At 38.5% G+C, this 61,703-nt stretch overlaps 2 protein-coding genes across 5 annotated transcripts; both read left to right on the forward strand.

Annotated features, from left to right (window-relative positions):
• Nucleotides 1–738: 738 nt before the first annotated feature.
• On the forward strand, nt 739–39,753 carry CPSF6 (cleavage and polyadenylation specific factor 6). Of its 4 annotated transcripts, none has more exons than XM_060777476.2 (11): nt 740–853; nt 11,187–11,396; nt 11,856–11,959; nt 13,628–13,773; nt 15,341–15,514; nt 16,973–17,477; nt 18,785–18,877; nt 19,739–19,854; nt 21,699–21,852; nt 23,804–23,996; nt 34,576–39,753. In XM_060777476.2, exons 1-10 carry the CDS (start codon nt 794–796, stop codon nt 23,991–23,993), a joined length of 1,752 nt encoding a protein of 583 aa, XP_060633459.1. In that variant the 5' UTR covers nt 740–793; the 3' UTR covers nt 23,994–23,996; nt 34,576–39,753. The 4 variants fall into 4 exon arrangements, with proteins under 4 accessions (XP_060633462.1, XP_060633459.1, XP_060633460.1 ...); XM_060777477.2 differs by having other exon boundaries at nt 23,807–23,996; XM_060777479.2 differs by lacking the exon at nt 18,785–18,877 and having other exon boundaries at nt 739–853.
• Nucleotides 39,754–44,675: 4,922 nt separating this feature from the next.
• YEATS4 (YEATS domain containing 4) lies at nt 44,676–52,949 on the forward strand. Its single transcript, XM_060777481.2, has 7 exons — nt 44,676–45,080; nt 46,976–47,095; nt 47,817–47,883; nt 47,986–48,080; nt 49,963–50,055; nt 50,140–50,227; nt 52,546–52,949. The coding sequence occupies exons 1-7, from the start codon at nt 45,030–45,032 to the stop codon at nt 52,713–52,715; spliced, it is 684 nt and encodes a 227-aa protein (XP_060633464.2). The 5' UTR covers nt 44,676–45,029; the 3' UTR covers nt 52,716–52,949.
• Nucleotides 52,950–61,703: the final 8,754 nt, after the last annotated feature.

Genomic DNA, 61,703 nt, shown 5'->3' on the forward strand with positions numbered 1-61,703 from the left:
CAAGAAATGGGGCCACAAAGTGGAATCCATGACATGCGAGTGCGCAGAAGAGCAAACCACAAACTACCTACTGCAATGCAACCTGAGCCCTGCCACATGCACAATGGAGGACCTTCTTGCAGCAACACCAGAGGAACCCCAAGTGCTCAAAGGACATTTAATCAACTACCAAACTTGCAAATTATGTGTTTTGTCTGTTTGTTTTGTTCTGTTAGAAATGTAATACAATTGACTGGTTGCCCTGACACGACAAATAAATAAACTCTGGCCCAGAGCGGCCACAGGCCTTTAGCTTCCTCTGTCAAAGGCGGCTGGAGCCTTGTCAAAGACAACCCCTAGGTTTCCATCCGTACCATTGAGGCATAGCAGTTACAAGGGTTATCAAACGCCATTCAATCTGCAGTGCACTGAGAGAGAGGGGCGGGTTAGAACCAAAGGCCACCAATGGCGCCCTTTCCTTCCTAACTGCGCGCGCGCTTCCCAACGGAGGGGGGAGGAGGGGGGAGAGATTTGCCTCAAGGGGCGTGGCTACACGCGGGGTTCGATTCAGAGCGAGCTGCGCGAGGGAAAGAAGGAGGGGGCACATAAAGAGCGGAGTACTCCAAGGCCTGCCTTAGCGGAAGCTGCTGTGTTCGCTCCCGGAAGTGACGCGGAGCCCCTCCAAGCGCCCCCCTCCCTCTCGCTCGCTTGCGGCAGCTGTGGTGTCGGGCGAGCGGGCGGGTCTGGCGGCTGCAGGAGCGGCGGCGCAGGGCGGGCGGGGGGAAGGAGGAGGAGGAGGAGGTGGCGGCGGAATATGGCGGACGGCGTGGACCACATAGATATCTACGCCGACGTAGGAGAGGAGTTTAACCAGGTAAGGCGGCTTGGGGCGCTGCTAGGCCGCGCGGGCTCAGGCGGAGCGGAGGCCTCTTTGCCGCCATTGGGCGCCATTCCTGCCGCTGCCTGTGAAGAGGGCCTGAGGGGGAGAGCGCGCGGGAGGGGGCGCGGCCTAGCGTGGAGGGAGGGAGGGAGGCCCTGCGCGGCCTGCCAGGAACAACAATGGGGCCCGGCGCGGCTCGCTCGCTTTCTCTCGGCCCCCTTTCTCTCCTCCTTTGTCGTCGAATCCACTGCCTTGCCTGGCTTGTTGTGGCCCGCTCCCCCGGGGCAAAGGCAGGCAGCAACACAACACCTCTCTCTCTCCAAACGAGGCCTCTCCAGAGGATGGAGGAGCGTTTCTCGGGGCCCCGCCGGGAGTGTGTGAAACGGCTTCCCGTAAAAGGTGGCTGTTTAGGGCAGGGCTGCTTCAATTTTACCCATGCACGACCCCTTTTCTCCCGAGAAATTAAATACGTGACCAAGGTACATAAATAATAAAATCTATAAAAATAAAAATGTAATGTTCGTTCGTAACTCAAAAACCACAGGACGGATTGACACCAAATTTGTACACAATATACTTATCAGGCCAACGAGTGATCATCACCGATAAAACACAGCAAGCTAGACTTAAAAACAAAAAATACATTTCAAGGCATGCACAAAACCACACACACACACATATATACACACACAACACACATAAACACAGACTGGGCCACAGCAACGCGTGGCGGGGATGGCTAGTCTATATAAATAAAAATGTAATGTTCGTTTGTGGGATTGACATAACTCAAAAACCACAGGACAGATTGACACCAAATTTGGACACAATATACTTATCAGGCCAACGAGTGATCATCACCGATAAAACACAGCAAGCTAGACTTAAAAACAAAAAATACATTACAAGGCATGCGCAAAACTAAACACACATATATGCAAGCAGACATATACAAATATGCGCATACATATAAACATATATACACACACAACACACGTAAACACAGACTGGGCCACAGCAACGCGTGGCAGGGGGTGGCTAGTCTATATAAATAAAAATGTAATGTTCATTTGTGGGATTAACAGAACTCAAAAACCACTGGACGAATTGACACCAGATTTGGACACAATACACCTATGAGGCCAACGAGTGACCATTACTCTTAAAACCATTGAGAAACATAGCAGATAAGACTGTAAAAGCCAAAAAAACCCAAAAAATACATTACAGCGCATGCGGAAAACCACGTAGAATCATAGAGTTGGAAGAGATCTCATGGGCCTTCCAGTCCAACCTCCTGCCAAGAAGCAGGAATATTGCATTCAAAGCACCCCTGACAGATGGCCATCTAGCCTCTGTTTATATACACACACATATGCATATATATACACACAAAACACGTACACAGAAAGGAGGAAGGAACGAAGGAAAGAAAGAAAGGTAGAGAAGGAATGAAGGAGAGAAGGAAATAAAAAAGTGAAAGAAGGAAGGAAAGAGAGGGAAGAAAGGACAGAAGGAAGGAACCAGACAAGGAAGGATGGAACCAAAGAGCAAAGGCCGTGAGGAAAGAAACAGGTAGAGAAGGAAGAAAGAAGAAGGGAAGGAGAGAAAGAGGGAGGGAAGATTGGCCACAGCAACATGTAGCGGATACAGCTAGTAAGTATTAAAAATCAAAGATTTTACAGATAAAATCAGCATTCTCAAGGCATGCTAAACGGGCTGATGTTCCTGTTTAGGAAGTACAGCAGAAGCATTTTCTGTAAACATGGCTCGTTATTGCTAACATTTAAGTAAATAAATGGCATTTACACAATATTTTACTGTTGCCTCTTTTTTGTGACTCCAACATTGAGCTAAATCTGTGGTTTTGAATTATGACAATTGTAATGTTGTCTTATGGAGATAACTACCAGCCAATATCCTAGTAATTGTTAAGTGAACACTTACTACAGTAGAGTCTCGCTTATCCAACATAAACAGGCCGGCAGAACGTTGGATAAGCAGAGATATTGGATAATAAGCAGGGATGAAGGAAAAACCTATTAAATGTCAAATTACATTACAATTTTACAAGCACCAAAAAAAATGTTTTTCCAAAAATCAACAGAAAAAGCAGTTCAGTACACAGTAATGTTATGTCATAATTACTGTATTTATGAATTTAGCACCAAAACAGACAAGGATTCTTTATTTCTCCCACCCTGGATATTATTCCGGGCGGGAGGCAGACTGCATTGGATAATACAAAATGTTGGATGAGCAAAGGTTGGATAACCGAGGCATTACTGTATTTCCCTCTTAAAGTAGAGGTAAAGGTTTCCCCTGACATTAGGTCTAGTCCTGTCCCACTCGGGGGGGGGGGGTGGTGGTGGTGGTGGTGGTGCTGCTGCTGCTCATCTCCATTTCTAAGCCAGAGCCAGTGTTGTCTGTAGACATCTCCTAGGTCATGTGGCCAGCAAGACTACATGGAGCACTGTTACCTTTCCGCAGAAGCAGTACCTATTGCTCTATTCACATTGGCATGTTTTCAAATTGCTAGGTAGGCAGAAGCTGGGGCTAATAGCGGGATCTCACCCCACTCTGGATTTGAACGGCCAACTTTCAGTCAGCAAGTTCAGCAGCTCAGCGGTTTAACCCACTGCTCCACCAGGTGGTTGTTGTTGTTCATTCATTCAGTCATTTCTGACTCTTTTTGTGACCTCATGGACCAGCCCACGCCAGAGCTCCCTGTCGGCCATCACCACCCCCATCTCCTTCAAGGTCAATCCAGTCACTTCTAGGATGCCATCCATCCATCTTGCCCTTGGTCGGTCCCTCTTCCTTTTTCCTTCTAGTTTCTCCAGCATAATTGTCTTCTCTAAGCTTTCTTCTCATGATGTGGCCAAAGTACTTCATCTTTGCCTCTACTATCCTTCCCTCCAGTGAGCAGTTGAGCTTTATTTTCTGAAGTATGGATTAGTTGGATCTTCTTGCGGTCAAAGGCACTCTCAGAACTTTCCTCCAACACCACAGTTCAAAAGCATCTTATCTTCCTTTGCTCAGCCTTCCTTATGGTCCAGCTCTCACATCCGTAGGTGACTATGAGGACTACCATTGCTTTAACTATGCGGATCTTCGTTGCCAGTGTGATAATCTCTACTCTTCACTTTTATCGAGATTTGACATTGCTCTCCTCCCAAGATATAAGCGTCTCCTGATTTCCTGGCTGCAGTCTGTATCTGCAGTAATCTTTGCACCTAGAAATACAAAGTCTGTCATTGCCTCCACATTTTCTCCCTCTATTTCCCAGTTGTCAGTCATTCTTGTTGCCGTAATCTTGGGGGTTTTTTTATGTTTAGCTTCAACCCAGCTTTTGCGCTTTCTTCTTTCACCTTGATTAGAAGGCTCCTCAGCTCCTCCTCGCTTTCAGCCATCACAGTGGTATCATCAAAGTGGTATCATAAAAGTGGTATCATAAGGTTGTTAATGTTTCTTCCAGCAATTTTTACCCTAGCCTTGCATTCCTCAAGCCCCGCACATTGCATGATGTGTTCTGCATACAAAATTGAATAGGTTGGGTGAGAGTATACAACCCTGCCGTACGCCTTTCCTAATCTTGAACCAGTCTGTTGTTCCATGGTCAGTTCTTACTGTTGCCACTTGGCCCTTATACAGATTCCTCAGGAGAGAGACAAGTTGATTTGGTATGCCCATCCCACCAAGAACTTGCCACAATTTATTATGATCCACACAGTCAAAGGCTTTAGAATAGTCAATGAAACAGTAATAGATGTTTTTCTGTTTTTCTAACTCCTTGTCTTTCTCCATTATCCAGCAGAGAATGGCAATTTGGTCTCTTGTTCCTCTGCCTTTTCTAAACCCAGCTTGTACATCTGGCAACTCTCGCTCCATGTATTGCTGGAGTCTTCCTTGCAGGATCTTGAGCATTACCTTATTGGCATGAGAAATAAGGGCCACTGTACGGAAGTATGAGCAGTCTTTAGCATTTCCCTTTTTTGGTATGGGAATATAAGTTGATTTTTCCAATCTGATGGCCATTCTTGTGTTTTCCATATTTGCTGGCATATGACATGCATCACCTTGACAGCATCATCTTTCAAGATTTCAAACAGTTTAGATGGGATCTCGTCGTCTCCTGCTGCCTTGTTTTTAGCAATGTTTCTTAGGGCCCATTCAACTTCACTCCTCAGGATGTCTGGTTCTAATTCACTCACCACACCGTCAAAACTATCCTCGATATTATTATCCTTCCTATACAGATCTTCTGTATAGTCTCGCCACCTTTTCTTGATCTCTTCAGCTTCTGTTAGGTCCCTGCCATCTTTGTTTCTTATCATGCCGATTTTTGCCTGAAATTTACCTCCAATGTTTCTAATTTTCTGGAAGAGGTCTCTTGTCCTTCCTATTCTGTTGTCTTCTTCCATTTCCATGCATTGCTTGTTTAAAAATAGTTTCTTATTTCTTCTGGCTAACCTCTGGAATTGCGCATTTAATTGGGAATATCTCCCCCTATCACTGTTTACTTTTGCTTTCCTCCTTTCTTGTGCTACTTCCAGTGTCTTAGCAGACAACCATTTTGCCTTCTTGGTTTTCTTTTTCTTTGGGACGCACTTTGTTGCCGCCTCCTGAACAATGTCACGGACTTCCGTCCATAGTTCTCCACCAGGTTAAGCACTCCTTATTCAGAATGGCAGATGCTCCCCAATTGTCCACATTGCATTTTTCCCAGATAGTATTTTCTTCTGGAAAGATGCACTTTATGTCCTAATGCATGATGCTTTACACATTGGTTTCCTGATGCTTAAGTGTTCACAAGCTCATGTACAAAATTATTTAACAATACTGTGTAATGTGTTGTCAAAGGCTTTCATGGCCGAAATCACTGGGTCGCTGTGAGTTTCCCGGGCTGTATGGCCATGTTCTCTCCTGATAGTTTTGCCCACATCTGTGGCAGGCATCCTCAGAGGTTGAGAGGTCTTTGAAGCTGCAAGGCCATTAAATGCTAATCAAGGTGGTCAGTTGCAACATTCACACTTGCCTCAAGCAGACAAGAGTTCTTTTTCCCAACCTGGACATTTCACAGATATATAAACCTCCCTTGCCTAGTTTCCAATATAACTCACAACCTCTGAGGATGCCTGCCACAAATGTGGGAAAAATGTCAGGAGAGAATGCTTCTGGAACATGGCCATACAACCCAGAAAACTCACAGCAACCCAATACTGTGTGACAAATTACCTTCTGGCTATATTTACTGTGTAAGAAACATAAATTCATTTTGTGTTTAGATTTGCGTTCACTCTACAATATATCTCATCATGTGTGCATATCCAAACAAAGGTATTCCTCAGTTCTTGTGGGTTTTTTCGGGCTATATGGCCATGTTCTAGAGGCATTTCTCCTGACGTTTCGCCTGCATCTATGGCAGGCATCCTCAGAGGTAGAGGTCTGTTGGAATTAGGACAATGGGTTTATATATCTGTGGAATGGCTGGGGTGGGGCAAGGAGCTCTTCCCTGCTGCAGTTAGGTGTGAAGTTTAGCTAATCACCTTCATTAGCATTTGAAGGCCTGCCTGAACCTGGGAAAATCTGTTGCTGGGAGGTGTTAATCTGTGCCTGGTTTCTTCCTCTCTGTTGTTTAGCTGTTATAATTTTAGAGTTCTTTAATACTGGTAGCCAGATTTTGTTCATTTTCATGGTCTCTTCCTTTCTGTTGAAATTGTCCACATGCTTGTGGATTTCAATGGCTTCTCTGTGTAGTCTGACATGGTGGTTGTTTGTGTGGTCCAGCATTTCTGTGTTCTCAAATAATATGCTGTGTCCAGGCTGGTTCATCAGGTGCTCTGCTATGGCTGACTTCTCTGGTTGAAGTAGTCTGCAGTGCCTTTCATGTTCTTTGATGCGTGTCTGGGCGCTGCGTTTGGTGGTCCCTATGTAGACTTGTCCACAGCTGCATGGTATCCGGTAGACTCCTGCAGAGGTGAGAGGATCCCTCTTGTCCTTTGCTGAACGTAGCATTTGTTGGATTTTCTTGGTGGGTTTGTAGATTGTTTGTATGTTGTGTTTCCTCATCAGCTTCCCTATGCGGTCAGTGGTTCCCTTGATATATGGCAGGAACACTTTTCCTCTGGGTGGATCTTCATCTTGACTCTTGTGGCTTGTTCTTGGTCTTGCAGCTCTTCTGATGTCTGAGGTGGAGTATCCATTGGCCCGGAGAGCCCAGTTGAGGTGGTTCAGTTCATCTTGGAGGAGGTGGGGTTCGCAGATTCTTTTTGCACGGTCTGCCAAGGCTTTGATGGTGCTTCTTTTTTGACTTGGGTGATGGTTGGAGTTTTTATGTAGATATCTATCTGTGTGTGTGGGTTTTCTGTAGACGGTGTGACCCAATTGTTGATCTGGTTTGCGGATGACTAGGACATCTAGAAAAGGCAGTCTTCCTTCATTTTCTTTTTCCATGGTGAACTGGATGTTTGGGTGGATGCTGTTAAGATGGTCCAGGAACCTGTTGAGTTCTTCATCTCCATGGCTCCAAATGGTGAAGGTGTCATCCACATATCTGAACCATATCGTGGGCTTTTTGGTTGCTGTCTCCAGGGCTTGTTCTTCAAAGTGTTCCATGTAGAAGTTAGCTATGACTGGGCTGAGAGGGCTCCCCATAGCTACTCCATCTTTCTGTTATTTTCTGTTATAAGGTATTCCAACATCCCAAACCCTTTTGGTTCCAAGCATTTTGGGCTAGTTTGTGAGTGCATTTGCACTGTAGAATGAATGCAGCTTGACACCACTTCAAGTCCCATGGCTCAGTGCTGTCTGGTATTTGAATTTGTAGTTTGGTTAGGCACCAGCACTCTTGGGCGGAGAAGGCTAAGGACTTTGTAAAGGACTCCTTTGAGTCATAACAGTTAAAGTGTCAAGCTGCATTGATTCTACAGTGTAGATGCACCCTATATGTAATGCTCTTCACCATTTTCCATATGAAGGCACATGACATGATGCTACTCACAGCTGCCATATTTGTAAACATTTTCTCATTTAAACAGATACACAAGAGATGACATTCATTAAATTCAGCCAACATTGGTTTCTTCACAGCAGTTTGAATAACGTTTCTTTTAAACAGGATAGGTTTTTGAAAGTGAACTCATGTTTTTTGTAGTTTCAAAAAAATGGCAGCAAAAGATACTGTTGCATTTTTAAAATGTGTAGCCGCAGCAACAACAAATGACATGTTATTACCTTGGATATCAGTTAATGATAGAACGTTTGGTTTACTTTTCAGCCTTTCATTAGTTCAGCCATTGTTCTCTGTTTTCACATTTCAGGAGATTTTGGAAATGTATATGTTGAACAAAAATGCCTTGAAAAAATTCTTTTCAGTTTAACCATTGCTAAATTCTAAGACATTGCAGCGGGGTTATGGTAATATAATTTATATAAAGCTGATATAAGCCTTAAATTTGTTCTAAGTTCTGTGTCCTATTACAGGCAGTCCCCAGGTTACAAACAAGATAGGTTCTGTTGGTGTTGGTTTATTTTTTACATTGAATTTGTATGTAATATGGAACATTTTTTATGTGCGGCTCCTGTCATTTTTCCAGTAGTGTTGGATAGCATAGGGAAGGATTAACACCCCTGTGTTTGTTTTGCTGTCTGTGTCCCTGTCATCATTGGATTTTGAAAAAAAATGACTTGTGGAAACAAAGATTCGTGATAAAGCTTAAGTGGAAACACCTTTCCCCCATGATAACTCTTAAAGAAGTATATTTCCCTCCCTAGGGTAGATTTCCTCATCCTTCCTGTTGTCTTAGAGACAAGAAATGATATTTAAGTGTTTCTATTGAGGATGCCAGTAAAAATCTCATGGTGGCCCTAACCCCACTAACCAAAACTTAAACAATAACAAATAAAAACTGATGTCTTTTTGTACTCGTATTATCTTAGCACTAAAAAAACCCAAAGAAGCATTGATTTTTTTAAAAAATAGTATAATCCTTTGCAATGATTTAACTTTTGGAAACTAGTTTTATGTGAAGAGAATATCATTTAGACATGGAGACTATATGCCTGGTTTTTTTTTTTTGCATTAAAGATGCAGTTAAATAAAGCTTTCACATGAAATAATGGTGGAGTTATGGGGAGGAAGTCACCTCTAAGTAATGCAGGCTTGCATTAGCTGCTTGCTAATGGTCAGTAAAAGTTACCTCCAGATGAGCCCCTGGCTGCAAGGCTCTTTTCTGGCATTTTAAAAAAGCTGCTTTCTTTTTATAGTCTTGTGGAATGCATTAGTAATACAGTTTGTGCACCAGCTACTTCTCCTGTGTTTCTTACTGGCACCTGCTTCTTTTAAAAGCAGATATCTGAAAGATTTGTCTTAGCTATTTATCTGAGTGTCAAGGTCAATGAAAGGAGCATTTCAGCATCAGTTTTTTGCTTCAGTAGCATGAAGTAAACTATTTTGTTGTTCTTTTAGTTATTGAGCCACTCTAGTTACATGAATTTACATGTGCATTATTTACATTCGGCTCTTGGAATCATTTCCCAGCTCTAGCCACTGCCAGCCTTGTTTTTAAAAAATACCACCAAGCAGTAACAAATGGTTACTCAATCTTTTTTTTAAATTTTTTGGTTTCAATTTTGATCTCTTCTAGCATGTGACTCAAAGCATCTCACAACATAGATTAGAACAAAATACAGCTAAAAGATAGTAGTGATAGTAATAAAGAGTTAATCAAATTGTCACATTAAGACGGGACTGTTGGAACAAAATGTGTTTGTGATAGTGATGGCACGCAGCTTCAGTTTTTGCTTGTGAGCGTTTTTTTCAGAGTTCAGAATTGTCTCAATTCCTCTGCTTCATTGGTGGGGGTAAAAACAGCTATGGGGATGATTTGTCAGAGGAAAACTAGTTGTTAGGAGAATGATGTGAGTGGCTGAAGCATTAGACCAGAGGTCCTCAAACTAAGGCCCAGGGGCCAGATACGGCCCTCCAAGGTCATTTACGTGGCCCTCGCTCAGGGTCAACCTAAGTCTGAAATGATTTGAAAGCACACAACATCAACAACAATCCTGTCTCTTCAGCCAACAGCAGTCGCACACTTCCCTTTGAAATACTAATAAGTTTATATTTGTTAAAATTGTTCTTCATTTTAATTATTGTATTGTTTTTAAGTATTTTTGTGCTACAAATAAGATATGTACAGTGTGCATAGGAATTCATTCATGCTTTTTTCAAATTATAATCCGGCCCTCCAACAGTTTGAGGGGCTGTGACCTGGCCCTCTATTTAAAAAGTTTGAGGACCCCTGCATTAGACGATCAGTGGGGATCAGGGTTCGAATCCCTGCTTGTTCTAGAAATCTCCTGTGTGACCTTTGCCACGTCACACAGAAGATTGATTATGACCTAAATTAGGTGATGTTAAATTGTTGTTTTAATGTGCTGTTTTTAACTGGTTGGTTTTTAATGCTTTGTTTATTTATCAAAGATATGTGTATAAGTGGCACCTAATTGTTGCTTTTGTAAGGTCGCCCCGAGTCCCCTTCGGGGTCAAGAAGAGTGGGATGTTAGTGTGGTAAATAAATAAATAAATTGACATCTATGAAAAGTCAGGAAAGATATTAACTAGAAAATAATGTAATCAGAGTTTTGAACCAGGTTTAATACTTTGTTTCAAGATTCTTAGACTGAATCTTTGGAACAGATGCACCTTTTGATGAAAGTGCTGGTAGTCATCATTAAGCTAGAGGGCAGTGGTGCCCTAAGATTATGAATATATAATATCTTTTAATGTGATATACTCTTGTGGAATAAGAGTGAAAATAAGTTATGAAGTCTGATATTTTGGTTTCAAGGGGAAACTAATGATCTATATTGAAAAGGGAAGTACGAACGGAACTTGAAACTTAGGTAGTTACTGTAAATAGTAATCTAAAGTGACTTATACTATGTCAAGGTTTGTACTGAAAAATAATAAAAAGTTTGTAAAATGAAAAATAATCAAGTAATAAAAACATTTTTAAAAGTCTAATAATTCATTGGAATTTGATTAGATTGTTATGTCTATTGTAAAAAAAAACAAACCCAAAAAACCCAAGACAAAACCCAAACTTTTTCACAGAACTTCTAGCCTTAGTATGTTATAAACCCTAGAGAAGAATCTTTCACTCTGCTGTTTGAATTGATGTGTCGTTTTTCTTTATTTGTAAACTCTTTGGGACATATATTGTGAAAGGTTCTACGTAAATGCCACAAATAAATGAAATTCTAATTTTAAACATTTGCATAGGAAAATATAAACATTGAAATTATTTATAACTTTGTCTTCTAGGAAGCTGAATATGGTGGGCATGATCAAATAGATTTGTATGACGACGTCATCTCCCCATCTGCCAATAACGGCGATGCACCAGAGGATCGCGATTATATGGACTCTCTTCCACCTTCTGTTGGAGATGATGTAGGCAAAGGATCAGCACCAAATGTTGTCTACACATATACAGGAAAGAGGATTGCATTGTACATTGGGAATCTTACATGGGTAAGTGTTTAGTTAGAAACACAGGAAACTATTATGTGCCATGCTTGATGGTCAGTCCATCAGCTCAGTTTTGTTTGGAGCCCTACTTGAAGATGTTCAAAACGTTCTGAATGCAAATTATGTGTTCTTGCCCTTCCACTTTCTATAGATAATTATTGTAATATTTTTTGAGTTAGTAATAATTAGTTTCTATAGTTGGACTGTAACAAAGTGTTTCAGGATGTTATTGAAATATTTTAGACATTAATTTTGAATAATAAAACATGGCTTTTGCCACAACTTTCAGAAAGCAAAAAGTATACCAATCTATATTTTCCATTCATATGGAAAACATGGATGGCATGTGTGTCAATTTGTGCATTACATTAAGGATTACTCTTACACATGGCATAGTGGAAATATTTGATTAATTCTTCCTACTATGATAATAATGGTGTGTTAATTATGAATATCTTTCAGTGGACCACAGATGAAGATTTAACTGAAGCTGTTCATTCCCTTGGGGTAAATGATATTTTGGAGATAAAATTTTTTGAAAACCGTGCTAACGGCCAGTCTAAAGGGTAAGAACTTGATTAATTGCATTATTATTTCCACTTCTGTTTTAATACCAATAATATGATAGGATGATGGAAACACAGGTATAATTTTCTTTTAAAAACTTCATTTAAATTTTGCTAGATAGGGATTCAAGGCAGCTTACTAATTAAAATGATTACATTCTATTTAAAAATATACAAAAGGGCAACATTAAAATAGAATTAAACCATGAGGAATATTACATTTAAACCTTTAAAAAGGCAAAAAGCAGCTAAAATATTGCAATTTGAACAATGTCTGTGAAAAGCCAAGCTGTCAATATAAAAAATACTTATACTGACAATGGAAGGAACCATACCTTTTGCAGGCGTTTTCAAAGCCTAGGGACACCTTTTGAAAAGGTCTTGTCAGCTGTCCATTTCCTGTATCTGGGAATGAAATAAGGGCATTCTCTAGGGAACCCAGGTTGGTAGACTGATATGAGGAAAGTAAGGTCTGTTAGATAGTCTGGACCTAAGATGCATAGAATTTTGTAGATCATGACGTACACTTTAAATTGTGCCTGGAAATAGATTGGCAAGTAGTGGAATGATTGAAGCAAGAATATTGTATACTCCCAATAACCAGCCTCAGTGAACAATCTGCCAGCAGCTCTTTGTACTAATTGAAATTCCCAAACACTCTTCATATGTAGGCTTGTGTAGTGGTTTGTTAAAATAATGCAAATAGAACAAAACTGAGGAATGTGCCACAGTACCCAAATCACAGATCTCCAGAAATAGGTGCAAAGTATTCTTGACCACTGTTTAGAACAAAAGGATACAGCTTCCTTGAAGAAATAGAATTGTCATCGGCATACTGCTGGGACTAGACACCAGCAGCTGTTTTTTTTGTAAATGTTGAATAGCACGGGGAAGAGAATGGACATACTATTGACCAAAGAATCAAACGGTAATCTACGATTTTAACCTTCTGTGTCTGCCCCTTCAGGAAGGGATGGAATTTCTGGAATATTACACTGGCTAGTAAGTTGCTCATTAAAAGCAGTCTCATGGGAGGCTTTTTCAAGTAAGGAATTGATTATGCCTTTCAGTATTTGGGACCCCCCCCCCCCCCCCCCAGAATCATTTTAAGGAGCCAAGAGGGGCAGAGATCTAGTGGAAAGATTGTGGTTCTAATTTCTCCTTCAAAAGAATAGGACCTAGAGCGGAACAAGATGTGAAGAAAACAGGGAAGGACATTAATCCAGAGCTACCTTTCTCACATATCTAGCCCCTCAAAACCAATTTCTCCAGTTATACTCATACAGCTTTTATTGTACTTCATTGCATACAATGAAGTACAATAAAAGCTGTATGAGTATAACTGGAGAAATTGGTTTTGAAGGGGCTAGATATGTGAGAAAGGACCTTCGGGCATAGGAGACAAGAGGGTGACAGAAGATTTTGGAAGAGTATGGTGAAATACTCTGAAGTGTGGATGATCAAGACTGTTCCATTGTGTATTAGAGTCTTATCAGTTGATTTCTTATTAGTTATCAGCATATGTGGTATGGTTGTTTTTCCCTTAAAAGATAATTAGTAAAATAAAATTCAGATCTTCTTTAGTTCTTTCATTCATTCTTTGTGGACCTGTTTGAATTAAACATTTTGTTATCCACCAAAATAGATTTTCTTCTGTTTCTTTTTCAGATTTGCTCTCGTAGGTGTAGGATCTGAAGCATCTTCAAAAAAACTGATGGATCTTTTACCTAAAAGAGAATTACATGGTCAAAATCCAGTTGTAACTCCATGTAACAAGCAATTTCTGAGTCAATTTGAATTGCAGTCAAGAAAAAGTAAGTGTTTTTCTTGACTAATAACTGAAATAAATGCTTGTCAATCTGAAAGAAAGGTTTCAATTTATCAAAAGAAGCAAGCCCATTTGAAATGTTGCTATATTTTTAGGAACTTCTGAGTAAAATTTGATTTATTTGAAAAAATGTATTTTGTTCAGACTTCATGTAATGGTATTGGAAACAGAGTATTGTGGAGAGAAAAGAGCAGCTTTTTTGTTTCATGTTTTGAACTACTGTTTAGCTTTTTAGTGATATAAACATGATTTAAGTTGATTAATATTTTGAATTCATTTGGAATGCTATTTTGACACATCAGTGTGTAATTTGGAATGTTGTTCTCTCCTGTCTTAAAGTATTTTCTTCTATATTATTCAGCCAGTTCTCACAATTCTGAATTAAACCATTAGCCAGGTTAGAGGATTGAATACAAGTTCTGTATGATGGTTTTCATGTGGAAACAATTGGCAATTTTGTTTTGCTGCTTAATACTGATCTGCTTAAAACTCTTGGATAGTTCGCTTGGGCAGCCCTGAAGGGCATTTTTGTCTTCCAGTATGTGTTTCCATTTGTGAGAATACAAGAATGCATTTGTGTTCTGGGCTCACATCTAAGCTCCCTATAGTAAAGAAAGACGGAGCTGGAAGTGGTGAAGTACCCTGATTTTCACAACTTTCAGAATTGAGTTTTGCAGATTCTTTAGGCTATTGGACTTGCGTGTTGCAATGGTAAGTATAAATTGCACTATTCATAAAACTTGTTAATAATATAAGTTATGTAACAGGATATAGAATGAAGAATTTATTCTTATTTTGAGGGTGTACTTTTACCTTTTTGTAGAAAATAAATGTTGTGTTCCTGATAAGGCACAATACATTGTGTTACTTTTTTTAAAGCCTCCTAGTGGAGAGTTCCTGGGGATATGAAGATTCACTACATAAAGTTACATTATCATACAATGCTGATTATTTTGCACTTCTTTTGGTATTATATGATTGAAGTAGCTTTTGTATTTTAGTGTTTGCTCTGTACATTCAAAGGTGGCAGATGGATTGAAAGCTCTATTTAATCTATGCCTCTGGAAGTGTAGATCTGACTGAAAGAATAATGACGGCCAAGATGCAAAGATTTATACATCTATTTGTACAGGGGGTGGGAGGGGTTTGCAACTGCATCTGTCTGTAGTAGTTTTCAGAAACACTGTTGAATATTGCATAGGAACCTACTTCTGAAACTGATAAAAATCTGTCTTGAATGAATGTAAGTCTTTGTGCATGATTATAGCAGCTCTTCAGATCTTAACCAAAATCCATAACGTAAAACACTAAAATGCAAGCTACATATTAACAGAAAAATTCATTTTTGGATTTTAAAATACTATAGTAAAACTTGTATCTTGCACTTTTTCTGAATGGGAAATATTCAAAAGAGATAGCAAAAGTATTAAAAATAATGGTATAAATTAAAATGCAACAAATAAAGAAAAATAGGAATCCAAGGGACATTTCTTTCAAAAATTCACAGATTTGGAAGCCCTTGCTAATTCCATAGTCTTATTTCACTGTTGCAGCCACACAGTCCGGCCAGATGTCTGGAGAAGGAAAAGCTGGTCCTCCAGGAGGCAGTTCACGGGCACCATTTCCACCAAGTAACCGAGGGAGGGGCCGTTTTCCAGGCAACCTTCCTGGAGGGGACAGATTTCCTGGGCCAGCTGGACCAGGCGGACCCCCACCGCCTTTTCCAGGTAACATACTTAACATGCAGTTTGAGCATTGAAGGTTACCTCTGTTTGGAATGTTGGTGAAATGGAGATTGGTTAGGGAATGTCAGGGCATGTAATGATGCATGTTTATGATTTTGAATAAAACGTTTCTTTTAAAAAATTGTATGATATGGACAGAACTGTGATTTATCTGAGAGTTTATCATGCAGAAACTCAGTGAGTTCTTGCAATTGTATGGTTGATGACTCCAAACAAAAGGAAATATGTTTGTTTAATCTACATATTTTAAAATGTGGGTTATTGTAAAATGGTGGATGGGGAAATCAACAAAAGTTTTTCAGGAATAGTTAGCCGAGTGGAAAATTTAGTAGGAATCTTGCAATTTGTGACTTTGTTTCTGGAGTGTTATATTACAGGCAGTCCCCAAGTTACAAACAAGATAAGTTCTATAGGTTTGTTTTTAAGATGAATTTGTATGTAAATCAGAACATGTGTAATTCCAGCCAAAATACATATTTTAGCTTTGGATTGCATAGAGAAGGCTTAACACCTATGTGGTGTTTGTTTTGCTGCCTGTGCCAGTGTTCAGAAGTTTTCACCTCACTTTCTGTCTCTGTGATAATTACGTTTTGAAATTTTTTACATGTTTTGGAACCAAGAATTGGTGATAAAAATTCAGTTGAGACACTTTTTCCCCCTGATAACTCCTTCAAGAGTGAATGTCCCTTTCTAGGTGTAGATTTCTCTAACTTCCTGTTGTCTCATCCTTGTTCTTAACTATGAATTGTTTGTTAAGTTAGATGTTTGTAACTCAGGGGCTTTCTGTATTTCATTCGGAAATACTAATGCATTTTACTGATAAAAATGTAATGGAAGCATACCTTGTAATAATGAGAAAAAAGGAAATTGTTTTTCAAATTTATATTTGCTTCTGAAAGAGGAAACCCTGTGTGCATAAATTCTGATGGTCTTGTTCCTGTGTATTTTGAGCATGTGTTCTGTTAGTTTCTCTCTTGAAGAATATGGGCAAATTAGCATGTAAGTAAACCCCTTTTGAGGCATCCTGTGCTATCACAAGAGCCCTATTTCAGGACCATATGCTTTTTTGCTTTAAAATGAGTTTGGGTGGTTTCCTTAGCATTTTCTAATGTATATTTTGCTATGCTTATTTTAATTATTTTCCCATTCTCAAAGCAGGAGTCATTTTGAGAAAGGAGTATGCAGTTACATTATGTTTTCTTTTTGTTGATGTAGTGTTGCTTCTTGTATTCATTGTACTTCATGCCATTTCAAGATTAAAATTAACAGGCTTGTGTATTTGTATGTGTTATGTGTGTATGAATGTTTAAACATAATGTATACATTTGTACTTTTACATATAGAGAAACACACAAAAGAGTCCCAGTGCTTATTAGCCATTTTGCAAGTCCTGCCAGAAGGATACTTACTACTAATTTTCTCCCTTTTCCCCCCATTTAGCTGGACAGACTCCTCCACGTCCACCACTAGGTCCTCCTGGCCCACCAGGTCCTCCAGGTCCTCCTCCACCTGGCCAGGTGCTACCTCCTCCATTAACTGGTCCTCCTAATCGTGGTGACCGCCCCCCTCCTCCAGTTCTATTTCCAGGACAGCCCTTTGGTCAACCTCCACTGGGCCCCCTTCCCCCTGGGCCTCCACCTCCAGTTCCAGGCTATGGTCCTCCACCAGGCCCCCCACCTCCCCAGCAGGGCCCTCCTCCGCCTCCTGGCCCTTTCCCCCCTCGTCCACCTGGCCCCCTAGGGCCACCCCTCACACTGGCTCCTCCGCCACACTTACCTGGGCCACCACCAGGTGCTCCCCCGCCAGCCCCACACGTGAATCCAGCTTTCTTCCCCCCGCCAGCCAGCAGTGGCATACCTACATCAGACAGTCGTGGTCCACCACCATCAGACCCGTATGGCCGACCCCCACCATATGACAGAGGTGATTATGGGCCACCAGGCAGGTGAGTACCTTTTTCCACTGACAGCATCTTTGTTCTTCTTTAAGAACTCTTTGGTCTTAAGGAAATAAAGTGCCCACAAGAGGTGTTTGTCAGTGGGATTATGCTGCAACATCACTGTTCTCAAACCTTTTCAACCTGTTCTCTTCTTATGCATGTGTTCTTCCTGGACCCCTCAAACTATCTGTTCTGCAATTGGCAATCCAGACATACTTCCTCTTAGGGAGGAAGAAGCTACACTAACAGTGGCATTAGAAAGTGAAAACTAGTAAGATATGTGACTGTTAATCCTAAAACTTTACAATAGAGAAATATATTTGAAACAGAAGAGCATCTCATACCGAATCATGCCCACAAATCCAGTATTTTGCTATGAGGTACTGCAATTCATAATTTTGTAAATAAGAGGAGGAAGTGTTCACTTGTCTTAAGTATTAATCCCTTTTTGGAATTAGGAATTCCCCTTCCCAAAGGAAGTACTACTTCACATTTTGAGAACTTGTAGGAGTGTTTAGGACTTTTTTTTTCCTTTCAGCTATGATTTGTTTGATTTTGCTTTAATAGTTGAACTGCATCTTGTGGAACATCTTTCTTGAAGATACGGTACTTTGCACTTGCTTTTTGTACATGTCCTGCCTCTGAAAGATATCTTGATCTGCAAAAAGTTGATAGTGCCCACAATGTGTTTAGTAATTTGTCTAAACTGTACAAACTTTTAATCAGTTTATCATAGAAAAGCCCACTGTATATTTCTTAGTCTAACAATTGCTAATGAAATTTTATTAGGCAATGGTAATCTACAGTTCCATATTGTCACTAATTTACAGTAATCTTGCTTAGGCATTCTCTGTCTTTATGCTGTTTCTGTCTTCTGTGTCCTTTATGTAATATCTCAGTAGTTTGTATCTTGATATATAAATAAGTATGTATGTGTGTGCATATAATATTGATTTGTTTGCATGATGATCTGTTAAATAATATCCTATAAGTTTTACTTAAATGTATTGATTGCAGTTTAGGTCATTTGTTGTTGAAATTACTGTCTAAAATTATAAACTGTGAATGAAGTGAAGCAGCATATTAGTAATTTTGAACATTGGGTGTAATTTCTTGAAAAAATATGCAGAGGATCACTAATAACAAGAATAAAAATCCGTTGTTTTTGTCTGTCAAGGTGGTGCTCTTTTAGACGAGGGAGGGTTGAGGGTGGTGAAAGCCAAAGTAGACCTCTGCACAGAATGTCCAGTATTTTCATGATGATCTCAACTACAATCCATAACTATATTTAAATTGTCAATTATATACCATAGGCGTTTCACTGGAAATAACATGTCCATAAGAGAACAATTACATATGCCATTGTATTGGAGACAAACGAAAAATAATACTCAAAACGCAGGGAGGTATGAATTTTTAGACATTTCCTCTTATGCTAAATCAGCTATAGGATCTTGATCCACTTCTTGCTCTTAAGAGGATAGTATTGCTTATTCTGCATTTTCTTTCTACCAGAAACACTAACACAAGAAACATTTTTCAAAAGCAAATAAACGTACATAATTTTACAGTGCTGGAAGAAATACAAAACACACATAGTCTGATATCAAATTCTGGAGCATGATGTCTTCTCCAGGTGCCTCAATCAAATTATGTACTTTAGATTAGTCCATACCACAAAGAGGAGGAAGAGGAAGCTGGGTAGCACCTCTTCAAGTACAGACCTATGAAACTTCAGCATTTTTGTTTTAATGCATAGAACTGTAGATGTCGCAAAGTTCAAGGGGGCACTTGTAGAATAAAAAATTAAGCACCTGGTAAAATGTGCAGACATCACACTACATTGTATTAAAGGCATGATTGTCTTAAAGAATATGGAGTGTTTCTAATGCTTGGCGACATTTATTCATTATGTGTATTAGAATAAAATGTTAATTATTGTTAAGGACACAAGTTTTTGTTAAAATTGATTTTGGGGGTCACATTTCTCTGTATCTTAGTTGCTTTGCAGCAGATTTATAAACACCCATTAAAGCTTTCTGAAGATGGAAAGCACTATATAAGTAGATCATCTGAAGTTTCAACACTTGTTACAGAGTAGCATTTTCTGTGATAGTGTACTTCTTTTTAGCTTGTAGTGTTTTGCACTGTAAACATTTTGGTTAAAAAAAGCTTTCTCTTACACATTGTTTTGCTTAAGGTTGCATATTATAATTGTACTTTGTTATCTAACTAGATGTAAAAGTTTTGAACTTGTGTGCTTACAGAGAAATCGATGCTGCAAGGACACCTCTAAGTGAAGCAGAATTTGAAGAAATCATGAATAGAAATAGGGCTATATCTAGCAGTGCCATTTCAAGAGCAGTATCAGATGCGAGTGCTGGTCAGTATATATTGTAAAGTGATTATTTGGTTCCATAATCTTAACATTTAAGAAAACCAGTGTGCACATTGAGGAATTTGGCTGAAGTCCTACTTAAAATGGACAGGACATAAAGGTTGTTAAAACCTTTGCACAAAGAGACATTAAATAAAATGCTTCATACTGGCCTAACTCTTCCATAACACACTAAGAGCATTCTGATGCAGTTACCATTATTCTTTCAAGGTGCAGTTCCAAAATGCTAATAATAGGAATGATCTTAAATACACTATTCCCTTTCCCATAATAGAGGAGGGTAACCTTTTTGGGAGGAGGGGTCGCACTGTTCTGCACCAGCATGTTTATTGTTGTAATGGTCAAAAAGCATTTTTTCTTTGAAAACAAGGCATGCCAGGAGCATATGTCTTTCTTTAAGTAAGAATTGTGCATTCTTATTGCATATCTTTGTTTTAAAATAAATTTCACATAACTTACTGTCACAGAACCTTTTTGGAGGAAGTAGTGGGGCTAGGGGAACTGAAAACATGTACAGAGGGAATCATACAGGCTAGGTGTCTCATCCCCTCCTCCCTGCCCTATGTATACTAGGTTATGTGTGTATACTAGGTTATGTTAGCTGCTGCCTTGAATATCAGCATAGAAAAAGCATAGGTGTGTTCACCCCATTTGCTGTTTATTAGATCTAAGCTTTAGGGCCATGATGGCCAACCTATGACACGTGTGTCAGTACTGACACGCGTAGCCATTTCTACTGACACGCACCTGCTGGATATTATTTATTTATTTTATGCCATTTTAAAAAATAGATGGGAAAGAAAGTAACTTATTCCATAGAGAGAAACTGCAGTAAGCCTCCATAGAATCAATTCCGCACATGCGTGGAAAGGGGCCACTTCCCTACTGCTCGCAAAAGCAGGCCAAAGCCCTGCCCACTCTTCATTCAAGTAAAAGCCCTGGGCAGGAAATGCCATGCCTCTTCCCTATATCTCTGTTCCCATTGGCCTCCTGGAAAGAAGGCTCCGCCCATTTCAAACGTTCCTGGGTCCACCTCTTCAGCCACGCGCAGTTCCTTTCTTCCTGGTTACATGATTTTTCTCTTTTTGCAAAGGAAATAAACCAATTGCAAAATAATATTGGTTTATTTAATTATTAAGTAAATGAATATTATTTTGCATTGTTTCCTAAATATTAAGGAGTTACATATTTAAATTAAATGAAATGATAAATAATATTACTTTTCTATATTACTCAAATATTTCAGAATGTCTTAAAGGAAATGGTAAATTGAATTTTTATTTGACATTTAATTTAATGCATTTTAATTTAATGCATTTTTAATATTTTTAATATATGCCTTAAATATATATATATATGCCTTAAATGAAATGGTAAATTAAATATCAAAATATTATTTTGCAATGTTACTTTATTATTATTGCATTATTATTATTAGAAATATATTAAACAGCATGTTAAATGCTAGAAATACATTTACATTAAATTAAAAATAAATAATATTTTGTTGGGTTTTTAAAATTATATTTTTATTAAACACTCCAAAAAGGATATTATTTAAATAAAGAGAGGTAGAACAACATAATAAGAGAGAAAGTGGGAATCACAATTATATTTTTTTGTTATTTAAACTAAATATTGCGAAATTATGGTTTTTTTCTTGAAGTGACACACCATCTGAATTATGCTCAGTTTTTTGGCAAATTTTGACACACCACGCTCAAAAGGTTGCCCATCACTGCTTTAGGGTGTTTCGATTCATGTTAGAACAGTTACAAAAAATGAATTTGATGTAAAAAAAAATCTTTCTGTTCTTTTTCACTTTCTAGCGGAGTATGGAAGTGCTATAGAAACCTTGGTGACTGCAATTTCATTAATTAAACAGTCCAAAGTGTCTGCTGATGATCGCTGCAAAGTACTTATTAGCTCTCTACAAGACTGCCTGCATGGAATCGAGTCCAAGTCTTATGGTTCTGGGTCAAGGTAAACCTTTTGTGTAGCAATGGGCATTTTGGATAAAATTCCTAATTGGGGTAGGGAACTAAAACTTAAAATTGGAATGTTTCATAAAGTATCCTTTTCACATTGCAAGACTTGTTTTTTGATTGAGAAAGTTAGTTTGTAATCACATAAATGTAAGTAGTATTCAATAGGGGTTCCATATCTCAGTATTATCTATTCTTAAATTTCGGTTATTACGATAAATTTTAATAATGTGATTCAAATGACCATCTACAGTAGAATTCCCAATTAAGTGTTTGGGGATTTCAGTTTAACTCTGAGGAAATGTCAAGTTATATTGTTAGTCCCAGTAATATAGTATTTAAGAAATTGCCTGCTTCCATTTCATATAAAAATACCCTTTTTTTAAAAAAAGAAAAGCAGCAGAATTATTCCCTAGTTATGTTTCCTGGTACTTAATATAGTCTAATCTTAGTGGACTACTTACTGTCTAGGAAAAAGACCAGTTCATTGTATCCACTTCTTGCAGCAACAATTCCCTAAGTGGGAATGCTGCAGTGCCACAGCATGATGACCCCCACTGAGCTTACCACCATCCATTACAGATGAAATATCCCCTGTAGTTCCTGCTCCTTTTTGGTTAAAGAGGGAATTAGAACTTTGGCACCATGGAACCCTGTGGGATGGTGGGGTTCCTTTCCTGGAGTGACAAGATGGAAGAAGCCTGTAACCACGTACTGGTTACATCCCGTATAGACTACTGCAACGCTCTCTACGTGGGGTTGCCTATGAAGAGTGCTTGAAAGCTACAAATGGTCCAACGATCGGCAGCCAGGTTGTTAACAGGAGCGGCGATCAGGGAGCACACCACTCCTCTGTTGCGCCAGCTCCACTGGCTGCCAGCCTGCTACCGGGCACAATTCAAAGTGCTGGCTTTAGCCTTTAAAGCCCTAAACGGTTCTGGCCCGACCTATCTGTCCGAACGCATCACCCCCTATGAACCAGTTAGGACATTAAGATCGTCCGGGGAGGCCCTGCTCTCGATCCCGCCAGCCTCACAAGCACGGCTGGCGGGGACGAGAGACAGGGCCTTCTTAGTGTTGGCCCCTCGGCTGTGGAACGCCCTTCCCGCAGATATTAGATCGGCCCCCTCCCTGCTGGCGTTCAGGAGAAGAGTGAAGACCTGGCTCTTTGAGCAGGCGTTTAATTAAGCAGTGCAATTAATTGATTGATCTTGGAACTTGGAATAATGGACGAGGAGATCGGATTATGACTTTACTGATGAGACGTGATGGATTAGTTATATGATGTATTGATGTTAGATTGATGTACTGATGTATTGTTATATTGATGTATTTGCCTTAGTTACTATTTTAATTGCTAATGTTCTGCACTTTGTATATTAGTTTGGTTGTAAACCGCACTGAGTCGCCTACGGGCTGAGAGAGTGCGGTATACAAATAAAGTAAATAAATAATAAATAAATCTGGCAATAGGACAATATCACTAAGACCTCAAATTGGGTGCAGGGTCTGAATGTGATGTCCAGACTACTGATGCCCACCTCATTGTACAGAAAGAGTATTGACAATATATGGTATGGAATCTCTGGTCCTAGGGCTGAATTGAATCCTCTGGTTAGGAAGATAAACACACCCTGATCCATTGAAAGCATTGTTTGGTGGTTGTGTACAATTCTAAAAGGTTGAATTGCCTATTAAATCTTTATTACTTGTGATAGAAAGTGTTTAGTGAAAAACATGCTGATAATTTTGGTTTCATCTTTTTTTGTTTTTGGTCCTGCTCACCATTGGAATGCAGCCTCCTATAAACCTTTTATTCAGCTCTTGGGCTGAAAGAGGTTCCAAACTTGTCCTCTGTATCTGAGGATCATAATAAAACCAGCGCTTTGAGGGTTTTTTTTTTACAAATTTGTGCCATTTCAGGAAATTAATGAAATAATTTCTTTTAGAAGACGTGAGCGATCAAGAGAGAGAGACCACAGCAGATCAAGAGAGAAAAGCCGGCGCCACAAATCTCGTAGCAGAGATCGCCATGATGATTATTACCGGGAACGAAGCCGGGAACGCGAGAGGCATCGTGACCGTGATAGAGACCGTGACAGAGAGCGTGACAGAGAACGGGAATATCGACATCGTTAAGAGGTGGGCATATCCTTTCTCAGATAAGGATTTTTTTTATCAGTGTTTAAATATTTTTACAGACTAATTTTCTGCTTTTGAATGTCTATCATCATTCTATTCTGAACACACTGTCTATAGTGAGGTACAATTACTAATACATAACTTGTTATTTTTCCACCTTTCTCACTCTTAGTTTTTGTAAATTTCATGAATGTCCTTTGTTCAATGTGTTTTTAAAACCTTGCTCTTTAAGATAACCAGTTCTGCTATAAATATAGCAGTACAAGCAGTTATTAGTGGTTATAGCTAATAAAAGGACTTAAGGATTTCCATAGGCCTGTTGCTAAAGCCCAGCCCAAAATACTTGACTAAAAGGAAAAATGCATGAATTTTGGGGAAACATGTAGCTGGGAGAAAATGCCCTTGACCTACAACTCCCATATCTTTGAATGATAGTAGCATGCTAATCTGCAACTCATAAGTTCTTAAATAGTGGCAGTTATTGAGATCGGTTGCTGCCATTTGTATAGTACTACAAGTTATGACTTCACACTGACAGAGGAGCCAAGTGCCCTGTTCTGTGGTCTTGTTTATATTTGCAATAAAACCACTTGCAGTCGGGCCAAAAGTCTCTTGCCATCAGTGTAGCTGAAACTTGATTTTATGTCTTGTTCAATCTACTGAGGTTAAATTCAGGTATCTGGTTGTGGATTTTTAAACAGTCCTTGCCAGAGTAATTCAAATTAAATAAATCATACACATTTTCAGTTCTTAAATTCCTATGTCTCTCAGGTTCAGGGATTGACTTCTCTGTTTTGAAGTGTGTCTGAACACAGTGTGGGTAAGTTGTAATTGTGTTGGTCTTGGACAAGGTCAGTGGGTGTTCCTGTGGCTATTGTAAACAATGCTACCCATTTCGGAATTTCCTAAACCCCTTTTTTAAATAAAAAGAAATACCCAGTGTGTTTCCCCAGTGTATAGTGTCAAATGGCTAACATTGCAAAACGCTCCTATAAATCAGTGGTTCTCAATCTGTTGTCCACGGATCACTAGTGGTCCCTGAGACCTAAACTAGTAGTCCGCAAAGCAAAGACCTTGTAAAATACAACTCCCAGGATGCCATCGCACTGAGCCAGGACAGTTCAATTTCATAGTGTGATGCAACCTGTGTTTTCAAAGCAAAACGTATCCTGGTTTACCATGGCTGACGTTTAAGAGCAAAGCCGACAGCAGCTTCACACCATAGTTCCTTTGCTATGTACTTTAAAACTCTAAATTAAGCAAGCCCTATTGTAGGGGTTTCCTGGTAAGATTTATTCTAAAGAGGTTTGCCATGGCCTTTCCCTTAGGCTTGCAAGAGTGTGACTTGCTCAAGGCAGTTTCCATAACTGAGCAGGGATTCAAATACCGATCTATCACAGACCCAGTTCAGCTTTCATATTACTATATAGCACTTGCTCCTGTTCAGTTTCTAAATCGGATTGTTTTCTTCTTAGCTGCTTTTAGAAGGCTATTATCATTCCATTGTATTTGTTAATTGTCATTTCCATGGGCATTTATGGACCTTTATTAAATGCTTTCATTTTTCTTTGATCATGCTCCTTCTGTTTATTATAGATGATTAAGTCCCTTTTGAGGAATTGTTTTGTATCATTTTTATTTTTGTAGTTAATATGTTTTCTGGCCCCAGATTGTTTCATTAGAATATCTAAATTCTTACTTAGGATTGTTAGATTAAGTAAGGGATGAATACTTGTCTTACAGGCATAGGCTCCAATGAAACACCATGATGAAAAGAAATGTTTACCAACTAGCTAGATTTTGAATGAATTACATTTCAATACTTATATGATGCATATTAATATTGTTCTTCACTATAGACTCATTTCCTTCTCCGGTAGCTTACTGTGAACTTTGCAAGTTGTTTTGATTTACTTAATCAGAAATGGGAGTTGTGAAATCAATTGAATAAATAGATGGAGGTGTGACCATTGAGGCTCACATTCTGAGATTGTATATTACCTTTTCAGGTTTTGATTAGGTCCTTACTTTTCACATATAGTCGAGCCAGTTAATTACTATGATCATTCTTCTTCATTTCACAGCAGGCAATGAGAAAAAATCCTAAATTTAGAGAGAGAGAAAAACTTATCTAGGGTGCATATTCTACATTTCCGGAGAAATAATTTCTGATTGGAATCGATACTTATATCTCCTGGAGGGCTGCAGTTTTATCATCTTAGAAGCTAATATGAACTTCACTGCTAGGCAGCATGGGTAATAGTAAAGGATAATAGGAATTACAGTCCAGTCCATACGGGGCTCCTAATTCCTATTGTAGCATTAAATAGAACAATCTTGTAACATCTTAAATCTTAACAAATATTTTTTTGTAGTAGTTCTGATTTATTAAGAACCCACTTTTCACACCAAGTGTGTTCTGTTTATTTGCATAATGATTTCAACAAGATAGTTAATCTCAGAAGTGTATTTTAGTATCAGCACCGCAGCTGCATATCCAAGGTAAAATACTCTAAAAGAAATTCTAGTTCTGCAAGTGCCTGACATCAAGATAAAAATAATATAATTGTGTATTCTGGGGTGAGGCAGGTGAAACCTAATTTTCATGAACGACCGTCTTTGTAATTGAAGGAAACTTGATATTATGTGGTAAGTTTGTTGCTAAATGGAAAAAGGCAAATATGCTATTGGCCTGCCCGAGCTTGCCTATAGTATCTAGAATTCCGGCCTGGATGTCAGATAAGAGGTGAGAAAGCTTATTAAAATTAGCCTTTGCTGACATACTCATTGCTTTGATCTTAACTTTGAAATTTCTGTAGCATCCTTTGATTAAACTATGTTATAGGGCAGTGATTCTCAACCTGTGGGTCCCCAGATGTTTTGGCCTTCAACTCCCAGAAATACTAACAGCTGGTAAACTGGCTGGGATTTCTGGGAATTGTAGGCCAAAACACCTGGGGACCCACAGGTCGAGAACCACTGTTATAGGGCAAGCTATTTATATTCATGAATTGAGAATGAAACAGTTCAAACAATTTGGAAATCATTCTTTTCAATGATATTTATATTTTGTGTGCTCAAAATTTCATAACCAACACTGAAGCTGGAATTAATGTCCATATATAACTTTCAATTATACAGTTTTTGATTGTAAATCTAGGCAGAACTGTGGTTGATTATTGATCTTATCATGTAGATGTAGTTCATTTGTTTTGGTTACAATCGGTAACGGCTTCCCTTAATAGTAAGAGTGGACAGTCTGTGGTTCTGTTGTTGAAAAGCAACATCCAACAATCCTAGCCTAACCAAAGATAGAGGTTGCAGTTCAGGACGGCACATTACACATTCTAGCCTCATAGCAACAATTAAGAATCTTCCCTGTACATGACCAAGGGTCCTATTCTAATCATAATTATTTGAAATCATTGGGATATTACTGTGTTTGAAATAAGTGTCACTAGTATGGATATTATATCTTAGCTTCTAAGCATAAGAGTTCACATACCTCTTTTTAGCCTCATAACATTTAGAATGAATTAATAAATTCAAAAGTATGCAGTTGAAAACCCAAAAGTGGAATTGGGTATTTAGAATAGCTGCCTTTCAAGTGAGTGTACTTTCATACACACTGGTATAGACTAGCACTGTTTCACAAGAAAATGAGCAGTAAAATGCTGTAAGGTACTACATGTCTGCCAGAAGCATTTACAATATATATAAATATCAGCTGTGTGCTGATCACAACACTGTAACAACAATGTTATTTAAAATGATCTTTGGTTTATGTAAAGTTGAAAACTGTCTCTCTTATAGCTGTATGTTGTGGACAGAGCCTTACATTTTATGTACTTATATAATTTGTATTATTTCGAGTTTGCAGAATTTATATATAGGATGAGGTTCAAAAAACAAATGTTATTTTCTGTGTTGGTTATAGAAAAGCAATTTTCTCTATGGCACACATGTTAGATTATCGGATGCATTTCCATGAGTTATGTAACATAATTTACATTTGCATATTAATCTAAAATTCCAGTACATTATTTTAATACAGTAATGTAACATAATTGATGGGTGGCTTTAAAATGAGAATTCAATTTTATAAATTATTTTAAATTAGTAAGAAGTTTACTGAATTGTTACAGTGTTAAATACCGGTCCCCTTATAAGCAGTGGTTTAAGTAGACATGTCCTTCTGGTAGCAGAATGACACAATTTTCCTCTCAGTGAATTAGTGAGTGATATTGAGCTAGAATGTATAAAGGATCTGTTGTAATCCTAACTGTAGTAGAACTGTTGAATCAATGAGATATACTTTTGTGTTGATTCACCTTTGCCACCAAATAAATGAGCCTACTCTAGTTGGGACTAACCAACAGTATTCTATCTATAATCTACTGAGTATTTAAAATATTTTACCATGAACAAAACAGTGATGCATTGACTTGGAACCAAAGATATTTCACCTTTCATACAAAGAGCGGTTTATGACATAGTGGAAGAGTATTATGTTAAAAGTAAGTCCAGACTTCGAAACAAATGCTTTCCCAAAACATTTTTGTGGTCTTCTAGAATCTGCAAACTATATTTTATTTTCCTTACTAATTCACTGTAACACAAACTCTGGTACATTGAAGTAGCACATTGGGGATGGTGTTCTCTAAGCTTTTGTGCAAGTGGTCATCAGACAGCACACATTTATTTCCTCTTTCTGCTTATAATTCTTTGGATCCAAGCCCCTGCCATTCAAGTTTACTGTACATTAATAAAGAATTGAATCTGTAGTTTATCTGAAATTGGCTGCACCTTTCTATATTTTTATTTGTTTATTGAACAGTACACTATTTGATTGCAAAGTGAGTTTTCATATGATTTTCATACGCTTATAATTAATTGATTATTTAATGTGCATTGACAATGTACTTCTGGCTACTACTACGTTATTTTGAATGTTTTCATGCAATTCTGTATTTTTGTTATGTCTTTTGTATATTGTCAATATAAACGTACAAGAAAATTGTGAACATATTACATGTACTTATTTTCTTGTACTGATCTAGAAATTTCAGCAAATTTTGTGTAAACAATTTGCAGATCATGAATAGATGTGTTGATACATACATCAAAAGTAAGACAGCAACATGAATATGTAGCAAAAAATCCAAATGATCACAAATCTTAGGAATGAAATTCAATCATGAAAACTGTAGATCATTGCTTATGATGAGCTACATGCTTTCGTGTTCATGATTTCTCCTGTCCATACACTTTAATTTGTAGATGTGTAATCTTTGACTTTTTCACACTTTGGGGCTGATATGATGTGGATTGAAAATGAGATAGCTAATTGGTCTGATAGATACAACTTGAGTTGACTTTATTTATAGTGATTTAAATTTTTAAAGTCAAAACGAAATTAATAATGCATTAAAGAAAGGTGAAGCATCTTAACATTGAATTGATATGTATGTAAAGTTTGGATTTCCATTTGACAAAACACTTATTTATACTATGTTCTCAAACCATTATAAGCAAAACGCTCATATTGTAAAATAGTATGAATGCGCCACAAAAATGTATTTTTGGTCAGGTTATACTAAATGTAAACCTTTAAAAATGTTCATATGCCTGTCTTTTTAATGTTTAAACACTTATGGTGCCTAAAGGACTTTGTTACAAGTCTGAAGCAATATAGCTTCCATCCCTAGGAAGGAATATTTTAATTTCCCTGTACATATGTACTTCAATGTGTGTAGTGGGTGTGCGCGCAGTGTCGGAACCTCCTTAATCTGCTTTATCTTGAAACATTGGATGTAATAAAATGAGCTATATGATGTAGGTCCAATCTATGAAAGTCCCAACATTCACACTATTGCATTCTGATTTTATACAATCTCTATGCATATTAAAGCATGGAACAGGGTAATAACATGCTGCATATCAGATGAACAAACCTATATTTGCTTTACTGTTTGTCCGTGATATCACTAAATCTTAATAACAAAATGGATTGGGTAACTGTGCTCAGTACCTTCTTCCATATAGATCAGAGATGGGAAGCATGCAGTCCATGGGTAAACACTGAGGCTCCTTTGTGGCCCTTTATCCTCTCCGATCCTCCGGTTTCATGAATTTTACCCACAAAAGTTTAGTATAACATGCTCTTTTGCCTAAAAATACTATTTGAAAAATGCCACTGTAATTTTAAAAGCTATTTGGAGGAACCACTCAAAAATAACTCCAAAAAGCAACCAGAAGTGGCTTCAGATGGCTGCTGAGAGTGACAGTTCAGCCTACCAGAACAAAATTAGGCCATTGACTGCAGACACATGCCTACCCTGATAGAGATGGACAGACACTATTTCTCATGCTTTTCAAAATGTTAATGCCTGCCATGACAAAAAGGTTGGAAATCAGGTAGCAATAGCTGAACTTGTCTCCTTTTCATGATACAAAATCAGATCTATTGTGTTTCATTCTTTTTGCTGAGTAGTTAAAGATAACATTAATGATAAAGGGCATATCATTATTGTGTATTTGAAATGCTCAATGTGGGAGATGATATGTGTTACGTCTTCCTGCTGTCAGATTCATTTATGGTATTGATTATGCTGATGCCGTTTGGAGCTAGTAATGCATCATCATGTAGATATGTTCACGTATGAATTTTGGCAAGTCTTTTGCTCTGTTTTGCAAAACATAAATTAGTGTAGTGAGCAATAATCCTGTGCATGTTAGTATTTTTTTCTGTTCAATTTGTGTTACTGTTTTTATGTTAATCCAGTTTTTTCATTGATTCTGCTTTTCATAATCATAAGTTGTGAGTATAACTTACATTGTTTAGTAAATACACAACAACCTGTTTTGGCTCCTTTGCCTTTTCTGGGATGACTTAATTTTGGAGAAATAGACAAATGACTGGGATATTTTATTGAACAACTGAATTTGAGGTAATTATTTTGCTTACTGTGGTTTGAGAACTGATTAATTTTTTTAAAAAAAGAATCAGCTTTGTTCATTTTATTGTCACACTCTTGAGTTATATTAGTCTTTGTTGTGCCTTACTGTGAATGTTGTTATGAGTTAAAAGCTGAACATAATTAAATTATGTCGTTTGGGAAGAATGAATGTCTTATGAAACAAACCCTTGTTGAGATACTTTCATTTACTGAGTGGGGTGAAGTTTGATTGAGCAACAACTTAATTGCCTCAACTAAGGTTATGTATGTAATTCTACTAATCTAGAAACCCTAGATAAAAAGAATTGCTCTTCTTACTAAGACAATGAATCTGTATAAATGGCTTCACCAATGTGGTTCAGATGTTTTTGCCCAAATAGCAAATTTTAATTTGGAAATATACCATACTATATTGAAAGTTTTTATTTAGCATAATAGAGAAACTAATTGGAAAGCCTACATTTAGGTAGATATACCCTGCTGGACAGGTAGTTAGATACATTCCTTGCCCCACAAAAAGTGGTTGATAAAGAATGAAAGAGTCGAAAATTTAAAAACTATATTAGAACAATGGAGTACATTTGAAATTAGATTTAAGTAGAAACCACAATGATTACAGAAAACTTAATGGGTACCAAATACAACTTCAGAATATTGTTCTATGTGTAATCACAAAATAAGTTCTTGTATTTTATGTTATATTGTCAATACTAGTGTTATACAAGAACTGTACATAATTCAATTTAATTTACAGACTTCGAGTTTAGAGAATAAGTAAAACACATATCTGAGATCTTGCAAATGTAAAAATTGACTAGTGTTTAGGGATTGTGTGGCAATAAGATTGCATGCCATTTCTCACAATAAGGTTTACTCCATCTTGCACAAATCCTCTCTGCCCTCTTGTCTGTTTGTCATAGCATAACATCATTACCAGTCAGTGGGCATTCCCCAATTTATGTGGACAAGCTGATTTAATAAATGTTTTCCAGTAAGTTTAGAAAAATCAAAAGGGTTTATTCACCCAGGTTTGATATTATAAGTGATCACTGTCAACCTGGTGCAGATTCTAGAGAGAAGTGATATAAGAGAAGATGGCTGGGTGAGTGGAGCAAAGCATGTGGTCTCTTGCAGTTCCTAAACCTTGTTTATTTTTGCATCTTCATTTCAGTGGTTAGTAAAAACTGATGTATGAGTACTCAAATGTTGTTAAGGTTTTGTTGCTGTCTAGTGAAGTTTTGCACAAATAAGCCTGAGATTTAAAATTCACACTGAAATCATTGGACATATAAAAATAATATTACAAATATTTAAGCACACGTTTCAATATGCTTTCTAGAATGCAAATATACTTTTGTAATGGAAGGAGATCTTCTAATACCAAAGTCATATTCATGAAGTTCTTGAAACCTCCTGAGATTTTTGATACAAATTTTAATAGAAACTTCACTGAATAGCAACATTTTTGTACAGTTAAAACACTGCAAACAAGTTCAAATTATGAACAAATGTTGACAGCTGTATTATATCATTTTGCCACAATTTACAGAATATTGATATCACATGGTGTAGTTTTTATAGATTGCTGCAGTGGAAGTCTAAATTCACTAATCTATTATCCACGGTGAAATAAAGAACAGAATGGATGTTAACTGATAACCCTTACAGTATTTTTCCATTAAGAAGTAATTAATTTGTGTATTTTTGGCCCTTAAAAATTGCATTCACTGCCAAGTGTGGAAAACTTAATAGCAGTTCTGCAGCTGTCATTTTCTTACTCTAAAACTGAGTTCTGCAGTTCATTGGCTGTTATAAATACAGTTTGATACATCTTGCTAATAAGGAAATAAGGATTTGGTTGTTACTAAATACACTATACCTAGACATTGCAAATTACTTTATATTAAAATTAATGGAATTTATAGCATAATCATTTATACTGGTTACATGGATTTTATCATCTAGATATTATTAAAACTATATGGGAGGGGAGAGAAATATCTCAACTTTTCATTACTATCATGAATTTGTTTTCTAATCAAAATAGTATTAGCAGTAAGAATGACAGCTGCATGGTACTGTATATTCTGAAATTCTGGATCCACATGCTTACACTTCCCAATATGTACCTTTGCAAATAGCTTGATTTTTTTTAAAAGTTATTTTATAAAGGCTTTTGGAAAATTATGTGAACTACTGATAACTTATTGCTATGGCATTTTTAAACGTATCATTTTAATTGAATCAAGTTAGTGCCAACTAGAGTATATTCACTAAATCAGTGGGTTTTTATGAGTGTTAACAAGCAACCCTATTCACTGTTGTATCTTCTGCACTACACAATTACAGCACTTTGTGACTACTTTTAATGTCATGGCTCAATCTTATGGAATCCTTGGTTTTTTAGTTTCATATTCAGAATTCTATGCCAGAGAGCTATATTGTGCCATCAAAATACAAATCCCAGGATTCAGTGGGATGCTTCCATCACATGTAAAATGGTGTGTAGTTCCATAATTGTGTAGTGTTGCCTAACCTACCACTTTGAAAGACAGATGATTATTGTACAGCTTTTGCTTCATGTGAAAGCAATCATAAGTCTGTCAAAGCACAAAGAAGGGTTCCCATATGAGCAAAGCACTGTTTAGAAATGGTTGCTATCCATGGATATGGTGTTAAAGATGTTTTTTTTTTTGCTATAAATATTTGACAACTGCTTCACATGATTGCAAAAGGCAGCCACATTTTATCCGACTATTGCTTTTAAATATCTTGCATGACAGGGAGAGCCAGTGAATTGTGGGTGCAAGCCATGCACTGAACAAAGCAATATCATACACACACCTACCTTATGACAACTTTTCCCCATTTGTGCTAATTTGTATGAATTAGCTACTAGTTGTTTATCTACCATTGGCTCTGAGTGTGAACAAAAGCTCTACAACAGACCTGCACAATCTGTGGTCCTCCAAGTGTTTGGGACTCCAGCTCCCAGAAGGCTTAGACCTGACAACCTCTGAGGATGCCTGCACAGATGCAGGCGAAACATCAGGAGAGAATGCTTCTAGAACATATAGTCCAAAAAACCTACAACAACCCAACTTAGCTTGTCCAATGGTCAGGAATTCTAGGAGCTGAAGTCTCAAACACCTGGAGGGCCACAGGTTTTACAGGCCTACTCTACAGCATATTTGTAACTTCCCTGTGAGATAAACTGGTGGCTTTCAATTTGTGTGCAATTTGTCTGTCATATAGGTGTTTATATATATGTAAAAAAAATTACTTTACAAATATGGTGTATAAAAACAAAATAAACCCACTAGGCTTCTGCATTATTTTTCATAAAAACATAATTTTTATTCTGGAAGTGTGTTCATAGTTGAGGTTTTTATGAAACTCTTCGTAGCTTTCAGTGACTAAATGCTGTAAATCAATATGCAACTATCTAGTTGTGATTTATTTTCAAGCAGATAGCTGCTGCCTCCATGTTCTTGTGTTAGTTTTCCGTTATGCCGAAATAGATCTGAAGTGCACGATTTGTGTATGTATAGTTAAACCAACCATTTTTGCTTGCTGTGGGATCTAGCAAAATCTACATCACAAATTTTGACACATTACAGCTGAAGGAAGAAGAAGGAACGCCTCATCAGACAAGGAGGAACCAACCTTCGTGGAAAGAGGCTTGTCCTGCAGTTTGCGTCTTGTGATCGAACAGACCCTGTAAAGATTCATGGATAAATTGAACAGGAATAGATCTGAATAAAGCAAATCTGCATCCATGGTAACCAGTAGCTCTCTTACCTTTTTATGTTGCTTAGCTGTTTTATTTGAAGGAACCTGTGTGATTTAAAACGTATAGCTTTTTGCAACTTTATTACTGGTTATATACATTTGACAATTAAAATGTGCAAGCAGTTGGAAAACAGTCACGTAAATGCTTGTTTTTATAGTAGTTCTTGTTTAAATGTTCAAATGATAATGTCTGTAAAAAGCACCAATTTGATTACAATAGATGTAGTGTTGTAATAAACCATTTAATGGGGCTGATGTGTAAAGCTGTTCAAGTTATTTGATGTTTACACCTCAGGGAGTGTCTTGTGTTTAGCAGTATTTAATCGTGTTAAAATGTCTCTAACAAAACTGCATTTTTTTGCATATGCCTCAACTTGTTGTATCTGGTGAATAGCAGTTGTGTCTAGCACTCAATGTTACTAGAATAGTAGTGTTAATTGATAGCTATTGGAACCAATCATTAAATGGTAGCTTTTTTGTGTGGACAGCTTGAATTTGCTGAGAGGCATATAAAATGTGAAAACTGTACACTAATATTCTGTGATCCAAAAAAACCACTTAACGTTCTTTTGAGGAGATAAAACTGAATATTGATTTGAATGCAAAGTTCATGTAAACGTACAATTGAGAAGACCACTGGTCACTTTCAAATGAGTTGCTTGAAGGGGTGTTCTTTTACTACGTAGGTCCTGCCTTCAGAGTTCTGGGCAGTTTGCACATAATTGCATGTCAGTTAAAAGTGACTAAAAAATGTTTCCCATTTAAAAAAAAATCAAGACTTCAGGTTGGCTTTTTAAAGCAACAGAATTGACTCATGTGCTAACAAGATTCACATACAAAATTATTACAATTAATACAGTAATAATTTGCCTTAATAAATGGACATTTAATGCACTCCACAAACTAAAAAAGAGTTTACATATCTGTCTGACAAATACATTGCTTGATGTAGTCTCACATTTTTCTTTTGAAAAAAAACCTTTTTAGATTACACTAGTGCCTATCTAGTTACATTTTAGTATACAGTATTATTGTTGTATTAAATGTTTGTTCAAATAGTTCCCTAGATTTTATGGGTGTTGATTCTTCAATTAGTGGTAAGAGCATACATATGAATCACACACACACACAGAAGAATAGTAATAGCACTAAGAATACAGTTATATAAAAGGCACTCCACAAGTTTTTCAGGATCAGATTTGACCCAGCCACCAAGCAAATTTTGATAAATGAAGAGTAAATGATGTTTTTTGTTGGTTCTTTTTCTATACACATTTGTCACATCCATGCTTATCAAAGTGCAGTGTATAACTCAAACCAAAATGTATCAGGTGTTTCTTAGAAATAACGTAGTTAAACCCAAGGTTCCTTAGTAAGCCCCCATAAGGTTCGGTTATTAGTGTGTATCTTGCTAAGCAGAGAAGTGCTGAAGTTACTGGCCTGATCTGGACACAGTCTGAGTAAACCCCTTAAAATTAATGAAACTTATGTTAGATGTGAACAATGTAGGTTGGTCTAAAGTTTATGACTGGACTCAAACCTATTTTCTCAGATAATATGTACAATACAAGTAAGGATTTATGCAAATTGCAAGAATGAGCTTTGTTACTTGCATAGCTGGGGCCAGCACAATTGGCTTGTTCATTTATTGCAGTGTATTCCAAATTGTGTGTAATGTGTGGGTGTGCAAAACTTCTTGTGGGAGAATTTTAATGATTAACGATTTAGTATAAAGATGCCTTTTAATATTTGGTACATTTGAAGTGCTAATGATTTCTTCCTGTTAAGTTTTTTTGGTCCCAAGATATTTCTTATGTGAAATGTTTGATTTCCTGTGAGAGAAATATTTTGGGCTGAATCTACACACTTGATAATGTGAAGATGACAATTCCTAAATTCCCCACAGCTTCTAATTTGTATATGCACTAAAAGGGTGGTTGAGAAGTTGAAATGAATTCCAACAAAAGAACATGATTTCCTGGTTCACCTTAATTTTTCATCTTAGAACACGTGTTTGTGTAATTTATGCATTGCCTTTGTATGGATGTGAATGGGAGTGCGGCATTTCCTGAGGAATCAATCTGAATAACTCAAAATAATGGGAAAATTGGATATTGTTGAAATATCTTGGAATTGGCTTGTTTGTGTTGAGTGATTATTTGGCTCAAAACAATCCAGTGTAGTACTAATTTAATTAATTGAGCTGTGGGCAGAGAATCTTGACTGAATTGCATTGAGCAAGAAAAACTGAAGATAGCAGGTAAGTGAGATTTACATATCAATCTTTTTATTTGAAAAATAATTTCAGGTATTCAATAACCATAACCAAAATGAAAACTACTGTAAAACATGATTTAACTTTCTGGAACTTAGCATTTTATCACTGAACAACAAATATGCTGTTTTGTATAAATGGTCTTACATATTATTCTCTAGACTATCCATTGCTGGCAATGGATCTGCCAAAAATTAAAATACGATTAATTTTGATAATTGTTTTATATGTGTAGGTGAGTATTTCTAACATCTGGTAGTGTATAGTTCTGATAACTGTATTGTGAGCGACCCCCCCCCCCCCAAATGAGAATTCTTTTAAATTCTCAGTAGATTTTAACAAGGTCCAAAGATTTTTTTAAAGGCAAACTGAAGGCATTCCACTTGTAATAAGCTTTAGAGAGAAATCTGTATATTTTCTTCAGGCAACACTAAAAGCTCCTTCCAGAGAGGTTATTGAAGTGGGCTTTGATTGCTTATTTAATCTGCTTCTGGAGAATGTAAATAATATTCATGGATATAGTTGATACTTTGTATAAAGACTTTCATAGTCAAATAGTATTTAAATGTTTAAAAACTGATCAGTGCCCCAATCCTGGATATTTGAGTTGTCATCTATCAGCATGGCTACTGTAACAAGAGTTTGCAGTATGATGCATTATTATAGAAGTTGCTATATTATTAGAAGTTGCTACTTCTATAATCCAGAAATGTAATTGGCAGAGCAAATGTGAACACATTTTTCATAGATTCCCCCCCCCCCCCCCCCCCAAATATGGAACAAATAATAGTAGCTGGAGAAAATATTTTTAGACAAAGCACTTTTAAATATTTATCAAAGAGATGGGCTGGCTTTTGTTCTCCATCAGAAATTTAAGTGATCTTAAAGAAAATCCCGATTAGTGTGGCATCACTGGAGTGTATATATTAAGGCTGCTTTTTATTCTCGGTATGTTTAATTACAACTAAGTCTCTGGTTTCTCCCATCACTACAAGCTGCAAGTTTTAACTGTGTATGTTGACTTCAGTTTTAAAATTTCTTTGTTAATACAGTATAGGATAATTTTTAATTTTTCACTCGTGTGGAGTTTAAGCATATTTCCTAAATTTTATATAGGATCTTGCTAGTCATATTGTTTACTTGTTTAATGTACAGAACACACAGCCTTAAAATGCTGCTTTTAATGTTACATTAGTAAATGTCTTGTGTAAAATGTACATTTTACTAATACTTTAGTTAACTGTCAATCCATTTCTAAATCTGAGAGGACTTTTGGGGAAAACATGTCAGGTCATTTAAAAGTGTGAAACTGCAGAAAATATTGATTTACTATTTATGTAGCTAACATCAGGGGAAATATTTTTAGGAACATTGTATATATTCTGTCTCTTGTCTCTCTTTTCCAGAGAGAGGAGAGAATAGCACATGTGTACCTGTTAATTTAAGATTCCATATTTTCTCCATCTATCTGCATGCTGCTTAGTCTCTTTCCAGCTGAGAAGTCTTAGATTAAATAAAAATAATGCCATTCCATGAATCTCCATTTTTCTGAGTCAACTTTCTTGATTATGAATTGATATCTTGCTCTAATTGAGAAGCATTTTCAAGTATAGTTTTCAAATCTCGAAGTTGGAATATTGACCTGTGTTTCTCAGTCTGTCTGATTTTGGGAACTGGATGTTTTTTTCCCCCTGATGTATCGGGAACTGAAATTTTATTTATACTGATTGGCTACAACTGTTCCCTAGAAAGCTGCCACAGACTGGCCCTGGTCCAGGGATCACCACTTTAAGTATCATTTATCTACATCACATCACATGAAGAGTAGTAAGCTTTATATCAGTTGTGGGGTGTTTTTTTCTTGAAAAGGGCCATTGACTCAGGAGTGGGTGAGTTGCAGTTTTGGGATTTCAGTGCTCTTTGTGACATTCCTGTAATTTTCCTGATCTCACCTTAATGCTTGTTTAAATATAAACCCAGGCATGGGCAAACTTCAGCCCTCCAGGTAGGCTGTTAAGAATTGTGGGAGTTGAGGTGCAAAACACCTGGAGGGCCGAAGATTGTCCATGCCTGGGTTAGCCCAAGGGGGGGGGGGGGCAGGTTTCTCACCCTAGTTGTACACAGTTACTTTTGTTCAAATTAATGTTTGAGCATATGCTACAAAATTTTGTATTTTACATTAAGAGGTTACTTTTTGAGTTATTATTTTGGATGTCATATACATTATATAAACTGTTTAATAATCTAGAAGTCTTAGATGACTTTCTAGTTTTTTAAAAAAGAATGAAGTTTACACAGTGTGAACACAGAGAATTTAAAATAAGGTTTGTAAAAACACTTTTCAGTCTCTGAAATAAGCAGATGCTCTTTTTTTTAATGATTTAGCCTGCAGTTTTACTAGGCCACATCTTATTCATACATATATTTACAAATCATAATTTGTATTTGTATGTACTAATACATTTGTGCATGACTATTTTTTAAAAAATACATAATGATCATGACCTAATGCATGATGGTTCATGTGGTAGTGTTGCTATTCTTGACATTGAAATGTCATAAGGTGAGCGGGTATACTGTCAAATTTACATATGTGCTTTAATCCCACCATCCCATCTCTTATATTCTTATATCGGAACTCCTTTCTTCAGGTGACTGTTAGGATTTGGTCTTTAATCTGCAAAAGAAGTTACCTTGTGTTGGAGACAAATAAAGACAGTTTAACAAGTCATTTAAGACTGCCTTGTATTCTTTCGGTATTATGTGCTACCGTTGTGAAATAAAAGTACGGCTCCGAAATATGACAAAATTGTTCTCATTGGTGCCTGAGATAGTGATCTTTTTTGCTTTCTGCTGATTCAGTGGATACAAACTTTGTTAATCATGCACAAAATTATTTTAAAGTATTATTTATAACATCTTCAGTCCATGGGTTTAAGATATATATGACAAGTGAATTTTGTGTGTAGACTTGGGTCCCATCTCCAAAGTGTCCCATTATGTATATGCAGATATCCCAAAATCTGAAAAAATTGAAATAAGTAAACACTCCTGGGCCCAAGCATATAGAAGCACATCATTACTGTTTTATATGTGCATGTATACACACAAAGCTGTTCCTGAACTTAGGTTTGGATTGTGAAACTGTATCAAGAAGAGAAAAGTGAAATTGATATTGCTCCTAATGATCAAAGAGAAGCCTTACTTCACTTCCAGATCTAGTAGATTATTTGGCTTTTCTATTGCAAGAGTGTCATACACAATATATACATACTTTCTCCATCAAAGAAGACCCCATCAAATATTTGTAACGCTTTACTGCTAGGTCCTGACATCCACCATGTGCATCTCTTTGTATCCATCCCCTTTGTATCTTAAAAAAAATCTGAAAATTCATGTTACAGACTTTAAGCTATAGCAGTGGTTCTCAACCTGTGGGTCTCCAGGTGTTTTGGCCTACAATTCCCAGAAATCCCAGCCAGTTTACCAGCTGTTAGGATTTCTGGGAGTTGAAGGCCAAAACATCTGGGAACCCACAGGTTGAGAACCAGTGAGTTATAGTGTTGACTCTTTTGCCTAAAAGGGTACAAATTGGCAGAAGGAAAATCCAGCACAAACAGGATTCCAACCATCACTCAAAAAGAATGATGTAGAGCCAACAATGTAAACTGTTGCCTTGTGCATATTATGTACCAATATTTTTCTGATTTAGATACACTATCCATGTAAAATCATTTTTAAATAACCAAAAATACAACAAGATGATAAATATTCTCTGAAATTCTAGGTGAAACAAGTTCATTTAAAATTAAAAATTGACTCAATTTAATACTTTTTGTCTTATTTTGCTAGCCTTATTTTGCTATGTTGAACTGTAACAACTAAGTTGATTTTTCAAAAGACTTACTTAGCCATGGTCACTGGCAAAATTAATAGCTATACAGACACAGACATAATGATTAAGGTGTAATTTTCTGAAAGCTATTCTTTACTAGGAATTATTTGAACCAACAATTTTATGGGTTGTTTTTTTTAATTAGGTGTTAAAATTAATTTGTTACAGGTGATAACAACTATACACAAAATTTTATTCCTATTATCAGTAGATTTTAATGACCACTGACACATCTGAGAAAGGAAGAAGAAGCAGGTATGGAAGACAACGGGAAACTGCTGTATTCTAATTTAAATAAATGAATAGAACTAACCTGTCAGCTTTTGAAAAAAGTACGTTTCCTCTGGACTTTGCACATGCTCTGTGGGTTCCTGCTGGTAGGTTTGAATCTGAAATACACATGATAGCACCCATTAAAATCTTACTGTATTTTGTATATGTACACATGATTATTGAATTACACAGACCACAGCAAATAAAGTGGTCTGTTCTCATTAGAACTAGCAGTTTTATATTTATGATTGCTATTGTGATTTTGGTCTTCAGCGTAATTCCTGCCAAATATTTTGACTACGAAGAAACAATCGGCTGTGCTTATTTGGGATGATGGGTTGAAGTCAATCCATTTGAAGGTGTCAGGTTAGGAGGGTGGCCTCAGAGTGTGCAGGCAAAGTAGAAAGGCAAATAGTGGTTGCATCTACAATGTAGAATTAATGCATTTTGCCACCATTTTTATTGCTATGTCTCAATTTATGGAATCCCAGGAGTTGTACTTTGGTGAAGGACCGGATCTATTTGGCAGAGAAGGCTAGAAAACTGCAACCTCCATGATTCCGTAGCATTGAGCCACAGTAGTTAAAATGGTGGCAAACCACATTAATTCTACATAGTAGGTTCAGTCCAGTGTTGCTTGTTCAACTAACAAAATTGCTCACACATTAATTTATCTTGCTTTCAGATAGCTATCCTATTAACATGCTGAGAAGTCTATATAGCGTGTACTACAAAATGCCTGACATCTTTCTTTTCTCACACCCCTCCCCCCCCCCAGCACCTCTTGTCTATCTTTGTAAAAACTGGTGGAAACAATACAGAAAATGTGCCAAAAGTGCAGTAACAAGAGTCAAATGTTTTCATTATGGGTTTCTTTAGAGGTGACGTGGGGGCCCCACCTGTTAGAACAGGAGTTTCCCCCATCAGCAACATTCCCTGCATGGTTCCCTGTTGCTTGGTTCCTTTAATTCCATATCTGCCTCTGATTTAGGAAACGGTCTCACTGTTCACTCTGCTTCAAGGGCTGTGAGAATATGTTATATTGGGGACACAGGAATGGTGTGAAACTTCATCAGTCTATTCTGAATGTGCACAGGATTGTCACGTGACAGAAAATGTAGATTGTGAAAAATCTAGAAAAACTTTGTGGAGTTTTGTTGGGGAGGATGGGGGCATTGCCACCCAATAAGAATACTAAGTTCCATCAGCTTTATCATTCACAGTAACAATTTGAATAGAGCAGTTCAAACTAGAGTCAGGGATCCCAATAAATGGGGTAAAGTGACAGAGGGAATGCAAACAGCAAATATTCCAGGGGTAAATACATTTCAAGACTCCATGCTATAACGTTGGACATTTAAGAAGGAAAAATCAAGCGATGGGCAGAAATCTTACTGGGGAAAGGAACAATAGTTCTAGTCTAAAATATTGTATATTCTATATTACATGTAATATTGCAGTATAGTGGTATAGTACAATACAGTAATATATAGTGCTAATGTGCTGTGCTTATACATATACATGTTGATAATGTAATACAATATAATACTAATATAATATAAAAGGTAAAGGTTTTCCCTGATACTTATGTCCAACTCCGGGGGGTGGTGTGCATCTCCATTTCTTAGCCAAAGAGCTGGCGTCTGTAGACTCCTCCAAGGTCATGTGGCTGGCATGACTGCATGGAGCGCCGTTACCTTCCTGCCAGAGCAGTACCTATTGATCTACTCACATTTGCATGTTTACAAACTGCTAGGTTGATAGAAGCTGGAGCTAACAGCAGGAGCTGACAGTGCTCCCTCGAGTTGAACCGCTGACTTTTCAGTGAGCAAGTTCTGCAACTCAACAGTTTAACCCGCAGTGCCACAGGGGACTCCTAATACAGTATAATAATGATAATATTGTAATTCATTACTACTATCTATATAAATAAACGTAATTTCGTTTGTGGGATTAACGTAACTCAAAAACCACTGGATGAATTGACATGAAATTTGGACACATCTACTAACCCAAGGAGTGACCATCACTCAAAAAATTGAGTTTGTCATTTGGGAGTGGTAGTTGCTGGGATTTATAGTTAACCTACAATCAAAGAGCATTCTGAACTCCACCAATGATGGAATTGAACCAAACGTGGCACACCGGACTCCCATGACCAACAGAAAACACTAGAAGGGTTTGGTGGGCATTGACCTTGAGTTTGGGAGTTGTAGTTCACCTACATCCAGAGAGTACTGTGGACTCAAACAATGATGGATCTGGACCAAAGTTGGCATGAATATTCCATATGCCCAACTACGAATGCAGATGGAGTTTGGGGGAAATAGACCTTGACATTTGGGTGTTGTAATTACTGGGATTTATAGTTCACCTACAATCAAAGAACATTCCAAACCCCATGAATGATAGAATTGGGGCAAACTTCCCACACAGAACCCCTATGACCAATAGAAAATACTTAAGGCCGTCCAGTCCAACTCCCCTCACCAGGGCAAGAAAACGTAATCAAATACTGTTTACCCACAAGCATGAGGAAATTACTTATATTCGAAAGCAACACTTTCTCATTACTTTATTTTACAGATCACCAGACTGAGCCACAGCAACACATGGCAGGGGATGGCTATTATTAAATAAATAGAAATGCAATGTTGTTTGTGGAATTAACATAACTCAAAAACCACTGGATGAATTGACACCAAATTTGGACACAAGACACCTATCAGGCCAATGAGTGACCATTACTCATACAAACACTGAAAAAAGCGGAAGGGACTTAAAAAGCCTAAAACACAAAGAAAAACCATATATACATATACATACATACATACACACACAAGCAGACACAAGTATATATACACACAAAGCAGATATACACAAGACTGGGCCACAGTAACACATGGCAGGGGACAGCTAGTATTAAATATAAATATTACTGATAATATATAATATACTTATTAATGTATGTTTCAAGTTGTAATGTTTTTGAGAACCGCTTTGAGTCTCTGTATGGATAAAGTGGGATAAAGGTAAAGGTAGTCCCCTGACATTAAGTCCAGTCATGTTTGACTCTGGGGTGTGGTGCTCATCTCCATTTCTAAGCCGAAGAGCCAGCGTTGTCCGGAGACACCTCCAAGGTCATGTGGCCAGCATGACTGCATGGAGCGCCGTGGGATATAAATAATTAAATAATATATAGAACTACAGAATTACAACCAGTCCCGATTTATTGTTTTTCTAATTCCTAGGCCTGCCACGTGGGGCTTCTAGGACTTGAGAGTTAACCATATTTGGAGAACCAAAGCCTCGACACCTTTCTTATCATCTACATTCAAGCCTGATGTTAGCCACACTTCCCCTGACAAGGATTGCGTCCTTTTCTGCTTCCGGCCCAATCCATAGTGTTAGCTCTATGATCCACTTTCACTGCCTTAGCCGAATCCAGTGGCATCCTGGGGCTTGCAGTCTAGGGAGGGGCATTGAGAACGCAGCCAGAGAGCTCTTGGCTCTCACGAAACTTCAAGCCCCAGAATTCCGCAGGCGGTTGCCATGGCGGCGACAATGGAACATAGAGCTGTTCATGAAGACAGCCGAAACCCGGCTTGGCGCAGGTGAATTCGCCTCTTTGTGGCCAAGAGGGGCTAGAGAGCGCTGCGCCGGTCTTGCCTCACCCGGAAGGAGTTGTGGGCGAGCGAGCGAGGGGCCTGGTGGGCGGCCGAGGGGAGGGCGGGAGAGGCGGCTCGCGGAGAGGCGCCCGAGGCGGATGGGGATGCCTTTGCCCTAGCGCGGCCTGGCTGCTCTCGAGCGGCGCGAGGAGCCTTGGCTTCCGGTGCAATATGTTCAAGAGAATGGCCGAGTTCGGGCCTGACTCGGGAGGCAGAGTGAAGGTGAGCGAGGCGTCGGTTGGAAGCGAAGGGGAGGGGGGTGGATGTGTGTGTGTGTGCGCGCGCGCTCTCGGCGTAGCCAATGGCGGTTGCGTTCCATTGTCGCCCCGGTAACCTGAGTGACAGGTAAACTCCGAATTCAGGAGGGGAGGGGTGGGGCTTTTGGATTTCTGATCCGCTGAACTTGTTGACTGCAAGGTTGACAGTTCGAATCCGGAGAACGGGGTGAGCTCCTGCTGTTAGCCCCAGCTTCTGCCAACCTAGCAGTTCAAAACATGCAAATATGAGTAGCTCAATATGCACACCTTATTTTGCACACATGCTCCATGCATTAAACATCCATACCTGTCATTAAACATCGAGAAAACCAAAGTGCTGTTCCAGCAGTCACCGGCCACTCCCTCTCCAGTGCCAGAAATACAGTTTAATGGTGTAACATTAGAAAATGTTGATGATTTCCGCTACCTTGGCAGCCACCTCACCACCGAAATACAACACTGCCCGAGCTCTGCGAGTGCAGCGTTTTTCCGAATGAAGCAGAGAGTGTTTGAGGACTGGAACATCCGTAGGGATACCAAGGTGCTTGTTTATAAAACTATTGGCCTCCCAACCCTGCTATACACCTTGCGAGATGTGGACAGTCTACAGGCATCACATGCAACTCCTGGAACGATTCCATCTGTGCTGCTGGCTAAAAATCCTGCAAATCTCTTGGGAAGACAAGCGGACAAATGTCAGCGTGCTGGAAGAAGCAAAGACCACCAACATGGAAGCGATGGTCCTCTGCCATCAACTCCGCTGGACCGGCCACGTTGTCCGGATGCCCGACCACCGTCTCCCAAAGCAGCTGCTGTATTCCAAACTCAAGAAAGAAAAACGGAATGTTGGGGGACAGGAAAAGAGATTTAAAGATAGGCTCAAAGCCAACCTTAAAAACTCTGGCATAGACACTGAGAACTGGGAAGCCCTGGCCCTTGAGCTCAGTTGGAGGTCAGCTGTGACCAGCAGTGCTGTAGAATTTGAAGAGGCACGAATGGAGGGCAAAAGAGAGAAAGGTGCCAAGACCGGGACGACAAGACCTAATGTCAAGAGGGAATTTTTACCTTTACCTATAGTGATTCGAGTGGTCAACTCTGACTCTGAAGATCAAAGTTTGAATCCCTGCTTCGCCATGAAAACACATTTGGGTGACATTTGGGTAGCAAAGTCACCCAAAGACATCCCTCAGCAAAGACAAATCCCCTCTGAACAGGTCTTGTGAGAAAAAACTCAATTAAAGGTTCACCTTAGAGTCCATGGTGGGTTAAATCCTTGTGCTAGCAGGACAGGTCGGAGTTTTGAAACCGGAGAGAGAGTGGATGAGCTCCCTCTGTCATCTCCAGCTCCCCATGCAGGGACATGAGAGAAGCCTCCCACAAGGATGGTAAACCATCAAAACATCCAGGCGTCCCCTGGGTAGCATCCTTGCAGACGGCCAATTCTCTCACACCAGAAGCGACTTGTAGTTTCTCAAGTTGCTCCTGAAATGGAAAAAAACCAAAAACAAAATAACCTAAGAGTCATTCTAAATCAAAAACAACCTGAAGGCAAAAAAAAAAAACCCCCAAAAAAACCCCATAACTATGTAGGAGTGTACTACCAAATTGCAGTCCTTGTCTTTGTTTTAAATCTGGTCCTTAGATTTAAATATTGGTCATTTTGTTTAAATATGGGCCATTCCACAGTGGATGGGATATAAACCTCTTGATCATTCCATATATATCGATATAGAATTTGTACAGCTGTATACAGTGGAAGAATTGAACTTATTATGGTACTGTGTCAGTGATATAAAATTTGCTTATCTGAAGAGAGACAAATTTCTGAATCTTCGTTTTCTTTTTTTTATCTATTGGAAGGGTGTGACTATTGTGAAACCCATAGTTTATGGGAACGTGGCACGCTATTTTGGAAAGAAACGAGAAGAAGATGGACACACGCATCAGTGGACAGTGTATGTGAAACCTTACAGAAATGAGGTAGGCAAAAAAGGGAGAAATGTACTAGAATCCTATCCTGAACACTTCCGATGTATCTCGATTCTACTCGCTTAAGATAAATAGGACCTGAATACCTTAAAGGCTTTGCCACTAGGCTTTGGTTAGTATTTGGATGGGAGACTGTCAGTGAATACCAGGTGCTAGGTTGCTTCTGGAGCATGGCCATACAGCCCAGAAAACTCTCAGCAACACAGTGATTCTGACCATGAAAGCCTTCAACACCACATGAATACCAGATACTATTGGGTTATATTTTAGAAGAGGGAATTGGAAAAAAAACTATCTCTGAGTATTCATTGTCTTAGAAAACCTTGTAAAATCCATGGCGTTGCCTTAATTCGACAGCAACTTGAAGACACACATACAAAGGTATAATTTAAGTTTCCAAAAAAAGAAACCATACAGCAAACAAATGATAGGTATATAGAAAAAGTGATATGAATAACCTAGGGACAATCGTGATCTGAAGAAATTGACCTTTTGGAAATCCTCATTGGTTGGAATTTGAAGTGCCGCATTCATTTCTTGGTAAATTTACTCAGCATTGGGTGCTTCTTTCAGAAAGCTTCTTGATTGAAAATTAGAGGTCATACAAATGGTAATACCCCAGTAAACCTATCTGGTAGGTTGAAGTAGACAATGAAACAATATAAAATGTGTTACTAAATGTGTAAGTAAGTGTTGGCTATATTTGTTCTAGGATATGTCTGCCTATGTAAAGAAAATCCAGTTTAAATTGCACGAAAGCTATGGTAATCCACTGAGAGGTATGGTGTCAATATGACTTACTTATTGTTTTAGTACATACACTTTTTCTTCACTTTTCAAAGATAGTGTGGTTTGCAGCCTTTCCATCTTTTCTGTTTTAGTTGTAACGAAGCCACCATATGAAATCACGGAAACAGGCTGGGGTGAATTTGAAATCATCATCAAGATATTTTTTATCGATCCTAATGAAAGACCTGTAAGTATTCCTTCCATCTCTAGCAAAAACCTACTTTTCATACCTAATTGAATTGAAGGTGAGGAGGCCCTCCTTTTGCTCTCACCACCGTCACAAGCATGGCTGGTGGGGACGAGGGAGAGGGCCTTCTCGGTGATGGCCCTCTGACTTTGGAATACTCTTTCCAGGGAAATTAGGCAAGCCCCCACACTGTCCTCCTTTTGCAGAGATTTGAAAACCTGGATGTTTCAGCAAGCATTTGAGAACAACTAGTCCCTAGTTATAAATGCCCAGTTCCTAGGTCTCCTGATAATATTATATTCTCTGCACTTCATCCAATTCCCCATCACTATGGTACGCTGCTTTGCTCTATCCCATGCTTGGTCACGCTCATTTTAGTAATTCTGGTTATTGTTTTTTGTCGAGCATTGTTTTGATGGAGTTTCAATGCTGCTGGTTTATACTCTCATGTTTTATTTAATTGTGTTTTTATTTTATTTTGTTATATTTTATTATATTCTTATTTTAATTGTGTTTTTAATTAATGGATTTTTTGTTTTTATGTCTTGTGGACATTCTGTCCCATATGTAAGCCACCCCGAGTACCTTCGGGGAGATGGTAGTGGGGTATAAGAATGAAGTTTTTTATATATACAGTATATCGGCGTCCCCAGTGGCGCAGTGGGTTAAACCACTAAGCTGCTGAGCTTCTTGACCAAAAGGTCACAGGTTCAAATCTGGGGAGCGGGGTGAGCTTCCACTGTCAACCCCAGCTTCTGCCAACCTAGCAGTTCAAAAACATGCAAATGTGAGTAGATCAATACGTACCACTCCGGTGGGAAGGTAAGGGCGTTCCATGCAGTCATGCCGGCCACATGACCTTGGAGGTGTTTACGGACAATGCCAGCTCTTTGGCTTAGAAATTGAGATGAGCACCAACCCCCAGAGTCAAACACAACTGGACTTAATGTCAGGGGAAAACCTTTACTCTCTCTCTCTCTCTATATATATATACAGACTTAGTCAAAATGCATAGGCCAATAAGCCATTCAATTGAATGGCTTATTGGCCTATGCATTTTGACTAACCCTGTATAATGGTGTTTCATAGCAGCTATCACTGATTTATTCCTACATGCCAGAAAGTGTCTTGGTCTTTAAAAGCTGCTTCTTCAGAAATTCTTCATTTCAAACTACTAATAAAAGCCCAGTGTATCAGTTTCAGTAAGTCTTTTTTCAAGAAATGTACTATATAGCCTGCTGCAGGACACTGAAGTCTGGAGGACACCATTGGGAGAGGTTTACCCCCCCCCTCCTTCGTCCAACCAGGTCTCAGTAATGCAAGCCAGGTCGGTATGCCCTTCTAAGATTAAATCTTGGATGGCAGTTGTCTTACCATTCACTGACCTGGCATTGAGCAGCAGGACTTTCAACCCCAGGGGCCTGCCTTCTTGGTTACCCAGACTATTGGTAGAAGGGGGTGTCCAGGAGCCACAATAAATCTCTTGCGCTTTCTGAGCCGCCTCTTCCTCCTACCACATCTTCCATGATGTTGGCTCACAGGAATAGTAATCCATCCTGCCCCTCATTATACCACTTCATTCCCATGATGTTAATTGGCTGTTAAGATGTTAGGTTCTTACATTTGACAATCCTTAGAACACAATATTAACAAGGATTTATAACTTTCAAGGTCTTATTGCCAGATTAATAATACAATTCCTTAAAGCTCTCCCCAATGTTCCTACCTCCCTCTCTATGTGGCCTCGCTCCCTTTCTTTATATCCTAGTACATCACTAGGATCAAAGTCCTGTTGGGTACAAGTTGAGTAGGGTAAAGCAAACCTAGGCTATGTTGTAGCATAGTTTTTTAAATAGTAAACAGGATTTTTTTTCCTCTGTAGGTGACCCTGTATCATCTATTGAAGCTGTTTCAATCTGATACTAATGCAATCTTGGGGAAGAAAACAGTAGTTTCTGAATTTTATGATGAGATGGTAAGAAAACAAACTGTTAAAGAAAATGTGTTTCGCAGCTTCAGAAACTCAGCTCCAGAAATTCATTCTTTTTTTCTGCGTTAGATTTTTCAGGATCCTACTGCTATGATGCAGCAGCTCTTGACCACTTCTCGTCAGTTAACGCTTGGCGCTTATAAGCATGAAACAGAGTGTAAGTGTTGAATGCCACTGCTTGGTTGAATTAGAATTTGGTCTTTAAATGCTTTATTGCTTCTTTTGAGAATGAAAGCCTAGGCCATAACTTTACATGATTCTTTATAGTATACACAAAATGTAGTTTGAAAAAAATAAATTCATAGAATCATAGAATCAAAGAGTTGGAAGAGACCTCATGGGCCATCCAGTCCAACCCCCTGCCAAGAAGCAGGAATATTGCATTCAAATCACCCCTGACAGATGGCCATCCAGCCTCTGCTTAAAGCTTCCAAAGAAGGAGCCTCCACCACACTCCGGGGCAGAGAGTTCCACTGCTGAACGGCTCTCACAGTCAGGAAGTTCTTCCTAATGTTCAGATGGAATCTCCTCTCTTGTAGTTTGAAGCCATTGTTCCGCGTCCTAGTCTCCAAGGAAGCAGAAAACAAGCTTGCTCCCTCCTCCCTGTGGCTTCCTCTCACATATTTATACATGGCTATCATATCTCCTCTCAGCCTTCTCTTCTTCAGGCTAAACATGCCCAGTTCCCTAAGCCACTCCTCATAGGGCTTGTTCTCCAGGCCCTTGATCATTTTAGTCGCCCTCCTCTGGACACATTCCAGCTTGTCAATATCTCTCTTGAATTGTGGTGCCCAGAATTGGACACAATATTCCAGATGTGGTCTAACCAAAGCAGAATAGAGGGGTAGCATTACTTCCTTAGATCTAGACACTATGCTCCTATTGATGCAGGCCAAAATCCCATTGGCTTTTTTTGCCACCACATCACATTGTTGGCTCATGTTTAACTTGTTGTCCACGAGGACTCCAAGATCTTTTTCACACGTACTGCTCTCGAGCCAGGCGTCCCCCATTCTGTATCTTTGCATTTCATTTTTTCTGCCAAAGTGGAGTATCTTGCATTTGTCACTGTTGAACTTCATTTTGTTAGTTTTGGCCCATCTCTCTAATCTGTCAAGATCGTTTTGAATTCTGCTCCTGTCCTCTGGACTATTGGCTATCCCTCCCAATTTGGTGTCGTCTGCAAACTTGATGATCATGCCTTCTAGCCCTTCATCTAAGTCATTAATAAAGATGTTGAACAGGACCGGGCCCAGGACGGAACCCTGCGGCACTCCACTTGTCACTTCTTTCCAAGATGAAGAGGAAGCATTAGTGAGCACTCTCTGTGTTCGTCCACTTAACCAATTACAGATCCACCTCACCGTAGTTTTGCCTAGCCCACATTGGACTAGTTTCCTTGCCAGATTACTCTTATTTACATTTATTTTTATGATGGCAGTATTTTTATGAAGTCCCTTGTTGGTGTCAGCAGAGAGCAATCAACCTGCAGAGTATTGCAGTGTACGAAATCCTTTCTTATGTGCAGCACTGATGCAGCATATGGTAAAATGCTCCTGTCATAGCTGCTAACTTAAATTCTAGCTTCTCAAGATACATTTCTTAAGCTGTATCTACATTTGTGTTGGAGGAAGCAATCTTCTCAAGCCTCCTGTATATGATCTTTGTCTTTTTAATAATGTATACATTATATAATTACAAGATATATAATTGTATGTATATATATTTTGTAAGTCACTCTGAGTCCCCTTCGGGGTGAGAAGGATAGCATATAAATGTCACAAATAAATGAATAAATAAATAAATCATGTGTTATTTATTACCTGAAGTATATGTCCTATTTGATTTGCAGTTTCCTTATCTCTATATACCTAAAGCAGAGGGAGGGGATGCAGTCACATGACTGACTCAGTGACAGTTTTAGAGTATTCAGTTTTAAATAGGATGACAGTTAGGGAATGTCGGTTGAACCTTGAGCCTATCAGAATGTTGGTTGGTGCTTGAGTTTGTTAGAGTGCAGAAGCCTTGAGCCTGTTGGGGAAAACCATCAAAATATCCAGGCATGTCCTGGGCAACGTCCTTGCAGACAGCCATTTCTCTCACACCAGAAGCAACTTGCAGTTTCTCAAGTCGCTCCTGACATGAAAATAAAATCAAACAGAAACAAAATATCCACATGCCCAGCTATCATCTTTATCAATTAAATTTTGCTACTCCAATTAGATTGTGATCTTAACCGTTCATGATCTATACCCTGATGGTCAGTGATCCTAACAGGTCATGATCCATTATCCCCAATAATTTGTGCTATAATTTAGAAATAAAGCTTGTTAAACATAAACACACCAATGTTTGATGTCCATCAAGGCAGGAAAAATAAAGTCGATGAAATGGGATGACCCTCTTTTCTTAAATATTCATATATACTTTGATTAAGGCCCTGAAATAAATTCTGCATACCTTTCTTCCTTTTAGTTGCCAATGTCGAGGTCAAAACCCGGGAGAAGTTGGAAGCTGCCAAGAAGAAAACTAGTTTTGAGATTGCCGAACTGAAAGAAAGATTAAAAGCAAGTCGCGAAACTATCAACTGCTTGAAAAACGAAATCAGGAAACTAGAGGATGACGACCAGTCCAAAGAGATATAACTCATATCTGCTCTTTAATAGGACTAAAAATAAGCCTTCTGGTAATGAAATTATTAATGCTTTCTCCAAGGTTTAATAGTGATGATGGAATATAAGAAGATTCTGGAGGCAGGAGGGTGAGAGGTTTGTGTATGTTTTTGTGTGTGTTTGTGTGTGCGAGAGAGAGGTTCATCATGGAGCATTTCACTATTAAATGTTTTTAAAATAAAGAATATTTTCATGGTTGAAATAAAATTGTCTTTTTGTTTTATTTAAATAGCATAGTTCTCTGTTTTTAAAAAGGAAGGAAAAAAGTTGCCCCCCTCCCATATTGCTTTGAGAGTTTCGTGGACATCTTCCTTTAGTAATTTCTTTGAGCCTTATATGAACCCTACTATAATATTGGTGTTAGATGTTTAGAAAGTGTACTGTTGGCTCACTTGATAGGAATACATTGACCTAGATAAGAAGACATCTTTGATGCATTGAAGATAAAGTAACTCCCGTTTTTACTTGCCTTTAATTTTTGACTTTGTCAGAATCATATGATAAAGAAGAAGTATAATTATGGATTATGCATTGATGCAAATTGAAAACTGATCATAGCCCTAAGTGAATTCATTATGGTAGCAATGTCTGTTGCTTTGAGTTCTAAAAATAAAATACTTTTATGAAACATGTATGTATTTTTTTTCTTTAGTACATGTGATTTGTTTTTCCAACAGGCAAATTTCCAAGTAAGAGATAAATAACTTAGTAGAATTTATTTGAACTACAGTGCATAGGTAGACCACATTCAAAAAATTAAATATTTTTCTGGGCATTACTTTAGAAATTGTGGCACAAGAGTAAAAATAACATAGAATGAATAGGGATAGGCTCCTAAATTAGAAAAAAATAACAGCAGTTCAACGTATTTCAGCAAGCTTTTTATTTAAAACCTAGCATTATGCATATATTAAATGAAACAACCTGGTCAGTTGAGTCTTGCCTTTATTGACCAACCAAAATGCACAAAATACAAACCCTGAAAATATTTCTTTCTGGGTTTGCAACTACCAGGCATATTTATTTTGTTTTGTCAAGTAATGTAATGACCACTAATTTTCTTTTAGTTATAATGAGTGACTTTACCTACTACTTCAAAAAGGTTATTTTGGCCTACTTTTCTGTTTTCAAAATACATTTTTGTAAACAAATGCATTGCTCTTAAAAGTAATGGGAGGTAACAACTAATGTCAGTTAGTTAATATAAAATAGTATTCCGAATTCTTTTGATGTGTTGGTTTATATGTACAGTATATATCAACTACCTTAAAAGTAGTTACATTAGATCTATTTTTTAAAACAGCTATGCTTTCAAAATTCAGTTAGTCTAATATAATCTACTTGTGATGAAACTGTATGAGCACTTCTAAAATGTCATTTATATTTTGTGCAGTAGGTGGCAGTTTTACACAGTATCACTGTTAAGCCCACTTAACAGTTTCTTACTGTTAAGTTTGTTTAACTTTTGATTAGGAGAGAATTCTCATGAGCCTTCCAGTAAAATGATTTAATATCTTTTGACATATTGAAAAGAAAGTGTGGTGCAGTGATTTAAGTGTTGGACTGTTAGGGTTTGAAACGGCACTTGACCATGGGAATCCATTATGTGAACTTGGCGAAGTCACATTCTCTCAGCTCAGGGCCATGGTGGTGCAACCGGTTAAACTGTTGAGCTGCTGAACTTGCTGACTGGAAGGTTGGCGGTTCAGATCCACAGGATGGGGTGAGCTCTCGCTGTTAGCCCCAGCTCCTGCCAACCTAGCAGTTCGAAAACATGCAAATGTGAGTAGATCAATAGGTACTGTCTCAGCGGGAAAATAAACGGTGCTCCATGCAGTCATGCTGGTCACATAACCGGGAGGTGTCTATGGACAATGCAGGCTCCTCAGCTTAGAAATTGAGCCTTTACCTTTATCTGTGTGTCTATGTTTCATTGTCTCAAGGCATTGAATGTTTGCCTTGTGTCCCTGTATATACTGAAATCCGCCCAGAATGCCCCTGAGATAGGGTGGAATACAAATAAAGTAATTATTATTATTATTATTATTATATTTTACTGACACAAAACACAGTATGTCATAGCAAATGAGATATATATGCTGGATTTCGTATCACAAAATCACAAGTCGAACATTTCCCAAGCATTTAGGACTGTGATGTATTTTCGAATAATGTGCGCAGATCCAAGTAAGGTGGCCTTTTGCAGTTGACAGATCGTGATTTTGTCAATGTTTATTATTTCCAAATGCTGGCTGAGATCTTTTTGCATGGCAACCAGTGTCCTGAGTACCACTGGGACCACCTATACTGGTTTATGCCAGAGCCTTTGCATTATTATCATTATTATTATTACTCAAACAAAGGTAAAGGCAATCTCCCTCTGAATTAAGGCTGCAAAGAAAACCCTGCAATAGATTCACCTTAAGGACCCCACAAGTCAGAAATCACTTGAAGACACACAACAACAACAACAACAACAACAACAAAAACTGGGGAAAGGCCTCCATCCATTCCAACTGCTATGGAGCAAAAGAACAACCAGTACTTACTAGACTTAATCTTCCTCCTTTTCTTTATGTGTCATACCTTTTTTTAGATTGTAAACTGCTCAAGTCACTTTGATTTATGATGGCCTTATAAGTTTCATACAGTTTTCTTAGACAAGGAATATTCAGAGATGGTTTGCAAGCCTCATTCCTCTGAAATATAGCCTACAGCATCTGGTTTTAGCTGGCAGTATCCCATTCCAAGTACTAACAAGGCTTGTTAGTACATAGATGAAAACAATCTAGAAGTACTAGCCAGGACCGACTTTGCTTAGCTTTCAAAATTGGATAACTGAAAACAATTTAATAGAACATATTTTTTTGGTTACTCAGCATTAATAGAGGGGGTAACAGTGAGCTGGATTGCAGGTAATTCAACATGAGCATCACTGGGAAACAATTATATTTTTGGCTTCTCCCTCTGCTATCACCCCCACCCCAACACACACACAGCTTCTGCACTTAAAATTCAAGGTTAATCCTAGAGATGAATATTTTTGGTAGAAGGAAACAAACTTTTGTGACAACATAATCTATGAACACACAGACCTTACAATGAGCTGTAATATACAAATCACCGCCCTTTCTCACTCATCAACCTCTATCTCCTTATCTAAATAAGATGCAGATCAGCCTAATCTGCCTTGCTTCCAATATGTTGCCAAAGGCAAAATCTCCATTGATTGCATCATGATATCTGCCGCATATCAGGAGGAGGAAACCTAATCACCTCTGCCATGTGCTCCTGTGCTCAATAACCTGGGTGCAACTTTTTGGACCAGGTGAAATTTCAAATTTCAAAGAGTCTTCAAATAAATATAATTGACATCATCATCGCAATGGTCATTATGTGCCTTCAAGTAATTTCCGACTTACGGAGACCCTAAGATGAACCTTTTACAGGGTTTTCTTAGCAGAATTTGTTCAGAGGGGGGTTTGTCCTTCCTTGAGATTGAGAGAGTGTGACTTACTTAAGGTCACCCAATTTTCCACTTCACAGCAGTGGCCCTTTGATACTCCTTTTAAATATGACACAGTACATTTTTTTTTACAGTAGACTCTCAGCTAACTGGCACCCATGGAGATTAGTAAATACCTATCTACTATTTTTTTTGTCGTGTCAGGAGTGACTTGAGAAACTGCAAGTTGCTTCTGGTGTGAGAGAATTGGCTGTCTGCAAGGACGTTGCCCAGGGGACGACTGGATGATTTGATGTTTTTATCATCCTTGTGGGAGGCTTCTCTCATGTCCCCGCATGAAGAGCTGGAGCTGATAGAGGAAGCTCATCCGCCTCTCCCCGGATTCGAACCTGCGACCTGTCAGTCTTCAGTCCTGCCAGCACAGGGGTTTAACCCACTGCGCCAAGGGGGCTCCTACTATTTAATGTACTATTAAACAATCTACTATTAAAACAGGCTTATACTATATCCCATACTATACCATACTACAAGTTCTGTGGGCCCTTCCACACAGCCCTATATCCCAAATATCAAGGCATAAAATCCCACAATATCTGCTTTGAACTGGGTTATCTGAGTCCACACTCAGAGAATGTGGGATTTTCTGTCTAGATATTCTGGGATATAGGGCTTTGTGGAAGGTCCCTGAATTGACGTGATATTAAGATTGAAATACAGTAATTAAAAGGAAATTAAAACAAAGACAAACTTAATGTAACCCAGTTTTGAAAAACAGTTTTGTGAATGCAATATGCAAATTTATTTATTTATTTGCGACATTTATGTGCCGCCCTTCTCACCCCAAAGGGGACTCGGAGCGGCTTACAAGTCATATGTATATTGGGAGGGATAGCCAATAGTCCAGAGGACAGGAGCAGAATTCAAAACGATCTTGACAGATTAGAGAAATGAGCCAAAACTAACAAAATGAAGTTCAACAGTGACAAATGCAAGATACTCCACTTTGGCAGAAAAAATGAAATGCAAAGATACAGAATGGGGGACGCCTGGCTCGAGAGCAGTACGTGTGAAAAAGATCTTGGAGTCCTCGTGGACAACAAGTTAAACATGAGCCAACAATGTGATGTGGTGGCAAAAAAAGCCAATGGGATTTTGGCCTGCATCAATAGGAGCATAGTGTCTAGATCTAGGGAAGTAATGCTACCCCTCTATTCTGCTTTGGTTAGACCACATCTGGAATATTGTGTCCAATTCTGGGCACCACAATTCAAGAGAGATATTGACAAGCTGGAATGTGTCCAGAGGAGGGTGACTAAAATGATCAAGGGTCTGGAGAACAAGCCCTATGAGGAGCGGCTTAGGGAACTGGGCATGTTTAGCCTGAAGAAGAGAAGGCTGAGAGGAGATATGATAGCCATGTACAAATATGTGAGAGGAAGCCACAGGGAGGAGGGAGCAAGCTTGTTTTCTGCTTCCTTGGAGACTAGGACGCGGAACAATGGCTTCAAACTACAAGAGAGGAGATTCCATCTGAACATTAGGAAGAACTTCCTAACTGTGAGAGCCGTTCAGCAGTGGAACTCTCTGCCCCGGAGTGTGGTGGAGGCTCCTTCTTTGGAAGCTTTTAAGCAGAGGCTGGATGGCCATCTGTCAGGGGTGATTTGAATGCAATATTCCTGCTTCTTGGCAGGGGGTTGGACTGGATGGCCCATGAGGTCTCTTCCAACTCTTTGATTCTTTGATTCTATGATTCTATGTATAGTAATTAAAAGCAAATTAAAACAAACAAAGATGAAAATGTAGTTTTGTGAATGCAACATGCAATTTTAATATTATTTCTTGGATAATTTTCCAGTTGCTTGTGTTCCTGTTACATGAGAGTCTGTTATATATATGGTTAAAAGATTGATAGCAGTACAGACGTCTAGAAGAAGCCTAGACAATTTAAATATTGTAGCAGTCACAATCTTTATGCTGTAGAAATAGTATGCTGCGGAAGGTTGTTTTTCTCAGACAGCAGTAACAGAGTATTTTTTTGGCTAGGGCTAACTCTCGCAGAGAGAAAAGTGGTTAAAAGGTCAGAAATGTGTGGGGTCCAGACCAGAAGCACAGAGTAATTATTATTCTCCTTTAAAGCCGCCCTCTTTTTCATGTGCAAAAGGGCCTCTCGCAAGTATGGCCCAAGAAGTGATTGTGAGAAGTGATCTGGTGAGGAATGAGACTGACTCCAGCGAACTAAAGGAGAACATGGGAAAGAATACGGGACAATTTATTTAACAGATATATTCCACTCGGCATAAAAACAAGTTATGCTGGTTGACTGCTTCTTCCAGGACTGAGCTGGCTACTTTCTATCACAATAGAGGTCACAGGTGAAAATATGTCCTCTATGCGGCCTAATCTCCATCACAAAAGCCCTACACAATGGCCGTTCTTCCTTGTGAGAGTGCAAGGACTGGAATAATAGGGGCATGACAGGTCAAGATTGAGATGCCTTGGGAGAAAGAGAAGCTAATGCTGGCCCCAACCATCCTGAGCTGTTTGGGGCTGAGATACATGCCTCACTTCGGAGGGATTATTACCCACTGGACTTACTTCTGGGGAAATATGTTTGGATGAGGATGTAAGCCAGAAACTCATGCAAAATATCAGCTAGGAGAATAGTTGATTCAGGCTTATGTTAAATGTGTAAATTAAATAAAATTGCTATGAAACATAATGGAAAACAGAATTATATTTATTATAACACAGCGAATACCTTGTACTCCAAAATTGCACAAATAAGTGGAGTATTATGTTACTACCAATGCTATCAAAATTATTAAGAATATTATGGGAAGACTTGCTATTTCTCCTTTAACACATTGGATGTTAATAACTTGCTGAATATTTCATTTTGGGAAATACTACAAGTCTACTTCATGTTATCTTTCAGTACTTTCAGTGTAACACATTTGTATTAATATAATCTGAATTTATAAATGGTTTCATCTGTAAACCAATTTGATTAATCTGTTCTGAATTGGGAAATGGTTTCCAAGAAACACACCTAATAGTGCTATATTGGGTATGTTTCTCGGAAACTGTTTCTAAATATATTATGATGCTACACTTGGCTATTTCCCAAACAAAGGAAAGTAGAGGGAAATAATGGATTGAATTTGGAACTGACCTAATGAGGTGATGTTTATAAAAGAAGGGCATACAATTTATTGGTTTGACTTTCACCCAAAGATTCAAATTATGTAATCTTTTAGAGATAGAGCAACCTAGTTCTAAAAGTGTCAGAGGATTGATCGAAAGGTTGGCGGTTCGAATCTGGGGAGTGGAGAGAGCTCCTGCTGTTAGCCCCAGCTTCTGCCAACCTAGCAGTTCAAAAACATGCAAATGTGAGTCGATCAATAGGTACTGCTCTGGCAAAAAGGTAACAGCGCTCCATGCTATCATGCTTGGAGGTGTCTATGGACAACGTCGGCTCTTCAGCTTAGAAATTGAGATGAGCACCAACCCCCAGAGTCGGACACAACTAGACTTCATGTCATAGAAACCCTTTACACTTCCCTATGTAACAAAATTTGAGAGAAAAAAATCTGTTCCTGGTTTGAAAGTGTTATTTCCTATTTAATTGTGCTATACTTACTTTGAAAGTAGTTGTTATACTTCAGAAATTTCATTTTTGTGGCTGAAAGAAACTCTGGTGAATTGATTGAGAATCTATCAGATATTAATTTAAAAACTACAGCAAAATGTGCTTCTTGCATGTTTTATGATAGCAGCAATTAGGAAATTATATTTATAACACAGGAACAAAAATGGTGTTCAATGTGTTGTTGAAGGCTTTCATGGCCGAAATCACTGGGTTGCTGTAAGTTTTCTGGGCTATATGGCCATGTTCCAGAAGCATTCTCTCCTGATGTTTATCCTGCATCTATGGCAGGCATCCTCAGAGGTTGTGAGGGCTGTTGGAAACTAGGAAAAACTGGGTTTATATATCTGTTAAATGTCCAGGGTGGGAGAAGGAACTCTTGTCTGTAGGAGATGTAAATGATTGAATTGACTACCTTGATTAGCATTTAATGGCCTAGTAGTTTTCAAGGTGTGGCTTCTTATTTATTTTATTTATTGTGTCAAGAGCGAACCAAACAGTTGTATTGTATTAAAAACAAACAAAACACAAAGTTTGCAAACTTGGCATTCTATTAAATGTCCTTTGACCAGTAGCTGGCCACTTGGAGTGCCTCTGGTGTGGCTATAAGAAGGTCCTCCATTGTGCATGTGGCAGGGCTCAGGTTGCATTGCAGTAAGTGGTCTGTAGCTTGCTCTTTTCCACACTCGCATGTCGTGGATTCCCCTTTGTAGCCCTATTTCTTAAGGTTGGCTCTGCATCTCGTGGTGCCAGAGCGCAGTCTGTTCAGCGCCTTCCAAGTTGCCCAGTTTTCTGTGTGCCCAGGAGGGAGTCTCATTTGGTATCAGGCATTGATTGGGGTTCTGGGTTTGAGCCTGCCACTTTTGGACTCTCGCTTGCTGAGGTGTTCCAGCGAGTGTCTCTGTAGATGTTAGAAAACTATTTATTGATTTAAGTTGTTGGTGTGCTGGCTGATACCCAAACAAGGGATGGGCCGGAGATGTCACTGCCTTAGTCCTTTCACTATTGGTTGCTACTTTCCCAGCGGTGCAACAGTGTAATTTCTCCAGTGGTGTAGGGCGCAGACACTCTGTGATAATGCAGCATGTCTCATTAAGAGTCACATCTACTGTTTTGATGTGATGCAGGCCCGTAGCCAGGATTTTGATTCGGGGGATGCTGAGTTTGATTGGGGGGGGGGGGGGGGGTGAAGATCTACCCTAGCAAACCTTTTGTATCGTTACCCCAATACCCCCATGCATATGGGATATATTGAGCATGGTGATCAGATCATGATATGAATAAACATAACTGTTTAAATAATGTACCAGAATTTGGGGGCGGGGGGGGGGCTTAAGCCCCTCAAGCCCCCCCTCCGGCTACATGCCTGATGTGATGTTTTCCATACTGGGCATGCATACTCAGCAGCAGAGTAGCAAAGTGCAAAGGCAGATGTCTTAACTGGGCTTCTTACTGCCTGAGTGAATCCTTTGTTGAGAGGTAATTAGTTACCTCTGATTGTTTCTTTTCTGGAGCTCCCCTGCCTTTATTTATTGTTATTATTTTAGAGGTTTTTTTAAATACTGGTAACCAGATTTTGTTCATTTTCATGGTTTCTTCCTTTCTGTTGAAATTGTCCACATGCTTTCCTGGCAAAGTTTGATCAAAGTGTGGATTGCCTTTGCCTTCCTCTGAATGTGAGAGAATCCAATTTAGGGTGAATTTACACTATGGAATTGCTACAGTTTGTCGCCACTTTAGCTGCCATGGACTCCTGGGAGTTGTAGTTTGGTGAGGCGCCATTTCCCCCACTAGGCCTAGGCCTGCCTTGCCTTCTACAGTTTTTCCTTCCCAGGCCAGAGTGCCACCT

This window comes from Anolis sagrei, chromosome 5 (assembly GCF_037176765.1).
Source record: "Anolis sagrei isolate rAnoSag1 chromosome 5, rAnoSag1.mat, whole genome shotgun sequence".
In the NCBI taxonomy this organism is placed as follows: Eukaryota; Metazoa; Chordata; class Lepidosauria; order Squamata; family Dactyloidae; genus Anolis; species Anolis sagrei.

Coding starts and splice junctions, on each gene's coding strand:
- CPSF6 (XM_060777476.2), top strand. CDS start 794: ATGGCGGACGGCGTGGACCACATAGATATCTACGCCGACGTAGGAGAG. Junction 18,878..19,738: donor AATACTCAAAACGCAGGGAG/GTATGAATTTTT, acceptor GTGTGCTTACAG/AGAAATCGATGCTGCAAGGA. Junction 21,853..23,803: donor TCTTATGGTTCTGGGTCAAG/GTAAACCTTTTG, acceptor AATTTCTTTTAG/AAGACGTGAGCGATCAAGAG.
- YEATS4 (XM_060777481.2), top strand. CDS start 45,030: ATGTTCAAGAGAATGGCCGAGTTCGGGCCTGACTCGGGAGGCAGAGTG. Junction 47,884..47,985: donor CTATGGTAATCCACTGAGAG/GTATGGTGTCAA, acceptor TTTCTGTTTTAG/TTGTAACGAAGCCACCATAT. Junction 50,228..52,545: donor TTATAAGCATGAAACAGAGT/GTAAGTGTTGAA, acceptor TCTTCCTTTTAG/TTGCCAATGTCGAGGTCAAA.